The following is a 60,291-nucleotide window of genomic DNA, read 5'->3' as shown; positions in this document are numbered from 1 at the left end:
TCAGGCAGCAGTATTCAATACGCGGGAACACCGTACAGCAGCTGGATATGCTCCAGGCCCGGATCATAGCTGGATGTTTGACGCTGGTGAAGGCCGGCACGTCTGAGCTGCTGGCCGCCCACACCACGGCCGTTTTGGCGGTTCAGAAGATGCTAAAACTTGAACGGCGTCCCACCCGTCCAGACCACCCTACCCATGTCTTCCTCCGACAAGTTGACGTGTTCTAGCGTGAGGCTAAAGGTGGTGGAACGGTTGTTTTCCAGTGAGTTTTGTTGTCTTTTTAAGCTTGAAGGGCAGCAGAACCAAGTTAACCCTATTCCTGGCGGGGGGGGGGGGGCCTCAGGAGCCCCCCTGAGGTTTTTTGGTTATTTCTCCCAAACGCGTTGAGCTAGGAAGCTCAAATTTTCTGACTTTTCCTAAAAGGCTTCTACGCAACATGTCTGAAAATTTTGAGTTGATCTGACCTCAGGTCAGGTCACCAGAGGCGGTTTGGTGACCCTACCTCAGAAAAGTTTGCAATCACGCCAGAGCTAGAGTTTTTGACCGATCAATTTCTTCTCTTCAGGCTTTAGTTAGGGTACCAGTATGTGCAATTTGTATATCTCGGAATTTTGATATCGGTGACCTAAGGTCAGGTCAGTTTCGCGACCTCCCCATTATGTCAATGGGGGAAAAATCAACTCCCTGTTTTTACCACTAAAACGGGTCGGAATGGCCCCATATACCATACATGACTTCATATACGATCAACCTTCACTACCTTGAGGTCTGTTTTGCTGTTGGGCAGCTGTGAGGTCATGTGACGTCATCAAAGGTCACCAAAGGTTTTTGGCCAATAACTCCGTACAGGAACAAGATACAGACGCGAGGATGGTCTCATTGTGTTCAGCTCGTCAAGACGCATCGAATGATATACATGATGACCTCGAGGTCACGTGACCTGAGGTCAACCTTTGACCTTGACCTTTCGAGGTCAACATATATATATCATTCGATGCGGATTGACGAGAGGATCACGATGATGCCCTTAGTTTGTTCCTATCTTGACTAATTCGAAAGTTATTCGAGAAAAACTCTCTCCATATCTAGCGCCGCCATTTTGACTTTTTCGACCCCTGTGACGTCATCTTTGACCTGACCTGAAAATGACCTTAGTAAAAATTGTAGACCTTGTCCATGCGTATCCGATGCCGTTTACCGCTTGTCGCTATCTTGCTTCGTTCTCGAGATCTCAGGGGGGGGGGCCGAATCGGCCCCCCCGCCAGTTTCTTGTCCCGGCGGAGCCCGCCAGGAATAGGGTTAAAGGGCGGCTGGCGGTCGATCAGGTTGTGGGACCTTTTATTGCCTGAGTTGCGGACCGATGCCATAGGTGCTTTTCATCCAATTTTCCCGCTCTAGTAAGAAATTGTGCGAACAGATGTCAGATATAGTGAAAAATATCTGTTCCGATACTTTAATTACATCCTGAAGGCCTGCAAATGGCAAGTTTCAAATTCGTCGTTTCTTTGGCATAAATAGCTGACGCATTTTTATGAGAAAATGCTTGGTAATCACGATAATAACCATCCGTCTCATATATCCTAGAACCCACCCACCCGCAATCCGCATCATTGTCTTTAACCCGCGCCCTGGTGGGGTCTGTTTATAACGCGACCTGGTGGGGGGGGGGGGCTATTTTTTGCCCCCCCCCCCTCGTATCTCCGAAACTACTGGACGGATCCGCAAAATTCAAACGGCGTTCGAAAGGCCTGTCAAATTTGTCGAGGAAAACCAAACTTCATTGACCTCAGGGTCACCGATGACGTCACAGGTCAGGTCAAAGATGAAATGTTTCACCGTTCACGGGTCTTCTAGGGAATGCGCTATAACACCGAGGAAAACGCATTTTGTCGAGAATCAGCGATAGGGCGTCAGTTGCCTAGTAGATATATTACTATTAGAGGTCACTGACAATACCAGGTCAGGTCACAGGTCAGGTCACCAAGGGTCACAGGTCAGGTCACATGAGCCCAACTTTACTAAGGTTGTGTGATGCATGTTTTATGGCCAATTTTTCATTTCCAACTCAATGGTATTGGTTATAAGACTATCAGGTACGGCTTAGGTCACTTTCTGGTGAAGTTCAGGTCAAGGTCAGGTCAAGGTCAGGCCAAAAAAGGTCAAATTTTAAAGTTGATAGTTTTGCATAAAATGGGTATTGATTCGATGCAGCTCGTCACGGGGAGTCTAATGGTGGTCTTTGTTTTGCGCTACGGGGTCTAGAATTGCTAAAAATTGAGTTTGAAAATTTGACGTCATCAATTTTGAACAGTTTTTTCGCTATAACTTCGCCAAAAAAAGAGGTATCGATCTCAAATTTGGTATGTGGATGGAAGGCGGTAAGGACTATCACATATATTCCGGTTTTTGCGAAATTCAAAAAACTTCTTGGATTTTTCGATTATTATATGCAAAAAATTTATTTTTTGATTTTTTGGGGTCAAAATCCAAAAATTTCAAAAATCCGAGATAGCAGTTTTGTAGCCCTGTTGATTCTACAGCTTTTATGTCTTTATCATTTTTCTGTATTTGCAAAGCTATAGGCCTGACAGCTCTTCCCGCGAAACCCCTTTTTTGGGTCGAAAACGGCAGAACATGACGTCACTCTGACGTCATTTCCGGCCAACCTATCATAGCCTCTGGAAAAATTTTTGGTCACAATGTGTAAAATTGATGTCCGGGAGGGTACTGAAAGTTTGGTGACGATCGGCGCAGCGGTTCTGGAGATATATCAAAAAGTCTGGAGGGGGGCAAAAAATAGCCCCCCCCCCACCAGGGCGCGGGTTAATCCCCTGTCCGGGCTGGCGGCTGCAGCCTCTCCTGTGTGATCGCCCGTTTGAGTGGCTGTGTGGTCTGTTTCACTGGGATATTTTCATCTCGATGGGATTGACTCAGCTACTGACTTGACTGTTGGATCATTCGGTGATGAAGTATGCACGTGACCCGCCTCTATACCCTAACCCTCTCATTCTAGTCATAGTAACCTGTTAATGAATGTAAAAAAGTATTTCTTTATTATCATGACCTTTCCTCCTTTCCAAAAATATGCTGAGCCAATTAAATTATATTGTTTAAGCGTTTTTCAAATATATCTTTTGGATATTTCACTGATTAAGGCCTGTGACCTGTGGCCTGTGGCCAGCATATTTTTGGAAAGGAGTCTCAGTCAGTCACACGCTTCAGCCGGCTGCGGACCCCCCCCCCTCCCCGCCTCCGTCCTCGCCACAGTCCAATTTTCAGAAACGCAAACAGTTCAGCCCGCTGCTGGCGCGGCGCGTCAGCCCGCCAGTGCTGTGTTACTATTTGTCAGTGCTGTCCTCGGTTGGCACGCCGGCAGTAACAGAGCCATTTGTCGAATCAGACTCAGACTAAGACCTCGGCTTTCATAAATGTACTCAGGGATAGCCTTAAGTTTTTATCGTCAATTAAAACGTGGATCAGACCCTCTGCAACATCCTTGCACGTCCAAACAGGCAGGTAAGCACGTAAACACGCACACACATATCCACACAGAGTGACTTGAAAAGGCATCGGTGGCAAAAAGACTACGTGGTGGCCGCACAGACAAACACTGTTTGGGGTGGAAAGTATAATTAGGCACTGGAAACGCAGCATTGCTGGCGGGAGAGCGTTGCACGCTGTTATGCTGCCTGAGGCATCCCTTCCCCTTCTCAGTGTGAACTGTGATTGAGTTACGTTCAGTGCACATTTTAGATTGCTCTCTGCGCTAAAACGCCTTCTTCCGAGCAGTCCCAACACTTAATATACTTCTGGCGTCAGATAACATTGTTTTTCCGTGCTTGCTGTCCTGTGCTTTCGCATATGACCGCTAAACTCTTCCTCGAAATGTTGCCGTTAACAAGCTAAAGGACTATCTAAAGAACCAGTGTGTGCTGACCGTGACAGACATACGATCGTGGATAAATGGCTTACGGCTCCTTAAAAATTCCCATGGAGAGGCCATTCTCATTGAATACCCGAAGCGGCGTTGTGTTGCGGTGAAGAAGTACCTACCTATAGGATTTACAGTGGCGCGGGAACTTCTTCCAGACTGGGGGGGGGGGGGCTGAACCATAATGGAGATCAACCTAGGGTACCCCAAATCTAGTTTTCTCACCGGTTTTAGGCCACTTATTTTTCAGACTTTGGCATTTTCAACAACAACAACAAAAAGCGAAAAAAAAGCAAAAAAGTGAGGTATTCCGTCTCAGCTGAGTGAAGAAACTACCATTTTGGCAACCTGGAGTAAAGGTTTTAATCTGCCAAATGAGTTGCCGAGCCAGTGAAAGAGGTGGATTTTTTACTTACATGCTTTCTTCCTTTGTGATCCACAACCCCTAATTTGGGGAGGACAAGCTGCCCAACGGTTCCTGGCCTCATGAAAAGTTGTGGGGCACCGCCCCCACGGCCGCAGAGTTGTGCGGGCAAGCTTCCCCCACTGCCCCCTCCCCCGGTTCCCGCGCTTATGTATGAATCCATGAAATTATGTTGGTATATTTCCTATTTCGATTCCTCCAGCTGGGGAGGGGGGGGGGGCTCAAATACATTACGAGCCCCCCAGCCGAAAAGCTGGGGGGCTCAGCCCCCGCTAGCTCCCCCCCCCCCCGGTTCCCGCGCCACTGAGGATTTATGATTCAAATGCACCATGACTGCACCTCTTGTAAGTCCGGTCATTTTCTTCACAAGAGTGCAGCTGCCAGCTACTGTCTGAATGTTTAAATTCCGAACCTTTTCATTCGCTATCAATGGTTCCAATCTGTCAAATACCTTCATCATTGCAAAAGCATTTCCATTCAGCTGTGAAAACGCAACGTAATGACTGGGCATTGGGAGCCATTCAGGCCGGTGTGTTGTGACCCTTGTTTGTGCCCCCCCCCCCCCCCCCCATCGCGGAGTCTGGTGACGTTCTGCGCGTCGCGACACAGCGCGACACAAATGGAGCGAGCACCCGGCGATCGCCGCTTTATTTGTTTATATTTAATTTATTCGCGCTCCATTCCATCTTCGTCACGGCTCTGGTTACATCATTAGCGGTCTGCGGTGACAGCCAGCTCCCGCCTGCCTCCCCATCTCTGCTAAAGCCTCGTAACGCCGCTGTGCTGCTGTCTCCTTCCCAGCTTTTGCCCTCTCTCCTCTCTCCCCCTCTCTCTCTCTCTCCCTGGCTCTATCTGTTTATCCCCTCCATCAGTGTCATTATTTCTCTCTTTTTCGCCTTCTCTCTCTCTCTCTCTCTCTCTCTCTCTCTCTCTCTCTCTCTCTCTCTCTCTCTCTCTCTCTCTCTCTCTCTCTCTCTCTCCTTCTCCCCCACCCCATGATCATCGAGTCGGTTCGAATAACGAGCAGGCGTGGTGATGGACCGGTCTAGAATACGATACGGCAAATATCCTCACCCTGCTCCCCTCGGCATTCCAGTGACTGACTGCCCCTCCGCATTCAGATGCCGGCTAGATGAGACCTTTGACGCCATTACCGCATACCTACAACCTGGAGACACAGAGGTACCCTTGTCTAACGTCTACATAGTTTCGTCATAAGCGTAAAGATGAAAATAAGTGATAAATTGGACTCCTCAGGTAAATGAAAAGAGGAAAGCGGGGGGCGGTTGTTGGTAAATATCATCGGCACGCCTTGTCAAAATGCCAGCTGCAGCCACACGTTGAAAATAAAACCATGCACTATTGCAGCATACGAGGTGAATGGGTTTTGCCAAGGCCCTATATAGGTTTTGCATAATTTATTCATATTTTGTATGAATATGAATATTCTGATATGAATATGAATATAATATGAATATGAATATTATAAATATTATTATATGAATATGAATATGAAATGAATATTCGTATTTTGCATAATTCTCTTATCCAAACCTGTATCGCTCTCGACTCGGCAGTACGATCGGTGCTGCATGTTCTGTTGTGTACTGAGGGCCAGGGTTTCTTAATAACTACCGTAAAGTGGGGCTATTAATTGAGACAGTGGGGCTATTTGAGACAGTATTTAAAATCGCTATAGAATGAAGAACGTTTGATTTTTATGTGATATTTTTGCTCAGGAAGGTGTGGAATCGAGCAGTAAATCGCCTGAGCAAAAATTAAGCATAAATTTCGAACGGTTTTTATTTTAAAACAATTTTAAATACTGTCTCAAATAGCCCTACTGTCTCAAATAGCCCCACCTTACGGTACCGATAACTGGCGTGCCGGCTTTTCCATCGAGCTGGGAAATTTATAGAAGTTTTCTGAGCCGGGGGTCTATACCATTTTTCTTCGCTGGTTCGTTGATGGTGTCCCCTCTCTAACCTGCTTTTTGCGCTTGATGTCCACAGTAGCTAACCAGAAAGCCCACCAAGAAATTGAGCCTTTGGCCTCTGACACAGATTTTCACACGGAGAAAGTAATAGGATATCCTTGAGTGAGTTTTGACTGGTCGGAACTAAATTATGGCCTCTCTATGGACTGGCTACTCTGCCGGATTTTTTTTTTTGTCCGAGCCGGAAAATACCGAGCGAGAGCTGTGTTACATGGGGTCACTGTGTTATCCAACTATGTGACGGATAGATATTGTGTGTAGCTATCGGCCGTGGGGAACCGCCGACCGAGCGATCATTTATCTTTGGCGACAGTCCGGCGCCGACGACTAAAGTTAAGCGGCCACAAATGAAACCGGAGCGTCGCTTGAGCGAGCACAGATCACGCGCGCCGTGTCCCACCCGAACCGATGGCGTTTTTCGGGGCCATCGGACCCCACTAGTGGCTCGTTACGGATTTAAAACGCCGACTGAAATTTGACGGGAACGTTTTTGCACGCCGCTGGCGAAATATGGGGTCGAGTGTGCCCGGTTTTTCTTGCAGCCACCTGCTGCCGTTTTTGGTGCGCATTATTCGGCGGTGTGACAGCTGGAATGAGTAGCCACATCTGGCGACGGCGTGGATTTCATCTTGCAAGGCGATTATATTTGCGTTTGCAGCGGAGCAGGGAGCGGCGGCAGCCGCTGTCGGTGGCGCCGGGCCCGGCCGGGCCGCTGGCACCGGCCGCAGCAGGTGTCCCCGCCTGCGCTCAGCCGCTGGAAACGGAGTCGGTCCTGGTTCGACGGGACGGGCACCCACCGAGCCGCCAGGGAGACGCGCAGCGGTGCTATCGGACACCAATAGCTCTGCTGCGAGCGGGGGGAGGCGGTGGAATGCCGACAGCTACCTACCCCACCGCGGCAGGGAGGAGGCCCGTAGTATAACGGGACACGAGAGACTCGCCTCGGTGTGTGCCGATGGCGAAAACAACATCGCACGTTCTGCAAATACCGCGGCTCAGGTCGATTCAGGGCGAATGATAGAGCGACTCCAAGACATGGGGCTCAGCTGATCGGTGCACGTGCACTGCATCAGTTACAAGGCTGCATTCTAAAACGGACCCAATTTATTTAGGGTGGGGTAGCCTGGGGATCCATTTGGAAAACCATTTGCTAACCACTAGCCAGTAGCCACCAAATCGATCTTCACAATTTTTTTACTTCGACGACGTTGTTTTAAAGATACGATGGTTTGCTCTAGTTCCTTACTGTTGTTAATCAATTGTATGACCCTCGTCTTACTGCGTGGTAGGCATTTTTTTCGTCAAAACACAACAGCAGCTCGAAGGCTATGGTATCGGTCAGTGCCACTCGGAAATCGTACCACCAAGACACGCGAGGCTCCACACCTTAGTTTGGGCTTATCATGGTATACATTTTCCACCTAATTTGGCCACAATGCACATAAATCTATATTTGCCCCATAACAAACTTTTTTCCATTTGTTGCCACACTTCGCGCATAATCTATTTAATAATAGACTCAATTGAAATAGTAGAGCATGGCGCATCTCTGTGCTATGAATTCCTTTCGACTGATAGCATAGCCTTCGAGTAAGTATGGTTTTGTCGAAAAAAAAGAATATCTTACCGCGCAGTGAGGGGAGGGCTGTAGGTACAATGTTGGAAGTACCGTGCATCGTTGCGGTGGATTTATCAAGCCCGTCCGAGCAAGGGCTGCTAAATATGAGATTCACCGAATCAGTTGACCTGGGCGATGGATGAGGATGTCAATGGCTTCAGTAACTCAAATTTAGCAGGCCTTCCTCGGGCGGGCTTTATGAATCCACCGCACCGACTTATGGATGCACGCGCAGTAGATATTCAAAGTTCTAGGTCATTTTAGATCTGGCTACAAAAACCTACAATGTTTTTTTTTAAAGAATGGGACGTAAACCTCGCCAAGAAGCCCATCAACTTTGCAATAGTAGGCATATTGTTAGACCGTTCGACACTGACGTCTGTTTAGTGAGATGAGATTGGCATGATCGTGAAAGCTTTCCAAAATCTTATACCTATAATTTCGAATAAAAAAGAGGAATGATGTCAATCATCAAACGTTCTTCGGACACGATCCCGTAGATCGCAGAGCTGCACTGCTGCGCGGCGGAGCAGCACGGTCGTGCCTGACTGACTGCCTGGCGGGGTAGACTGTACCGCCGTGACCACCGGCACGGCGGCACAGCCTACCTGGCTTCGCTGCAGGCGCAGCGGCCGTCCAGTGCATTGCGAGCGGCCGCTCCGGGAAACGGGTAAAGCTTTTTGCGCTGTTCTTCAAATATGGAAATGTTCTCAAAGCACAACGAACGAACGAAGCGATAGTTTTTGGCTTTTTCTTGTTTCATTTTTACATAAAATATCAATTCCCAGCTAGCCAATGACATCTCGATACGTTTGGTAGGTAAATAAAAGACGTTCATACCCACACCTTGACCTATCGTGGCTTTTCAGCTGAGGTGAAGAAGGTGAATATGATGCAGTACCTACACGGTTACTATCGCAAGGAAGTGTGTTACTGACCATTGCTATTTAATTGACTTAATTTACTTTTCTTTTTTGTTTGACCACACGCTACATTTTATCGGATCATTTTGTTTCACGTATATCTTTCGAAATATCAGATTCTATGAATTAATAAACGCTTAACGATGACCGCGTATGGACTTCCGACCACCAGAATTATGCCATGCAGTCGAGCAATGCACGCAAAAAGATATCAAGAAGTAAATAGGTACATGCAACCAAAATGTTACTTTTTTGTAACTATTTGATTCACCGATGGAAAGATGTTTCACTGCCCGCAGTTATCATCATCATCATGTTTATTGTTTTATACCATGCGTGCGTGCGGATACGTGCGCGTGCGGATTTTATACTGCGCAAGGGGGAGAGGTTACTTGCTACTGGCTTTTGTACTGCACCCTACTAACCGGTCATATAGCGGTGTGCCAAATTTGAAGGCAATCGACCCAGCCGTTCCCGTGATGATTTGGTAGCGGCATCCTGCACGTGTGCACGTGCGAGCTGGGTCCAATGTGACTTTCGCACGGCACTCTACCAACCGGTCCCCAACTGCTTACCAAATTTCAGCGCAATCAACCCAGCCGTTCTCGAGTTCTGGAAACGCCCCCGGCACGTGCGCACGTGCAGTAGCACCTTAACCGCAACGCATGGGAATGGATTGCCCAGTGGGTGCCTACCTGCTATGCCAGGTTTCAGCGAAATCGCCCCAGTAATTTCAGAGTAATTGCAATGGGAACAAATTTGACACCTCTTATTGTTGCATTTTGCACGTGACGTGCACTGGGGGTGACCCACATGCATCGAGAGTATCCGATGTTTGGTAGAAGGGACGTAACTGCTCTACAAAAATAACCGCAAGTCAATCACCCAGGCAGTTACCGGAGATAGTAGACCTCCCAAAAGCGCTAATTCTGTAGAACTGCTTGAACACCCTTGGCTTTTCACGTGGCACGTGCCACGACGGTCACCTGAATGAATCCAGAATAGTCAACCACTGGGTAGAAGAAATGGGGCTACCCAGCAAAATATACCGCATGCCAATCATCCCAGCGGTTGCCGAGTTATAAGCCTATCAAAAGCGTTACATGCCGGGTCGGGCCGGGCCGGGTCGGGCCGCTCGTACCGATACTTTTCCCGGTATATTGAAAAGACTTCGCTTCGCTCGCTTCGTTCGCTGGCTCGTAATAAATTTAGCCCGAACCTTTTGAACGGAGTGATTCATAAGGACAGAGCCCCGCTAAGCAGAGCTCGTTGTGTTGACTGTGCCCTCCACCCTCCGATCGCGCAATTCCCGTCTATGGCAGAATTGAGTCCGAAGTTAGACGTATGTGCGCACATAGCCGCGTACGGTCTATGTGCGTCTAAATCATCATCAACCTGCAGTTTAGTAATCTTATCATCACACATGTATGCAGGGCTGCGGAGTCGATGGATTTTCGGCGACTCCGACTCCGACTCCGACTCCGGCTTTCAAAAACCAGCTCCGACTCCGACTCCGACTCCGGGCAGAATTGTCGACTCCGACCGACTACAACTCCCGACTCCGACTCCGCAGACCTAGCAGGGCTGCGGAGTCGACAGATTTTCGGTGACTCCGACTCCGACTCCGGCTCGGGTTTCTAAAATCGACTCCGACTCCGACTCCGACTCCGGTCACAACTCTCGACTCCGACCGACTCAGACTCCGACTCCGACACCGACTCCGCAGCCCTGCATGTATGTGATGCTAAGGACACGATCATGTATGTTTGTGTTGTATGTTTGCTTGGAGTAGACGCAGACAGACCGAGACGCAGCGGTATCTAAGTTCTAAGCGCCTGTGCACCGGGCATACCGTTGTCGGCCCATTTTCTCGACACTGCGTTCGGTATGTGAGCATGTGAAGCTGCTAAGACATTGTGAGAGGAGCATAAAAAATTGCGCTGCAGATACGTCTTGTTGAGGAAAACCCATATTGTAGCGCGAACTAGAGCTTGGGGCAGAGGTGGGCGCTTGCATTGCAGCACCGTGAACCACCATGACCGACTCTGGCGGAGGTCACTGTTTATCGTCGCCAGTGGGCACGTGCATCGCGCGCCTTAATTCCGCCGCTGAAAAAAACGCCACCGAAATGAATGGGGACATGAGTGTCATGAACCCTGACGGCACAAGCATCGCGGCTATCACTTACCGACAACTGGGGGTAAAAACAAACAGCCGGCGGCGGTGGGCGGCGGCGCGCGGCGCGCTCCGGTGTCTCTCCTGCGTCGATCTCGGCGGGAGACGACACGTGGTCGGCGCACGGCCGCCGCGCCGCCGCCGCCTCATTACAACCCAGCCATTGTTTGTGTTGCCCGTCGGCGGTGCGCTGCAGAGTGCGCCGCTCATTCAAACCACCTGTCGGCCGGCGGCCGGCCTGCAGCTTTTTTCCATTCATTTGTGTGCAGCCTGCAACCGGAGCTGGTGGTTGAGATCATCGCCCGATCGGCTCGCCGCGGCTCAGATATACATACATACACAGATGTACGGCGATCGGCGCCAGTCACTGCCAACGGCGTCACCACCAAGGCCGTATAAGTTGTCACCACAGCCGTCGGCGTCCCGGCGCCGTGAACAAATGGCCGACGGGCCGGCCGCTGTCGGCCTGGTGCGACACCAACGTGGCAACGAGCATCGAGCAGCTCGACAACTTCGTGCCACGGATAAACCACTTGAGATATTGATAGTCTTTTATAATGAGGACCTTTTCGTTCAACTATTTATGAATGCTGAATAGTTTGCATGCAAGTACAAAGTTAGACTCTACGATTATAGTAAATATGATAATTTCCACAAACCAGTGAAACGGTGGTTAATTGGAAGTGTTTTTTTTTTTTTTAAACTTCGTCCGATAGGTACAAGAAAACTGGATTTATCGAGCGTTGCGAGGCCTTTTTGAAAGTTTTTTTTTGAAAGGCCTCTGAAATTTTTTGAAAGGCCTCTTTGAAAGTTCTTGAAGTGTATAATTTGGTAGGTAGCTATATAACTCGCGCACCCACCAAGCAAGTTCAGATCACATCGCGAGTCATGCGGAAGAAGCAAACGTTTTCCGAAATTAGGCAAATCGTAAAAAGCAACATGAATGTCCACAAATGGCACGAGATTGTGGGGCTGTTACCGGTCGAATCGGCGACTAAACGAACAGGAAACTGTGGCCGAAGTTGAATACCATTGGTAACATCGGAACCACTGCGACACGCTGCGGCTGCCACTGTGATTCACAAGACGTGTTCGTAACCACTAGGACGCCGTCACATCTGCGTCCTCCTGAATAGGACCTGAATCAGATCCACGGACTGCCGTTTTCAGAGACAGCGGCTGCGCTCGGAGTGTTGTGTTTTTGAGTCAGTGGCGCCGCGCTCAGATGGCGCAGAGGCGCGCCGCTCCTCGCCGTCGCGTCGGAAACGAGCCGTCACGGTGCGTGCGTGACGGTCAGCTCCGCCGAGTGCCGCGCCCGTGACTCAGGGGCGCGGAGACCGAGAGAGCGCCTCCACACGGCGCACACGGCTTCAGAGGGACAGTCAGCTTCCGGAGGCAGCGGGCTGATGTTTCACATACGACCGGATATTACCGCTTACAGGGAATGTCTGCGCCACTATAGCTCATTGGCTGCGGCAAGGAGCGCAACTTAATTAAACGGCTAGTGGACTGGACAGTTATGTCCTGCTAGGCTAGCATGTGGCTGCCATTAACGGCCACCGGTGATCACAGTATAGTACTGCGTAGTTATTTCTTACTCTCCTCTCCTCTTTAACTTCTCGATGCCGTCACCACCATCCTACAGGGGCGCGGGAACTACTTTCCGACTGGGGGGGCACACCATAATAGAGATTAACCTAGGGTACCCCCAAATTTAGTTTTCTCACCGGTTTTAGGCCACTTATTTTTCACCCCTCGGCTTTTTCAACAAAAAAAGAAAACATTTGCAAAAAAAGTGTGGTATTCCGTCTCAAAGCTGTGGGGGCACCGCCCCCACGGCCCCAGAGTTGGGGGGGCAAGCTGCCCCCACTGCCCCCCCGGCTCCCGCGCCTATGCCATCCTATACTAAAGTTCCAAAATCAACGATGATTATAGAATCTGAGTAGCGAATTGATTGAAAATGGGCTCAAAAAAAAAATTTGAAAGGGGGAAATTCCTCCTTCCCTCCCTAGCCGTTCACGCACAATTTGAAAGGGGAGCGGAATTTTCGAATGGGGGAAATTCCCCTTTCCCTCCCTTTAAAAGTTACCCTGAGTAAACGTAATATGTGTAAATAACTGGCTACGTAGACTTGTTGTCATTCTTTCAGTCTTTGTAGCTCACGAGGTGTGACATCCTCTGTTAGACTGTTAGATCAGAAAGCATCGTGCCTAACCTCGATAGCCGGGAAATTCGACTTCCCGCTATCTCGGAACTTATTTTTTAATGATTCATCGCCATCGTCACATTGAATGGGAGGTGGTGGAGGAGGCGGCAAGTGAGGACTAATGTGATTTTGACGAAAGTTTCGTCCATTGAAACATATTTCGTTCAATAAGGTTTTACAGCGTCGTTTTGGTCATTCGCCATGCCTACGAGCCTCAAAAAGGTACAGCTGTCTGAGCGTTGTTCTAAGTCTGCTTGCCCAACCCCTCGTCCAATTTCGTTCTCGTTATATGTAAGACGGCTGCCGTCATTCGCCATAATGTGAAAGTGAGAGAATCGGGCAGCTGCCCAAGGGCCATGTAGGGTGTGGTAAGAACTCGGGACTCCCCAAGCCCATGTGGCTGCTGTCGGTACTCGGTAGCATCAGGGCCAAAGCCGGGGTCAATCCCAATGTGACTGTGTGCGGCATGTCACTCACCGTCCGTGCCGGAGCTGGGAGCGGCCGGCGCCGCTGTCCTTCCCTCGGCAGCCGCTCGCTGGTCGGCCGAGCCGAAGTCGCTGCGCGCTACCTTGGCCCGCAAGCCGGGACGGCTGGGCCGCCGGCCGCTCGCGTAACAGTTGGTGACGTCCACGGCGGGCTCGACGGTGCTCCGCTGGGACCACAGCAGACCGCCGGCGCCGCGGCCGCCCGCTTCACGTCGGCTCCAGTCCATCGCAGAGCCGCGGCGACTCGAGTCAAGTCCGGAACTGCGCCGACTCGAGTCACCCATAGTCGAACCGCGTCGACTCGAATCTCCCATGGCGGAGCTGCGTCGACTCGAGTCCCCCATGGCCGAGTTACGCCGACTCGAGTCCGTCAGCCCGGACCCGCGCCTGTGCAGCAACCAGTCGGCGGTCTCCAGCTGCTGTTCGGTTGGATTTCGAATCTTCTGCAGCGATGAGAAGGTCGGCTGCTGGTAGGAGGGTCCAGAGGACAGCCGCCTCGGCGCGATGCCAGCGTCCTCTGTGACGCGCAGCTGCGGCACGGCGCCGCCGCCAGGCGGCCGGGGAGGCTCGTACGGCTGCGGCGGGGCCAGCACGTGTCCCTCCGAGCGTGAGAACTCGACCACCGGCTCTGGGTACGAGGGGAACGACACATGACGGGGCAGCGGCGCGGCCAGCGCGGCCCGCCCGCTCGGCTGCAGCTTGTCCAGGGAGGACACGAAGCGCACCACGCCGCGGTGGTGGTCCGGCGGCGGCGGCGGGGCCCAGCCCGGCGCCGGCGGCCGGAGAGGCTCAGTGACGGGCGGGCCGGACGGCTGGTGGCCCGGCCGACCCGCCGAGGCCAGACTCAGTCCACTGAACGGCAGGCCGCACGGCGAGTCCGCGCCGCGCGGCACGGCCTGCACGCGAGCCGTACCGGCGGGCCGTGGTCCTGCCGGGCGCTCCATCACTGACGGTCCGGGCACCAGTCTCAGACCAGTCCGTCCCAGGCCGAAACACGCTCCTCCTTGCTGAGATCAATGAAGCCACCCACCAGCGCAGGAGCCTTTGCCGGCAGACAAGGCACCACTTCTGTTTTACACTCCCCTATAAAGCCATTCTGTCTACTGCACGTTCTGTTCCACACCCACACATAAAATCACACTCCGTCCGACTACCAAACACTCCACACTTTCAACCACTCCGGCAACATTCACAACTCAGTCACCACAGCACACACTATCCAAGCCTTCCTCTGGGACTCGCCGACCGCTGAGGCCAGCCGTCAGCAGTGACGGCCACTCGAGACACTGTGTGTCGTCCGGCGCCGCCGTGTGTCGCTATCACAGCAGCGGCCTCCCTATCGGAGAGGAGCCGGCACGGGCGGGGCCGCCGCCGATAGGAGTTCTATGAGCTACCATTGTGTCGGACGCCTATCGGAGCTCGTCATGACAGACAGTACCTTCCGATCGAGCGACGACGCCGTCCTCTATCGCAGCGGACGCCGACCGGCAGTACTTGAAAATACACAGACCGACTCTGTCTTCACTCATACTAAAACTATAAGCCACGGCAGTAATGCAGCTCACAAACTACGATAGTTCATTCGTTGATTGTTCGGCTAAAAAAACTACACGCCGTCAGAGCTTCAACTAAAAAGTCACAAGTCACAAACTTTACTCGCCGGATCCACACAGACAACCCAAAACTCCACTCTCAGGTTTCGGCAGCCGCGACCAAGGGATTCGGGTAGGGAAGGAGGAAGTGTTGTGAGGGAAGTGCGCTCTGTGACCCTTTCGGAGCAGTGTAACCCGTTTTGAGCGACGGCAGAATCCATCCATGAGCCCTGGCAAGCGGTGCCCAACCGAATCCCGAAATAGCCGATCCACATTAGGTGCACCAACTTCTCAGGATAGGTGCAAGGATAGATGTAAACTGAATCAGTCATCGATTTGGTGTCCATGGCTATACCATAAATAGAACAAACTAAGCCGGCAACTTGAGTTGAAGAGCGATAAGGAAACACGTCACAGAGGAAAAACGCTTGTAGCGAGCGGTCGGATCCCGACCCTATCAAAGACATTCCGTGCCAATCGAAGGAATTCAGAACCAATCAAACTGATCACTCGTAAGTCGCATCATGCCACGTCGGACATCCCTCTAATAAACGCTATTATGCCCATATAATCTCGTTTGAACAAACTCGTAATAATTGCCCAGCAATTTATTCGTATATATGGCTCCCTAAGCAGGCAGAGTATCAGCAACACGTCCTGAGAAGACAGTTTAAAATCTACATAACCAAAAACTTCTAAATCATAACGTGTTAACAACATTTTCAGATCTGAAACCAATAGGCATACAAAATATAAAACAGCAATAGCCTCTACTGACGCGTGCGCCGCTCCACAGCCATTTGATGGCCAGCATAGCTCGTTCACAGTCGGTCGGCTGTGCCGGCCCGGGTCGCCGCCCGGCCGGCCGGCCAGGCACATTCACACAGCTCGTGGCGGGCAGGGCGCTCGTATTGCACACCGTTCTACTGGCGCCACCTCCGGCGGACAGGGGTCGGTCAGTCTCAGTCACAGCGGGCGTACACCAGCGCCGCCCGGCTCGGCAGGTATACCTGCGGGAGGGGTATCGGTCAGACAAGCGATAATTTGCACATAATGTATATGTTACGGGCCAAGTGCGAAGGCTAGTCCGTTTGCGAACGAACTAGTCCATTCGCGAATGGACTAGGCCGTTTGCGAATGGCGGTCCGTTTGCAAACGGACTAGTCCGTTTGCGAATGGCCGGCCATTCGCGAATGGCCTAGGCCGTTTGCGAACGGACGGGTTTGTGGCGTTGCACTTAGACGCCGGAAGCATGGATCCTCGGATTGGGGTACGATTCCGAATGAATGGGCCACCGCTGGTCGATGCAGGGGCGTCGCCGACGGGGGGGGGGGGGGGTCGGAGGGGTCCGGACCCCCCCCCCACACACAGACATTCTTGAAAATATGCCGGTCCGACGCCCCCCCCCCCTCCCCACCACACACACACTTTTGGCCACGAAAATCGATCAAGAATAAAATAAAATATTTTAAAAACGATTTTGGTGCATTCTCAAAATAAAATTGTCTAAATCCGAGGAGTTTTCAGTATTTGGTGGGGATTACTTTGACTGACCGTCCGACCAGATCCCCTAGTCGAAAATCCGTGGCGACGCCACTGCGTCTATATGTTTAGTTTGTTCTCCGGAGCAGATCTGCGAGCTGGCGCAACTCTGGGTTAAGGTCTCCACACACCTGGTCCATTCGGGATGCGACTTTCCGCTGAACCCTGCACAACGCGGAAATTATAGCAACGTGTTGCCGCTGGCCAGGCTTCGGCCACCGATCTGGATCTGGGGAGGTCAAATATCCCCTTATATGACCTTCGAACAGCGGAGAGTCGCGTGGTGTGCGGAGACCATTAGTACCGTGCTCCGGGCTCGCACTGGATCTGGGTGTTCTTGAGTTGAGTTTGTTTCACTTCACCATTACATTGCAAGGCTCATGAAATTCATCGTCAGACAATGTTTCCAAGGGGTGAACGCAAGGGTGGGGTGAGGTAAAGAAGAGGCGACCTCAGCATGACTGTGTAAGCATTTTCCGGTTGAGTTACCAATACTTTGCACGCATCATTTCACACGGGACTTTGCACATGCCAAGTTGACTTGCCAAGTTGACGTCACTTTGCTGGATATTTCGCACTTGGCCTGACTTCGCACTTGGACTGGGAGCATAAACGCCCGTCCATTCGCAAACGGCCTAGGCCAACTGCAATAACGCACATGGACTAGTCCATTCGCAAACGGCCTAGTCCAAGTGCGTTATCGCACTTGGACTAGGCCATTTGCGAATGGACTAGCCTTCGCACTTGGCCCGCAACATATATATATATATATATATATATATATATATATATATATATATATATATATATATATATAATTATGTTGCACATAATTTGCACATAATTTGCGATAATTGACAATGAAACCAGGAAAAGGGACATCGGGCAGACAGGGTGATACACTATCCAACTTAAAGTTAAAAAACTACGTGCAATGCAGTTTTAACGTAATTCTTGAGCTAGCATTAGTTTGGTTTTAGTCATTATTTTCATCTCAGACGACCTGTACCGTGGTCAGCAGGCCCCACTGGAGCTTCTCCTCTCCTCATTGTCCCTTGCTCACAGCGCTGGGCCCCTCATCAGCTAAAATACTGTGAGCGATTAGCCAGACCGCGTAAAAAAACATCGGTAAAAACGTAAAAGCGTAAAAACATCACGTCAAAAACACCGGTCACCCTTCATTCGCCAGCCTGTCCCGTGAACGATCGCCCCTAATCCCGGGTGGTACTTACAAGCATCGAGTAACGGCGTCCGTTGAATCCTTCGTTCATGGTGTGGTACTTGGCCTCGGGGTCGACCCGGTTGTGTCCGCCAAACTCCTCCCGGTCCGTGTCGAGCACGACGCGGTAGCAGCCCGGCTGGTCCACTCCCACCTGTAAGGGGGAGGGGGAGGGGGGACGGTCAGACTAGTCCACACCAACCTGGGGGAGGGAGGCAGATTGGTTCACAACAGCCTGTGGAGGGGGCGGTCAGACTAGTCCACATCAAACTGTGAGGGGTAGACTGGTCCACACCCGCCTGTGGGGGGGGGGGGGAGGGGTCAGACTAGTCCGTACCTACTTGTGGGAGGGAGTCAGACCGGTCCACACCCACCTACGCAGGGGGAGGGGGGGGGGGAGCGTCAGACCGACCGGTCCCAGCTGCCTCTCATCGGAGGATACAACCCAAACGGCATAGTGCACGGACCCTTTACTGCTCAGCGTGTACCGTTTGAGACAGACCAAAACGCCCCACTGCACGCAGCCGGCCAGTCTGCATCGTTTGGAAAGATTCCTGCGCTTCATATTGTGCACAAGCTTGCCTTTACCGTTCCAATCAGCCTACTACGTTCGCTACATACAGTTCGCCCAGCACCATTTCACACACAACACGGCCTTCCAGCCCCGGGGCCGGCTAAACTCCAACCGACCAACCCCGCCCGCGGCTCGGCACCCACCTTGTAGCCGGTGAACGACTTGCTCGCGTGGAAGTTGAAGGCGAACACCAGGCCGGCGCGGTCGTGTACGATCACCTTGTCATCCTCGTGTTTGCAGCTGACGTACGCCTGCCGGGATGCGCGGTGGATGTCAATGGTGGTGATATAGGCGTAAGGAAACGGACGGATTGATGTAAGGAGAGAGGGCTGGTGTACGGATATTAAAGAATGCCTGGACAGGGAAAGATGTCAGACAATGACTAGGACACGACGTCTGCTGGACAGTTAGGAGTTATCTTTTGCAACCATGACATTTAGTTGGTTGAGCTATCTGATCCGAACACAACCAATGCGTCCAAAAAGGATAACATGCCTGATAATATCTGGAGGCAAAATGAAAGTGGGATAAACGAGGACGAATATTCAACTTTTCAGGATATTCAGGCACCAGCAGGGATGAGCTTCAGCTACTCGTACGCGGGCCATATGGATGCCTGGCTACACCGGGTAACAGTCGGTGAAGATGTAATGCACCTGGCGCCGCCGCGGAGACCGGCGGGCTCACCTGGGCGTAGACGGGCCAGTGGAGGTCGGTTGGGTCCGTCACACGACCCGTGGAGAACTGCGGACACGGACCGGAAGGAGAGAGGATATGGGGACCAGGTTAGGCCGGCTGTGAGGACGGGAAGGAGAGAGGATATGGGGACCAGGTTAGGGCTGTGAGGACGGGAAGGACAGAGGACAGGGGGGCCAGGTCAGGGTTGTGAGGACGGGAAGGACAGAGGACAGGGGGGCCAGGTCAGGGTTGTGAGGACGGGAAGGACAGAGGACAGGGGGGCCAGGTCAGGGTTGTGAGGACGGGAAGGACAGAGGACAGGGGGGCCAGGTCAGGGTTGTGAGGACGGGAAGGACAGAGGACAGGGGGGCCAGGTCAGGGTTGTGAGCATGGGTGTCGATTTGTATACCTTTGGGGGTGCTGCAGCACCCCCAATGCTCAAATGAGCACCCCCAATGGTTTTCGGGGCACCCCCAATGGTTTTGTCCCTCAATAACTCTGCTTGAGGAAAATAATTGTTCTGCAGTAGTTCACTACTAAAAATAAAACAATTACGCAATTTACAAGGCATGAAATAAAGATGTAAAGAAAAGAAAATTTAGATTTAAGAAGAAGGGCGAAAAAAAACGTTAAGTTGCAAAGATGGTGTGGGTCCGTCGTACCCGGGTGTCAGACCCTTAGAGCTGCTGGCGCGTACCCTTTACAAGCCGGCAGGGGGCTCCAGAGACCGGCGACGGGCCCTCAGAGGCCGGCAAAGGGTCATCAGAGGCCGGTGGTATGTACCTTCAGAAACCCTGTGGGGTCATCTTTAGAGACCGGAACGGGCTCAGGCGCTGATGGGGCCCTCAGAGTCGCCGGTGTGGGGCCTTCAAATGTCACCGGTGGCAGGGTGGCCATCACATGCGCACTTGTGGGGCCTTCAGAAGCTACGATGTTGGGCCCTCAGAGCCGCCGATATAGGGCCTTAAGAGGCACTAGTGTGGGGCCCTCAGATATGGCAATGTGGGGCCCTCGGACTGGAGGCGCCGGTGTGGGGGCTCTCAGAGACACTGGTTTAGGGCCATCACAGGCGCGCGTTGGGCCCTCAGAACTGCTGTTACGGAACGGATCCTTCATAGGCCGACAAGAAGATATCAAGAGGTCACCGGTGCCTTCAGGAGCCTTGTGGGGTTCTCAGAGACTGGCATGGTGCGCTCAGACGCCGCTGGGACCCTCCGTGTCACCTGTGTGGGGCCGTCAGGGTCGCTGGTAACTGTCAAGGGCCCTCAGAACCGCCCATGATAGGGTTTTTAAAGGCATTGGTATAGGGCCTCAGAGTTAGGGGTGTGGGGCCCTCAGAGACGCCGGTGTGGCGCTCAGGGGCGCCGGTGAGGGCCCTCACAGTCGCCGTTATAGGGGCCCTCAGAGAAATGGGTGTGGGGCCATTACAGGCGGGTGTGCAGCTCCTAGAGCTGGCCCCGTAGAGGCCGGTTAAGACCCCCAGAGGCCGGCAAGTGGCCCTCAGAGGCTGGTTTGGGGCCCTTATGGAGATCTTAATGTTAGTACTTTTGGGCCCATGAAGTGTTCTTACGAGCCCTGTGGGGCCCTTCTGAATCCAAATATAGCCAACGTGGACCCTCAGTGGCCAATTGGCGCCGCAGTGCCCCTCAGGCTCGAATAATCCGATGGGCCCCTGAACCTGATGGGGCGGGGGGGGGGGCTCACGGGCCCACCTGGCTACGCCACTGAGGAAAATCGTAAACCCATAAATATCGAATTGCAATCACCTGTTATTTTTTTCAGCGATTATTGTGATCGTCTGATAAACGCCAGAGCCTCGTAGCTATACCGTTGCCTCCCGCGCAATGTCCGCCCCTGCGGACCGCAGGGGCTGCTGCACCGGTGCTAATCGCGGTCATCGGTTTCTGTCACCTTATTACAGAGGTGTCGGTGCTGCTGTCGAGCTGCCGGCAAATGTACGCGTTTTTTTTTCGGAAAGATGTTTATGTAATGAGGTAGCCAAGTACTAGGACGAGCAGAATGATTTTGAAGAACGTTCAACCTTTGGGAAATATTAGTGGAAATCCCGGGATTATCAGTACCTTATGGGGATACACAACCATGCCTTGTAGGTACGGTTGTGCCCCATGGCAAAGCTACAATCTTTCACCCGGTGCAGGGGTTGAGCACCCCCAACCATTTTGAAAAATCGACACCCCTGGTTGTGAGGACGGGAAGGACAGAGGACAGGGGGGCCAGGTCAGGGCTGTGAGGACGGGAAGGACAGAGGACAGGGGGGCCAGGTCAGGGTTGTGAGGACGGGAAGGACAGAGGACAGGGGGGCCAGGTCAGGGTTGTGAGGACGGGAAGGACAGAGGACAGGGGGGCCAGGTCAGGGTTGTGAGGACGGGAAGGACAGAGGACAGGGGACCAGGTTAGGGCTGTGGGGACAGGAAGAGGTCAGACACGGGCAGGGTAAGTTCGGATCCAGTCAGCACAGCGGTGTTATTGATTCATCACCAATCTTCATTGGTCCATCAACAATGTTGATTAGATCATAGATATAAGGAACTTCGGTCTCATAATAAATAATGTATTGCCGAACTATACAAATGAAAAATAGTATTAAGTTTCGAGTATAGCCCATATTAATCAAGCCCGACAGGTTGAGCCTTTGAGACCCGACAGTGTTTGAGTCTCCCGCTATCCCGCGGTCGCCCGCTCACCGGATCGGAGTGCAGCCAGCCGTACTTCTCCTCCAGGTGGTTCATGGCTGCGTCAAAGTCGTTGAGCATGCGGTAGCGCAGCAGCTGGTCGTCCACCAGGTTGTACTGCCGCCGGGCGTAGTGGTACGAGTCGTTGTTGCCGATCCGGGGGAAATCGAGCCACTCCGGGTGACCGAACTCGTTGCCTGTTGGAGGGGGAGACGGGGTTAGGGGGTTAGAGTACCGGTAAAACTTCATCCCTATGAGGGTACGGAGGGGGTAGGCATGCCAAATGCATCTCCTGCTTTGATCAGAGGTGAGGAGGGAGGAATACGCCGGTTGTAACACGTATGCATCCGGCAAATGACAGTTTAACAGCTGAAAAACAGACCTGCCAACTGCCAAAGAGTCCCCACAACTGGGACCCAGCAGCACAAATCCCACAGGCCGATCGGTCAAAGTGCAGGTTGAGTGGCCAGGGAACGATGGGTCACAAGACAGGACCAATAACCAGGGAACCAGTACCGCGGCAGACAGGACGGACGGGCAGAGGTCCCCACTGACCGCTGAAGTTGAGGTAGGCCTCTCCGCCCAGCGAGTGCGTCAGCAGCCGGATCATCTTGTGCAGCTGGATCCCGCGATCGATCACCAGGCTGGGAGGGCTCAGCGTCGACATGTGCGTGTACATCTCCTTGTCCATCAGCCAGAACGCTATCGTCTTGTCGCCGACCAGAGCCTGTGGCGCAGGGGAACGTTCGGGCGGTCAACGACGTAGATAACCGATCAATGACAGCTAGCCCTAGGCATTTGAGGCGAGAATCGCATACTTATTATGAGTCATACATCGCCAACACGAGTCATGTCCTACAAGTCAAATAAATGAAAAGACGTTCACACTTAACCCCCCCTCCCCCGCTCCCCAATACACATTACACAGGTATTGTAACGATGAGCCAGCCCCTGTAGAATGGATACCTCCGACTCGATATGTCCCCCATTCCCGCTGCGAGCTCCCACCTGGTCGTGCGACTCGGCGTAGGCGATCGTCTTCTCCAGCCAGCGCCGGTTGGTGAGCGTGTGCACGAGGTTGCCGATGTTCCAGTTTTCGTCCGAGTACTCCTTCAGCATCTCGATCCACTTGTCCGGGATGGCCATGCCCAGCCGGTAGTCGAAGCCGGTGCCGCCCATCTCGACCGGACAGCAGAGCGCCGGCATGCCCGACACATCCTGTGTGCGGAGAACAGAGCAGACAGGTTAGTAAATTCACAGGGACAAAGACTGTTGGCTACAGGACAGTAAACGAACAGGTTTACAGGCTGGAGCTACAGACACAGCTACGTCCCACATGAATTGTAGGTTGGGTACAAAAAGGAAAAACAATGAGACGGGTGGGATGCACAAACCCATGGACACACGTTAGTACCAGAATACAACGTCACCGTGTGAATGACGAATGGAAACTCAACATATCAGTTCGACGAATAACTGAGCTCTGGCCGGGTGTGGGCGGTCAGGACCTCCGTACCTCAGCGACGGTGGTGGACTCCGGGTACAGCGTGTGCGTCATGTGGTTGGCCAGCATCAGGTACACCAGCGACTCGGTGTCAGTGCCCAGGCCAAAGTACTCGCTGTAGTCGCCGCTGAAGCCTGGAGACAGGACGGCGACGGGTCAGATGGACGCAAGTGGAACTGAGTAGCTCCCACAAACGGCTCGTAAATCCACCACACAGTTACGGTAATTTACAGATACGTTATATAATACATCGGTCCTACAAAAAAACCACAATGGCCCTGCAAAGACAACGGTCCTCAGAATACACTACATCAGCCCCATAGCTCGGCTTATTAGCAATTCAGCTTGTTTCGGTCAATCAGCCAGCATCCCACTCCGCCGGCCAATCATACAGACAATCCAGTCACCTCTCCCCGTCCCAATCGCCCCTCCCTCTTCCTGCCACAGCAGTCTCACCCTGCGCGATGCCGCGGCTGTGGTAGAGCATGGAGGTGACGCCGTCGAAGCGGAAGCCGTCGAACTGGTACTCCTCCATGTACCAGCGCAGGTTGGAGAGCAGGAAGCGCAGCACCTCCCAGCTACTGTAGTTGAACAGACGCGAGTCCCAGAGCGAGTGCACGCCGCGCGCGCCGCCGTGGAAGTAGCAACTGTCCGTGCCGTCGAACTCGTTCAGGCCATCCAACACGTTCTTGGAGGCGTGAGAGTGCACCACGTCGAGGAGCACGTAGATACCCAGTGCGTGAGCGGCGTCAATCAGCTGCTTCAGCTCCTCGGGAGTGCCGTACCGGCTGAAAATGGGGGAGAGGTAGCCGTAACTCATTAGTGTCTTGTAGACTTCAGCAAAATGGAGGTGCTGAAATACAGCTGTATCGTTTTGTCCGAGATAGGGAACCAATGTCCGCTCAGAGCTCGTTACCGCTGTGGAAGACCTCACGTAAGACGAACTTAACCTGATGTATAAATATACGACGGAGCAGTGCATATAAATCAATGCTTGCATTTGTATTACATACACGCAAATCGATGTCTCCAATCTATGTTTTGCATGGAGCCTGAGATTCGATTACACGAAATTTCCACAAATGGGTGTGAAAAACATGTAGAGCAAGTTAAATCGATTTGGCTCCACTCGTTTTCCCAACTATTGACGAAAATAGCCGGTGGTTGTATCAGCTGTACGATGTTCTTATTCTGACCCGTCGTATTGAGCTACGATGTCAATTGTCAGGTGACTGAACAGGTGTAAGCCCGTCACTAGACACCTCTAGGTTACGAGTCATGATGACGTAACGCCACCTGAGAGCACCTACCGGCTCTTTTTCCGAGCCGTTGGAATGTTTACATTACGGGCGCATCGGAAGCCGAACCGGGCGCACCACGTGGCGGTCGGGATCAGCCGTCCGCTGCGTGACGGCGGCCACCGCACGCGACGCCGGCGTGCCCCACATGGTGCCAGCGAATCGCCATGGTAACGAAGGACCAGCCGTGTGAGCAATGGTATCAAAGGGTGGGCCGTGTGAAACATGGTATCATGGACAATGATACAGCGCTACTGTACTAGCGTATTACGCTATAGAAAGTACAGTGTGGTACTCAATGATGTGTGTTCAGCGATACCGCCAGGGTGCCAAAAGTCGCGCCATTCTCCGAGAGACTCCGACCGGGGTGCCGCCCACCGACCGGCCTCCTTACTGTTTATCCCCGGCCTATGGAAACGGCCAGGGGCGTTTGAAGTGCTGGCTCATCGGCGTGTTTATATTCAGGCGCAGAGGTCAGTGGGGAATTAATGAATCTATGGCAGTACTGACTCAACATCATCCATTGGCTCGCTCCAGTCGCTCCACCGACCAATTGATGGATAGGAACAGTGACTTCGGCGGCGACGATCGAGGATGTCAGAGAACACTATTACAGAACATGGATGTTGTTTTACATAGACCTGGTAGGGCCCGTACTCTACCAATAAATTTCGGAAAGTGACGCCTACGTCACAGAGTGAGCTGGACTCATCCATCCAGCCGTGAACCTAGAGAAGGCAGAACCGGCCACATCTGGCGCAGTGATGACGCCTGTGCCCTTCGGTTGCCAGCGACCTATCCAGTAGTACAGCATTCACTGGAGACTAGTGGCTAAATATATATAGTCCCTTTCGGCGGCCAGTGACCGTATTATAGTCGGGCGGCATTAATGTGGCGCTGAGTTACCCATCCGATCGCTGGCAACTGCTACGGGCGGCCCTCTCAACCCCACGGCCTACGCTCAGCTGGTCAGGTATCAGTGCGTCCGAGCAACTTCCTTCCCACTTTACGTCTGCTCCATCTTTCCATCGGTGAGTCCGTCTGATCAGATCCTAAGTTCGTACGACTGGCGTACTCCGCTATGATGTCAATCCGGGACAGTGATCTGTCTGGACGTGTATCTGGTCCCATCTGGCCGCACATGTGTTCAGTTAAGCCCTTTGCAGCCTAGTGTGCTTAGTGCTGCCGCCCTGGCCATCATTCCTCCTCAGTCATGTGTACTACAGACCTCCCCATCCAGCCCACCCACCTGGATGCGGCGAAGAAGCTGGTGACCTGGTAGCCGAAGCTGGCGTAGTAGACGTGCTCCATGATGGCCATCAGCTGGATGGCGTTGTAGCCCAGCTTGGCGATGCGCGGCAGCACGTCGCGGCCAAACTCGCCGTACTGTCCGACGCGGCCCTCGGGAGTGGCGATGCCCACGTGGCACTCGTAGATGCGGAGGCTGGCCGGGCGGCGCGGCCGGCAGTGCTTGAACTGGTACCGCTCGCTGGCCGGCGGGTTCCAGAAGTGCTGGTTGTAGGCGATGCCCTGGTCCTTGGTGGGCGGCGGCTTGACGTAGGTGGCCCACGGGGAGAGACGGTCCACGAACTGACCGTCTTTGGTCTTCACTACCAGCTGGCGGCGACGACAACACGAGCCGCGTCAGAGATCACGACACTGAACCGGACCGTCAGAGGCCCGGGGACGGATAATTCACCGGACACGGTTATGACTCAAAGACACGGACACATATCTTCAGCCGGACCCGGACACACACGATAAATGACCCGGACAATGACACGAACACATGGCTAGCCGCCAGCGGGCACAGACCGACGGACACCGGTTATCGGTGCGGGAATGACACCGGATACCGAACTAGGATATCAACAAGCATATTGGTAGTTCCGAGGAGGCAACGCCAATCAACAAGCCTTTCGATCAATCTACGCCGCCTGAAGAGAAATAACAACGAAATTGAATTGGGTCGCGATTTTTGCACATAAATGAAAAATAGCATATTCATAAAACCTCACTATTATTTGATTTGTAAGAAGAAATATAACAGTCCCAGCAGCAATGTAGGCTGGTTCAGAGCAGTGCCGGCATCAGGCCCAGTGCTACACCAACCTACCAGACCAGCAGTGACCCCAACACCTACCTTGACCTGTGACAGGTGGGAGATGGGTGGCTGGCCGGCGCGCCCTGGCAGAATCAGCTGCCACTTGCCGAACGGCTGCCGCTGGAACTCAGCCAGCTGCCAGTTGTTGAACTCGCCCTTCAGGTAAAGAGCCTCGGCAGCTGGACACCACTCAAGGCAGCTGATGGAGCCGTCTGGCTGCACATGCAAGCCGAACCGCTCGTAGCCACGACTGAAGTGGTCCAGGCCGCCCTCATGTTCATTGATGCTGTGCAGGAGCTTGGTGAACTCACCATATCTGCCAATAAATGTGTCAGTGATTTGTCAGACTGGCCTCACAGCCATGCCTGTCAAACAGCGCACCTAACACACTTAGTTACATTAGCACGGGTGGTCATGTTGCATGCAAATAACCAGTAGCGGCGGAACACCTTCAACTAAGGGGGCACTGCCAACTTTTGGTCCCATTCTTTCCATGCAACGCCCATAGGGCTAATGTTAAAATGCCAAAATCAAAGGGGGGCCAATGCCCTGGTGCCCTCCCCATTCCGCCGCCTATGCAAATAACCATACATCAGCCAATATCGTATGCTCACCTCCTCCTTATTTCCTTTTCAAAGGGTTTCAGGTATGGATCACGCTCAAGTAGAACATTCAGCTGAGGTGGACTCATAACATCATCTCCTCTGTCTTGTGACATGTCTTTTTCTCTGGATCCTTTTCTGCAAACAGGTGAGGTGGGAACCCGTGGGTTAGTACTTAGTAGCATGGCAAAACAGTCATCAGTAGCTTGTAGCTTGCAGAAACACACCCTCAGTCAAATAATTGTAATATGCAATGTAGGTATACAAAAATACACGATTCACTATACTCCAATCTGCAGTTCTCTATTTATATAGAGAACTGCAGTTGGAGTTGAGAGTTGGAGTATATACCGTGCAATCTGCTAGGCGGGCACCTACCTACGCACTAGTAGGCAGTTTCTTATAGGTATCTTGAGTAGGCAGTAGGCGAGGGCAAGGCTATATAAACCGAGGGCGAGGGCGAAGGAAGGTGTAAAATATAATTTAGACGATTACAACGCAAGAGTTACAAACAATCTATTCAACTGTTTTTGCTATTTCAAGGCGGCCAAATGTAAAGGGGAAAACTTGAGACTTTCTAGAAAAAAACTCATTAGGTCAGAAATACACATGATATGTCTACATATCTATGGAAATACATCTACTATGCATCTGTCATTTTGCGTGTTCCTAGCTACGACCTCAGCATGTACATTTCAATCAATTTATTGATGTCTGATATCTTCATCGTATGAAGAACATCCCAATAGTCCAAAGTTACCCTACCAACAATTAAATTGACATTTTTTATTAACCATCCATCAAGATTTAAACAAGCAAATACAAGCTCAATGAGAATGACATGAGCGTACCGCACAAATGGCATTCGCATTTGCTACAAACCACAAACGTAAATGACAGACATGAAAATGTTCGCTAAAAAATGCAGCCTACCTTATCAGCGGATTTTTTTTTAGAGTTTTTGCAAAGTCTTGGTCAATTTAAGGACATCTTACATTTTTCGCTAGATTTGGCCGCTCCGTCTCGTAGCTTACGCCGTGAACACAACGCGGTGAACAAGCCTCAACCAGAATACCGCGCATTTTGGATTTTGATTACATACCTATTATAATTTTGATGGAAGACTACGTGCCGAATTCTCGAAGACTACTTGTTTTTATTTGCTATGTTGTGTAATTAGTGTAGTTTGTTGCCATCACTTGCTTCTGGCAAATGGATACGTCCATTGAACTTGATGGTGTTTTGACTCGAGCCTGTACAAAGCATCTGATTTTCTCATTTATAAAATATCTTCTCTACCAAAGAGGGCAGATACCATTCCAGTTTGATTCGTTGAGAAAATATGCTGGGAGAGCAGCTAATGAAGTGGAGCCTGACTTGAATTTACTTCATGAACTGAAAGATGAAGATTGGTGTAGTGATGCAGAAGGGGTCCGACGTCACCAGCAGCTGTTGGTACGCGTTCATGCTGTTTTTATGTTCAGTGTGATTGAACTGATAGATTTGTGGTAATTGTAAGGAGTTGAATCAGGAATGTGGCCATTTTGAATTAGGTGAAATGGGCTGTGGTCAAATTGGTACCTTCTTGCTGGTTGTCTTTTACCTTCAAGAAACAATTTCAGGTCTTCTCATGTCTTCTCATCAGTCAGTTTTGGGTTCCTTATCATACAAAGAAATTTTGAAGCCTTAATCCTGTAGTAACCACTCAACTTTAGTCACTTCTCTTTTTTGTCAAATGATTATAAAGCTTGCTTTTAGTGTAATCTGAAACTCAAAGAGTTGTTATGTTCCACCAGCGAATTCTCTTAAACATGTTGTCTTTTTTAGCGCCAGAATCTTATGCAAGCAAGGCATGCCAGGAGAAGACTGAAAAGAGATGAGAGACTTCAAAAAAGGATAAAGATGTTTCTAACCAAATATGATGAGTGTGATCAGGTAAGATCAGGGACTTTTCCAACCATTCCCAGTTAAACTACGTGAAATTTGTCTTAATGATTCAGGTGGCCTTGATTGCTTCTGGCTTCCACATTTTCAAATTAATTACATATGAGCCAGGATACCGAGATAATGCAGTTTTGTTGGCTCATCTAGAAAGTTAAGTTACAGGCTATTGAGGCCAGTGCCACATGCATTTGGAGCTAACCAGGTATACCTGGCTGCAGGTGGGGCTGTTATCACCTGTAGGTAGTTATTTATGATATTGTATCAGCTCACTGCCATCTGTGTGTTGCAGCAACTGTCTGACGCGCTGGACAGCTGCAGCTGGCCGGACGGAGTTCGCGTAGCGCTGCTGCTCGGCAGCTCGGCCGTCAGCCCCAAGGAGGTGTACGTGCTGCATTTCCCGGCCATAGCGGCGCAGTTCGACAGACATCCGCGCTGCCTGCAGCACCAGAGGGGCGCTCGGCAACTCTTTAGGTGGGGAAAATCGTCTAATTACCCGTTATTCACCAATTGCGATATAACACGACGATAAAATCTCCAAAAGAGTCCCAGGCCGCAGTCGCGAGCATTCTCTCGGGCCATAACGAATACGCAACAAATTTGAACTACCTAGCAACTCCGACCTGAAGTTGCATACCTATTACATATTGAATGTTTCAAAAACTTCCCTCGTAGAGGTGCGAATCTCGTGCGGTTTCCGACCTTTCTTGATCCCGGGCTGCTCCCATCTAGATCGTAATCGTCTGCTGGCTCGTACCAAGACTTCCTATAGTTAAATAGTTAGGAGACCTGCTAGATTTGTGAGCCACTAGTTACCACACACTTAATCGTTTTCCCCGACAGGACACTGGTGACGTGCTCACCGCTGCTGGAGCTCACCTCTCGCCAGCTGGCGCCCACTAACCTGCACGTGCTGCTGCGCACGGCGCCGGGCGGCGGCAGCGACACGCCGCTGGTGCCGCGGCCGGCGCAGACGTTCCGCCGCGGCACCGTCATCCACATCCGTCTGCAGCACGGCGTGCGCGCGCTGGCCGAGAGTGTGCCGCCGTCACCGGTGGCCGTGTCGCCGTGCTGCGGCCGCGCCGCGCCGCGCCGCCTCCAGGCCTGCTGCGCCCAGTTCGCCGCCGAGATGGGCCTCTCGCTGCTGGACGCCTCGCTGTCGCCCGCGCCGCCGGTGAACGGACTGGGACGCCTCACAGAGGTGGGTGCCGGCCGCTGGCCGCCCGAGTCGCCCGACCAGTCCCGGGGCGACTCGTGCTCGACCTCGTCCGGCGGCTGCTCTTCGGCCGGCGGCGAGCTGTCCTACGCGGCTCCGTGTGACTGGGCGGCGGGAGCCGGGTCGGAGGACGGCCCGGAGCCGGAGCCGGAGCCGATCTGGTGTCAGATCCCGGTGACACTGAGGGGGTTCCGTACGCCGGCCGGCGCCGCCGCCGCCCCGACCGACTGGCTGGCTACTACCGAGTAGCTGAAATGCGGCCGGCCGCCGCGGTCCCCGAGATTATGTCGTGACAAGGGAGATTCGTTGATAGCTGCGAGTGGGGGTGTGACGGTGAAAGTCAGCTTTGCTAGTATTTGGTTAAGGTGTCTTGTCCCGGTTAGACAGTTCAGCTACCCATAATCGTGCATTGTGCATGCTTTATTCATTCTAAATTGACGATTGTTTTTTAGTATCTCGGTGACCGTTCATGAATTAATCATCAATAATATTGTGTTTTTAATAATTGTGCTAGGAAGTATCTTTGTTTTAGCTAATAATAAGCTCTTTCGAAGATTTTTGCAATCGATTTTGGCCTTTATCTTTTTATAAACAAGAAGAATGGCGGTAAATCAGAAAAAAGACGGTGAGATCACAAAATATATCAATCATTGTAGCACATCGCATGGGTTTGAAACAGGTAGGAGTATACGAACTAAATGGTTGAGACTGCTTGGTGCTGAGTTGACAGAGGAAGCTTTTTTTAAGTTGACAGCCGGCCAAACTTTTGTGTATTGGTTATAGGATGACTGACAAGTGTGCCATTAGCTCATATTTTAATTCAGTACGAAAACATACATAGTTTGCCATAGTTTGGTCCTCCGATCATTAAATTCGGGGATATCGCGTAGCGCGATCTGACAGCTTGAATATCAACAATGGCGACGCAAGTTCATAGAAGTATGTGACGATTGGATGGCAGTGAGTTGTGCCTGCAATTTATGCGCAAAGGTAACAAACGTGCGATAGTTGCCACTTATTTGTAACTGTTTGCGACTCATCTCCTGGAATCAGCTGTCTTTACATCCACTTCGTTTCCGAATTTCAGTTTATTGACAAAACAAGACCATACCATGGATTCATTGGTGCACTTGGACATCACGCGTCGTAAACGTCAAACGAACACGACATACTTGGCACACGCATGAACAACAGCCACTGGCTACCTAGACAGCGTTCGTGCACTGGGAAAATGAAACATGGGAGGTTGGGACACATCTCGCAGAGGAAACGACTCAATTTTCCCAATTTATTCGAACCACATAGTCATATTTGCCTTACGAGTTCTCGCCGAGTTTTGCATTTGCTGGTCATACGAGATCGTCTAGATCTTAATTTAAAATAAGCTTAATCGAAGTATGCGCACCTTTCATTCATAATGAACATTGGACCATATGGCACGGGCACTGAAGCTCAGGACAAACCATTAGCTTTTAGCATGATTGCACGATTTTCTGTTGAAGCAGACACAGGTGACATTAATTAAGGAATAATGATTTTATTATTTATTTGGATTATTCGCAAAGCCAGGATAACGGAGGAACCTAAAAAGGTGAACAAATGGTTGCATTGTTCTAGTGGAAGGTTGGCACGCTCTATTGCCAGGGAGATTCGCGAATGGAAATTTCGCATGTAGTCTGATGCCGCGCGTGAACCTCCGCACAGACGAGAGTATAAAGTTTGCTGTCAATTGGAGATGCAAGGGAGGGCATTTCGTATCCGATTGCTGCTATCTTATCCTAGGTTTTTTATTGGGATTGATGGATCAGCCGTCTCCGTTCAATTTCACACATTTTTTAATGACTTCAAATCATGCTGAAAATGAAGCTAAAAATGAAGTACGCACTAATTCCGAACGCACTTAATTTGGTGTAGTTAAAATGATGTGTAGTACCGATAGGAAGTGGTTTTACTTTTATCCTTCGTGCAGTGTGTGGCAAGAAGTAGCTTTGTCCCTCTCATCTCTCGCAAATTATGCAGCAGGTCGATAGCATTAGAAGTTCATGAACTCAGTTAAATACAGACAAGAAAAAAAAGTTGCCCATCCAAAAACGATAAAAAAGATGCTTCGCGCAGCACCTGTGACGTAGCTTACCTAACAAAACGTGCAGTCTAGCCAGAAATCCTATCTTCAAGGTAGCTAACTACTTCAAAGTGCATGTACGTTAAACGTTATCCTAGATGTTCCTGAGAGATGCAGAAAAAAATGTTCCAAGTAACCTCTCCCGTACCTACCTCGCGAGTAATTAGTGACTAAAAAGACCCACAGAGTAAAAACAATCACGTATTCTGACATTGTTCGTCCGATACAAACTTAGGTATCGGGATGGCATATTTCGTTCGCCTTTACAATGACATAGAACCTAAGCTCTAAAATGCCAAAGCTTACACCCACACCACGCATAAAGTTAGTCTACTCCCTTCTTCACTATCGCACTCACGCTTACTCATGACATGACAGATGCACCGTAGCAAAAAATTGAAATGCACGTTTTGAAACAAATAACAACACACGCGACAAAAAATAATTGGAGCTCGGCAAAAAGCGCCGAGTTCCTGGGACTGGGATGCCCCAGCGGGCACAGCAATCATTTTTTTGACGTACAACATTGCATACTTGCTCTTGGCCCACTGCATGTCCTCCATTCGTCATGACCGCCTACCTTCGGCGTCAAAAGGAAGTGCGCGCCTCAGGCGTCAGCTACTTCTGGTTCTGTATCACGCAAAACGTCGACTCTCGCTTTCCTTTCGCTCTGGCTGCACATTCACGCACGTTTACACGAAAAAGCCGCACGGTCCTTTGAGCACATGTGCGTGCGTTTCGTTGCAGTTGAACACTTCCCGGAACGGTGCCGCCTGCCCCACTGTAAGCTCCAGCCTGTGGGCATGGGAAGGTTAGGTTAGGCACTGTAAGCTTCTGCCTGTGGGCATGGGAAGGTTAGGTTAGGCAATGTAAGCTCCAGCCTGTGGGCATGGGTAGGTTAGGTTAGGCACTCTACGCTCCAGTCTGCGGGCATGGGTAAGTTAGGTTAGGCACTGTAAGCTCCAGCCTGTGGACATGGACAGGCTAGGTGAGACACCGTCAGCTCCAGACTGGGCATACGTGGCACGGCCGCAGTCACTTTTTAGTGCTTACAGACAGGATTGTGGCAAAACTATGTAAGTAAGGCGAGATAAGACCACATACGGTGCTGTTTTCGCGTTCTTGTTTTACGTAAACAGGCACTGTGGAAGCAAGAGAAAATGATAGGTGGTACTTACTTGACCTTTCCATCGACCTTGAACTTTGTGAACTCGTCCCACCGGCTCTTCTCCTCCGTCTTGTGCAAACACAAACTCTGTGAACGGGTATTAGCATTAGGTACAAACAAGTGACGAGAACTGTATGTTACTTATAAGGGTGGCCATAAACAGTCTCTTACATGTTGTTTACAGCGAGCCTCTCAGGTGCTAGGTACACAACTTAAAATTGGGTATTTCTTTCATGCCTGTCTTCCACTATCTTCCACAATGATTGACGTCAGCGAGTTCGCTGTAGAGCCGGCCAAATAGTCCTTTTCCGGCATATCAGCTCAGGACGCACCCAGAACACAACAGGGCTCGAATCGGATCATTGCCAGGACCACGTTGGTAAATTCATTCACAATTCATAACCGATGATGCATGTTTTTCTGCAGGCAGCAGTAAAAATTTACTCCAAGCGTTGATGCTTCTGCAAGTTTGCCCTAAATAATTTGCAGCAGTTTTGTGTTTATAAAAATAGTTGTGCTTAATATTGACAACTATATGCTGTAACAGAAAAATCACGTATCAGCTCGAGTTCCAACAATAACCTGTTAGCTATCTAAAAAGTCTCACCTGGCCAAAGGCAGAAAAGAAAACTTTTTCCGCCGACATATCTTCTAAGCCGGGCAGCTGTTCGTCCCCAACCTCCTCCAGGTGCGCCAGCATTGTCTGGAACAACAAAGCACACAATTAATGGACCAGTCCATGAGTCGGTTTAGTTTAGTTGGTCGGATATTAATTTCTTTCCGTGCATTGGCATTGCCGTAGAGTTTGACCCGCATTGCCGTCGCTCAAGTCGACCGCAGATGATGAAATACGCTCAAATTCCCAATTGAGTGAATTTGAATTAAACAAAAAACGTCACACGATGGGACACTCAAGTTTCACTGCCACCAGAACATTTAGCACCTCGCCTCAGTGTCAATAGTTGACCCTGTCCTGGTACAGAAGATTCATTTTCAAAGCTCAGTAAAGTATCCTGCTGTATGCACCGCGAGGCCACCGAAAGGTGACACGAAATGTCGCTGAAATGTCACCGTCCGGCTGTTTTTCAGTAGTGCTCTGACAGGCGGGGAGCCCTATTCGGTCACACGTTGAGCGGTGGGGGTTTCATACACATCTGTTCAGGTGAATCAGTGCTGAGCCTGGAGGCTTCTGTGGTGGAGTGCAATCCTTCAGCTCGTGAAGAGCTGCAGCTCACTTATACAGAGCTGCAGCTCCTCCGGTGGAGCTCGAGCGCAGCTGCAGCTCCTCGAGCAGAGCTCGTAAACAGCTGCAGCTCATTTGGATGAGCTCACTCAGAGAGCGCACTTTTAAACAACATCTGGTGGTGCCCCTGATCGTATCGTGGTGTCAGACCGTGACCAACTCCGCTGGTGAAGCCGTCTAGTGGTGTCCTGCCAGAATTTCGGCTCAGAATCGTCTCGACTTGAAAATCCAGTCATGCGTCTGGCCTTTCTCCTCACGACGGTGCTGCTGGTGGCGACCACAGCCGCCCTGCCGTGTGATCTCAGCAACCTAAACTCGATCAGCACGTGCATCAGGGGTATCCTGGAGGCGGCCAGGCCGGCGCTCGGGGCCAAGTTTGACCCGCTGGTGCTGAAGAACGCCTCGGGTAACGGCTCGGTGCAGTGGTGGGTGGGCGACATCCGGGTGTACGGGCTGGGCGACTACACGATCGATCACGTGTCGGTGGCTCACACGGGCCCCACCGTACTCCGAGCGAGGTTCGCTGTCTACTGGCCCCAACTGGTGGCCAACGCCTCAGGCGAGTTCGTACTGTGCAAAAACGTCTGGAAGGAGTATCATTGTTTCTCGCTAACCTGCAAGCCGAAAATAGAGGTGCTCGATCCATCGGGAAGTGTTCAGTCACTGATAAATCTGAACTACAGCAATAACTCCCTGTCGGCATTCCCATCGAACACGGAGATCGATGTACGAATGCCCGATATCAACGTGGAAGTGAATCTGGATGGCGTACTGGGCGTTCTGGATAGCTTCCTTGGATTTCCATCGAGAGAGTATGCGACAAATCTGGTGGAGACTTGGTGGAAGAAAAATAAGAAAACGGTTGAAAACGAAGGGAAAAAGGAACTTCATAAACTTTTTGATAAACATATTTCATCCAGGCTTCCTCGTGCCATAGGCTGATGTAATTTATTTTAAACACCATCTTTGATTCAATATACGAAGCCGTCTCATGATGTTTGCTTTTGTGGTGCCTACTTAGTAGTTTTGCATCACATTTATACGAACAGGGTGGATGAACGTATGAACGTATAAGGAATGAACGTATAAGTGGATGAACGTATATAACGTATAAGGATGAACGTATATAGCGTATAAGAACGTAGAAGCTATGTAGAAAATGACAAATGTAATAGCAATAACAAACGAGGTGGTGCCGTGATTGAAAACGGAATTCATAATACATTTTGCATGGGAAATTAGGTATCCTATCGAATTCGATGGTTAAAAACGTGTAGTGACATCGCTGAATTTTGACATCTCTCGACATTTAATGCCTGATGGATTAAAAAAAAAACCTCGGCATGGTCAGCTGAACGATTGTCAAGGCGATGGCGGATATGTAATTGTCAAAACTGACGTCGACTTGATCCTAACCTTTAGTGTATCGGACCTTACGACTAGAAGCTGTCAATGTGCTCACCTGCAGAGCTAGCCGTAGAGCCAGGACCTGGTCGGAGGCCGACGTGGTCACCTTCGCCACCGTCTGCGGCTCAAGCTGGGACTTGGAGAGCGCCGCCGAAATGCAGCGTCGGAACGTCTCCCGGTTGTGGGCCATCGTGTCCCCGCCGTCGGCTGTCGAATTGGTCTCCTCCTCGGCGAGCGCCAGGCTGCCCGGCTTGATGGCAGCGAGCAGGGCCTCTGCCAGCCGCGTGCCCAGACCTCCGTACTTGAAAGGACTGGCGAAAGGAGCATTGTTACGGTTCAGTCAATTATGATCGCAATGAGCTCTTAAAGAAGCTGTGACACATTTTAATGCAAACTTCCTCGCCCAACAAGGTAAAAGACATAAACTACAAGAACCATCGACAAATGCAGACAACGACTTGGCTTAGTATATTATATGCCACTCATGGAGCATAGAGGGAAGGAGGACTCGAACAGAGTTTCACTCACAGAGGGTAGAAGGGCTGCAACTGAGGGTCACACACAAATGGTAGGAGGGCTCAAACGGGGAGCATTCATTCTGGCCAGGGTTCATAATGTCCAGGGTACGATATGCCCAGTGTCGAAATGGCCAGTGCCTTGAATGGGCCAGAGTTCATAATGTCCAGGGGTTGCATGGTCCAAATGCGGCCCAACTGGCTGCAGATAGGGTATATTCAAAGAGGCCAGGGTTCATAATGTCCAGGGCACGATGTGTCCAGTGTTCGAAATGGCCAGGGCTCATAATGTCCAGGGCACGATGTGTCCAGTGTTCGAAATGGCCAGGGTTCATAATGTCCAGGGCACGATGTGTCCAGTGTTCAAAATGGCCAGTGCCTTGAATGGGCCAGAGTTCATAATGTCCAGGGATTACATAGTCACTGAAAGTGACGTCATTATGTAAAAAACACGGAACCAGCTCAATGCGAAGCAGTGCAGTGCCGAAGGCAATGCCTTAGGAGAGATTACAGGCAATAGTAAATCAAATATTTTTAGGTTAAGTGGTTATGTATCTGGCTTCAGGCCGAAGGCCTGAAGCCTGATGCATAACCACTTAACCTAAAAATATTTGATTTACTATTGCTTGCAATCTATTCATGCGAGAAACTATTTCCTTATCCCTGGTAGGCAAACATCATTACCTTAGGTTAGGTTAGGTTAGGTTAGGTTAGGTTAGGTTAGGTTAGGTTAGGTTAGGTTAGGTTAGGTTAGGTTAGGTTAGGTTTGGTTGGGTTGGGTTGGGTTGACTATGTAATCCCTGGACATTATGAACTCTGGCCCATTCAAGGCACTGGCCATTTTAAACACTGGACACATTGTGCCCTGGACATTATGAACAATGGCCATTTCGAACACTGGACACATCGTGCCCTGGACATTATGAACCCTGGCCATTTCGAACACTGGACACATCGTGCCCTGGACATTATGAACCCTGGCCTCTTTGAATTTACCCTATCTGCAGCCAGTTGGCCACATTTGGACCATGTAATCCCTGGACAATGTGAACACTGGCCAATTCAGGGCACTGGCCATTTCGAGCACTGGACACATTGTGCCCTGGACATTATGAACCCTGGCCTAAATAATACGCACCCGCTCAAACAGGGTCATTTACGGAGGATAAGAGGGCTCAAACACAGTCCCACCCACGGATGGCAGGAGGGTTCGGACAGAGTGTCCCTCACGGAGGGTAGGAGCCGGATGACTCGGAAAAGTTTCACTTACGTAGTTCAGGAGGGCTCGAACAGAGCTTCACTCACGGAGGGTAGGACGGCTGGAGTAGAGCGTCACTCTTGTAGGGTGGGAGTTTTGGAAGAGTAGCGTCACTCACAGAGGGTAGGAGGGCTTCAACAGTTACTCACGGAAGGAAGGAGGACTAGAATAATTTCACTCACGGAGGGTAGGTGGGCTCGAAGAGCGGCGGCTGCAGGAGGTAATCAGGTACGACGACCGTGTGATGTGCTTGGCTGTAGCTAACCGACGCACCGTTCAGGAGCGGCTCCAACTCCTGCTCCTGACCTAAAACACAAATAAAAGAACACGTCAACTTCATTGGAAAAGACGCCACCTACCTACCTAGAAGGTTGGTTCTGAAACGCCGTAAATACAGAACACAAGTCTGTAGAGTACTGTAGACCATCGGGTCATTCACGTGCTCGCATTCGGTGTTATTCTGCATGGCTTTTTGCGAAGGTCCTGACCTCTGCCGTCGGCGAAAGAAATTCCCAGGTGAATGGCATAATTCAGTCGGACATTTGACGTGTCCTCGTGGCCCGACGGCCGACAGTAACACGTTACTGCACTGTGAGCCGCTCTCACCGGGTACCAGGTAGGCCTTCTGTTCAATAATCCTCTGGTGGCGCCGGGCCGCCTGCACGCTGTCGAAGAAGTTGTGCCGCATGACGTTCAGTTCCGAGTACACCTTGTCCAGCAGCTTGTCCTCCAGCAGCACGGCCGGGTAGCCGCACACCAGGTCAACGCTGGATATCTGAAAGCAAGGGAGAGTCTCAGTATCAGTGCTGAGTGTTTTGAAGTCGGCGACAGAAGCAGCAGAAACAGGTGCATACCGCACAGAAAGAGCTATGTGTTATGCACTTGTGCAGGCTGCATCGGCCTGTCAGTGTCTGTCTATCCCTGCACCTGCATCTATTCCGTCCCTGATGCAGTGCGCCGGCGCGGTTTGGCACGTCTATTCGCTAAGCCTCTCTGTGTCTGTTTCTGTTCCTGCACCTGATGGAGCACGGCGGCGCGGTTCCGGTCGCTGACCAGCCGGCTGTAGGTGAGCGCCCCGCCCAGACCCTGCTGCAGCGACTGGAAAAGGTCCGTGGCCGCCCGCTGACTGTGCTCCCTCGCCTCCGACGGCTCGTCGCGCGCCAGCAGGGCTCCAGCCGCCAGCGGGAGCAGCTGGCGCGTGATCCTCGTACAGGTCAGCCAGTGCGGCGGCTGGCGCCTCACACCTGTCCGAAATGAGAGAGGGACATGAACGTCTGAATTCAGATAGACATAAGCGTGGAAACTGCGAGAAGAAACATAATGGGACGCACAAGAAAGTCTGATACAAATAATGGCTCAAGAGGTTATTCCATCTGGGCCTGTTAAAGCGTTGAGGGCGCAGGCCGTGGAATGCCGGACATGTAATGCGCGGGCCATAGAATGCTCAGGTTTGCTGTGTCGGGGCTCGGCGGCCAGACTGACCGGTGAGTTCTGATCGCAGCACGTCCAGCGCGGCGCGATCCGCCTCCGGGAGGTAGGGCAGGTAGCCGTCCACCAGTCGCCACATCAGGTACTCGTTCATCGAGCTGCAACACCGCGGGTGTTAGCACAGCTGTCGGCGGCACACCGGCGCTGCGCAGGCAGTTATCAGTAGGTGACACGGGGGTGCTTTGTGCTCCACAGACAGCTATCAGCATGCAGGCCATCTGTCAGTGGCACATAGCCAAATCTGCCGGTGAGGATTTTTGTTGGGTCAAAGGAATCTTGCCTGATGTATTTTGAATGTCACAACGTCATTCGGCGTTCGTCAAAATGGGCTTCTTCAGAGAATTTCCTGATCGAGCTTACCGTGCTATCAGCTTGCGTAACTCTTGGGATCTGTCCTAAGTTTAGGTATCGTCAATGCCTTACACATTTCGCCTGCAGACTGGACGGACCTCTTTACCTGGTGGCTGTGCTGGACACGATCTTGGACACCTCCAGGACGTACTGCTGGTCGGGCAGCACGACCTCTGTCTCCATCGTGATTTTCCCGGCGGGATACACGTCCCGTAGGATGTTCAACCAGTCAATCTGCCGGCACCAGGGCAAGATACGCAACTCCATGGTAGACAACACACGGCAACGTTCAGCCGTAACATTTACTGATACAGACAAACCTGAGATTTTCACTCTGATACACATGTGTTATGAGTATTAGGAATGCTTTAAGCAGAAAACTGTTTCAAGGACAGCGACGACTTGACATTGACTGACATTTTCCGAATGCGGTCTCAAACCGTAGTGGTGGACAAAAAACTTCATCCCAATCCGCAAGCTGGTTTCCGTGGTCTGCCGTTGCTGAGTGCAGGTACCCACCTGAGGCGACTCCTTGCGGAGCCAGTCAACAGTGACCCGCTGCGGGTGCGGGGTGCTGGCCGGGTCACTCCTCTCCAGCGGGTCCAGCGACGCCTCCGCCAGCCGCCTCTCATAGTGGAACATGTTCTTGGCGAACCGAGCGGCGCTGTCTACAGTGACGCCGATCCGCAGCAGGACATCCTGGATGTAGCGCTGGTACGCCGTCACCACCTGGTGTCGCAGAAAGGGGGATCGGAGGCATTACAGACCAGAAGCACAGAGAGAGGGCATCGCAAACAATACACTTCAAACGACCAGAGGACAAGCCTCTGTGAAGCAGGATCCGCCTGATTGACCATGGTCTGGCATTCGTGAATACCTGACCAGTGGTTATGGAGCCGGAGGGAGGCGAATTGGGCCGCATTTAGCAGACCCTGACGTCTCACAAAATGATCAGCAGGAAACGACATATCTTGAACGATAGATAGGAGTAGGACTATCCGAAGTGATCCATTTTGCGGCTGCCTGTTTGCCCATAGGCGGCGGAACGGGGAGGGCACCGGGGCACCGTGCCGTCCTTTGATTTTGGTATTTTAACATTAGCCCTATGGGCGTTGCATGGTAAGAATCATGGGACCAAAAGTCGGCAGTGCCCCCCCCCCCCTTAATTGAAGGTGTTCCGCCGTTACTGTGTTTGCCTCTCTGTCAGTGGGCACCACTTACCGGGTCGTCTGGCTCCCTGAAGTAGTGGCCACGATCCCGCAGGCCGAAGCCACCCGGCGATATCTGCGTCAGGACAATGTCAACGTTACTCACATATCACATTACACACTGCACCGATATACGAACGAGTATGTGCACACCGGAAAGTATATGTGCACACCGAGCCTAGTTGTACGGACTAAGCATCATTCGCACTTTCGTGGTCGATTTGTTGGAGTGATTTGTCCGATGCAAGATCGAAGCTTACAAAGCCCGGCCACGTTATTGTCTGATCGTGGAAGTCAGTGCCGTCCGGTAGTGAGGTCAGTATCCTGGCTATTGTCCAGTCGTGTCGACCATCTTCAGAACCGGACGGTGCTGCTGAGGAGCACCGTTCCCCGATCACGCCGCCCACCTGCAGCACGTTGTTGGTGCCGTTGTCAGGGTCGGCCACCACGCCGATCCTGAAGAAGACGTCGATGTTGTGGTCGGCGTGGAGCTGGCGGATGACGGCGCCCGGGTTCCACAGCTGCCGCTCAAACTTGCCTAGCGGTTCGAAACCACCTGCACGACGGCAAGCGTTGGTCACCTTCCGAGTCGGGAGGGAGGGATGATTCAATGTCAGGAATTTATCGATTTTTGCTATCGCTCAATATCCGAATCGAATCGGAACTTGATTTATTAGAGCACAATGAAGTTAAGTTATCCAATCAATTATTTTTTATTTGTGTCCTAAGATGACAAAGCTCAGTGGCGCAGCCAGGATTTTGTTTCGGGGGGGTCATCGCCTCCAAAGCGGGCCCCCTAGTGTGCGGGCCCCCACCCATTTTTCAGAATCTCTCCATATTTCATACACGTTCTGCTGAGCGGGCCCCCTTTACCTGCACGATAACCCTGAGCGAGTTTGAATAAGAAAATGTGGATAGAACAATAGCTCGGATATCACCCGGTGTTCAATCTTTACGCAAATTGACCACGACAGAAATATGTTACTATGACGTAAGAATTCGTATCTTTCGAGGCCGAAATGTGCCTCTTCCGCAATATGCATAGCATACCTAAATGCAATCGGAACTGTTGCCTGCTTCTGTCGGACAAGATACTAGTTCCATGTGCCTGTCCTAAGTCACCTATTGGCTGCTGTAGTAGATTGTGCCCTTATTCTTCTTCATTAGGTACGTGAATTCGCTCACAAGAAGTTTTAACCCTCGCCGGCACAGGGGGGATGGGGTTGATGCAACCCCCTAAAGTTTTTTTTTCGCGAATTACTCGCGTAAAAAGCGGCTGATCGCAACGTAGCTTTTAGTACCCTCGCGTTGATCAATTTTACACGTATCCTAGAATTTTCATGACCCTGACCCAAATAAACTTTAACCTTCTTTCCGAGACCATGTTCCGAGGCCAGAATCGTGGTTCGGCGTATGCCGGCTCGCATTAGCGGCGCGTTTGCAGTCCTTTCGTGGTTTCAAGCGTTCAAACATGTGATTTGATGTTGCTCCCATGCATACCTAAGGGTGGATGTCAATGTCACCTGAAGGTCAGATCAGGTCATTGACCTATGAGGACCTCAGTACACTTTTCAAGCTATGCATGTTTCTAGGCTAGTTTTTGTTAGCTGAATTCGAATTTAGCAGCCATTTGAACATTTAAGAAGTAGTTTTGGTGCCTTCGTAACATGTTACGAAGCTGTCAGAGGCGGTTGACACGTATGCACTACGAATACCCGTCACGATCCCTACTGGTTGACCTGACCTTACCTGACCTGACCCGACCTCGCCTAAATGTATAAAGACATCATCTGTGATCAAAACTAACATAATTTGTTCATGACTTACTTAATTACACGGGTTTTGCTGCATAACCTGGCACGGTTGACTATTGAAAATGGCATAGTTGAAAAGAGCATACAATTTTGTCCAAGATCCAATCATCGCTTTTGCATGACGAGCAACAATATTCTTAAAAATATAAATGTTTCAAACCTCTATATAAGTAATTCATCGATGGCCTTCATTTTTCAATAGGTAACTTTACGTCCTAAATAAATTACGTCCTTAACCTATGTTATAAAATACACTTGGCATGTTCTATAGAAGAACGCATGGTGATCAGACACGAGCACCTCGATGCGATGGATATTTTTCCCAAACCAAAATACTTAGCCGTCAAAAGGCAATCGACCGAAACGGATACATAACCCACGGAGTACGGACACAATAGCAGCCAAACGCCCACCGATCGAAAATACCCCTTATTCGCGTTGCGGAGCAAGCGGGTCACCCTAGCGGGCCCCATTTACCCGAGGGCCCGGGCCCTATCCACACGGGGGCCCGGACCACGTCCACCCGAGGCTCCGGGGCCCGTCCACCCGGGGCTCCGGGGTCCGTTCACCAGGGGGCCCGAGCCCGATCCACCCGGGGTCCGGGCCCCGTCCACCCAGGGCTCGGGGTCCGTTCTGCCGGGGCCCGGGCCCCATCCACCCGGGGGCTCGGGCGTGGGCCCGTTCTCCTGGGGGCCCGGGCCCGTTCTCCCGGGGGCCCGGGCCCATCCACCGGGGGTCCCGAGCCCCATCCACCTGGGGGCCCGGACCCGTTCTCCCGGGGGTCCGGGCCCCGTCCACCCGGGCTCGGGGCCCGTTCTCCCGGGGACCCGGACCCATCCACCGGGGGCCCGGACACCATCCATCGGGGGCCCGGGTCCCATCCACCCAGGGGGCCCGGGCCCGTTCTCCCGGGGGCCCGTGGTGTCCCAGTAGGTATTTCTCGAAGCGGGCTCGTCCGATTAGATTAGGACATCCCCCTCTCTTTCTCTTTCTTTCTCTCTCTCTCTCTCTCTCTCTCTCTCTCTCTCTCTCTCTCTCTCTCTCTCTCTCTCTCTCTCTCTCTCTCTCTCTCTCGAGCGGGCCCCTGACAAATTTCGGGGGGGTCAGCTGACCCTCTGACCCCCCCCCCCTGGCTGCGCCACTTACAAAGCTAAGGGCTAGTGAGGCGAATGACAATGCCTTCGGTAAAATTGATTACATGCTTCTTGAAGTCTCTGAACGCATTGGTTCGAGTCTCATGAGGAGCCGATGATCCGCCCATTGCTCGGGCCACTAACCGAGACTGCTGACCACTCCGAGCAGTTTGGTGGCGAGGTCGGAGCGGTCCGGGTGCGCCGCTCGATCCATGCAGCCCATGTAGAGAGCGCTCAGCTTCCACAGGTAGGAGCGCGGCGACTCGACGTACGGCAGAGTGGAGAGGATCCTCTGCAGACGCTCCTCGGCTGTCGGCAACACGACACATAGTCGCACAACGTCACATGGCCACGTCAGACAGAGTCACACAATGACAGTTAACACGTCACACATCACAGTCAAGTGATCACTCACATCACACTATGGCATGGCTCCATTGTTCGTCTCTTTGTTCAGTATTCAGTTGGGAGAGTGCTGGAACCGAGAGGTTTCTTTCTTCCCTCAACGAATAGAAGGCTGGCGGATTCTTAGCCAGCAGCGAGTAAAAATGCAAGCCATGAATAGTTATGGGATATGGGATGAGTTGGTTATAGACCTTTACCTAGATTGCTGATGTTAAGACTTTTTTGAACATTTATCTGACCGTTTTTACACTTATCCGACTGTTTTCGACCGGGCACTGTAAGCCCCAGCGAGATCTAGATCGAATCATTAGCGGAGCTACGGCAGCGATTTGTGCTAATACTACCAATTACTGTGGGCTCAACCGATCTGGCTGTGAAGCAACCCTCCGAGCTCCGACTGTTGAACCCAAAACGAAGCCAGACCGTTCCAAGTTTTATCCATCGCGGCAGCTGCTCCCTTGCACTGGGTGGGGCCTGAATCTTAGCCCGCGCCATGGCGGTGTTCCGATGATGACGTAACTCGTCCAGGCGGGAGAGGAATATGCCCCTCCCTGAGTCGGCTCCTGGGTCACGTAGTCGTAGTGACAATCGGTGAACGGCGTTTGAGAGAGCGTCCGTAATCTTGAAGAAAGTTCTACTGAAAGTTCAGAGGTCAGCAGACTATGGAGATGATGGACGCTAAATTGTTTCCATTCTGACGTTCTTGGACAAATTTTATTAGTAGGTACCAGGAATAGCTCGTAAACTTATCATAGGCCTAGGACATCTCGAAAAAGGCATTCGCAGCGACGACCTGGTATACCTAGCTGTACCTATTAGTTGACTACTGACAAGTCACGCGCCGATTTGTCGAAAACGGCAAAACTAGGAAAATGTGACCTGTCTCCTTCGTTGTTCCAATTGTTCCAGTAGCTGGCTCGCCCATCGTAACAAGCTGACGTAACATTTGACAAAGCTTGCCTTCCCGGAAGTCAGATGTGTGACGTGACGGTATCAGAAATGAATGATGTAGCCTGCCGCCTGGTCACACGTCACGTGACCATTTCCTTGTGAGTTTTTAGTCACTGCTTCAAGCGGTTCACGTGAGCGTGACTGTTACTCACCTTTGCGTTTATCAAACTGAATTCCTTCCACGCTCACACATAAATCAGATTTTTGGGATGCTTAGTGCAAACTTACGCAAACTTAGCTTCGTCCTTACTGGCGTTTTCGCAGCCGTTAACGCATAGCGGGGAGGGGTGATCGGACGTCCAATTTCGCGACATATCTACCTATCTCATCCGTCTCGCCGTTCCTGTAATCCTCGGCAACTAGCGATTAGATAAGCTAATCCATGGCTCGTTACAATCTTCCCCTTCTACCAACAGACCTACAGCACAGTTTCCTTGAATGTGCGTCCAAGATACCGATGAAGGTACTCATTTTTTTCCGGTACTTCCTGTTGGCTATGCTAAATGTAGGCAAGCTAACATTTGTTTGATATTTACATTCGGGGTAGGAATGAAACAGGCCAGCGTTTCTGTTCGGGTCCTCTATGACAAAGCTCTAGGAGGGCTACACAGTATACACGGCTATACTGACCGGAGCGGCGCATTTTCTGAGTGACGCCCCACTCGCTGTCGATGGCCGGTATGGGGTTGCGCTCCATCCAGGCCGAGCAGCTGTGTTCCCAGAACGTGTTGCACGCCATGGCGTCATCGCCGACCGCGCCGGCTTTCAGCTGAAGCGTACAAAACGACACAAACATCAAACATCGACGATTGGTGGCCTGAACTCTGATCACTCACTCACGAACGGAATGGGCAGGGGTGAATGGGACTCATTGGCGAAATGAACAGACACTGACGTGGTGCTGGCTCATAAAATAAAAGGGCAATGACAATTGGAAGTCACTAATGAAATGAACGTGCTAAGACGAATGGGACTCATCAATCACAACCTAAACGGGCAAGGGCAAATGGGACTTGTCACTTACGAAATTACCGTGCTAAGGCTAATGACTCATTCACGAAATAAATTGGAAATGGCTGATAAGACTACAGTCACGAAATGAAGGCGCAAAAGCATTAAGTGCGGCAGTAGGTACATAGGTGCAATAAATTTGGAACGGAACTTTATTTTCGGTAGGTATCTACTTAAATCCGCACGGTATGTACCATGTAGTTTAGGTAAGTATACCTACCCAGTACCCACCTAACAACATTTTAAACTAATAGCATGGAATATGGATGAAGTAATACTATTATCTCATCCATGCTAATAGCATCTACTAAACCACGGCGTCGTCCCCCATCCTCAGGAAAACCCCGTCCGTACCCTACTCTTACCATCGTCCCGGTGGGCGGTTACCCCATTTATTCACCGCGGGGAGGCAAACTGGAAACTTGGGACTGGGGTAACTGCTTTAGTGGCATTGGTAATTAATGGGTGGTCTACCTCACAAGTGACACTTTCCCAAGGACGGGCCAGATGGGCTCAGATTCGACCCAATCCCACATGCCACATATTAGGGGAGAGCGGGGCCAGTTGAACCACTTTTTATATATTGACATGCACAGCGAGATATAGTTGTCATATCGAAAAATGCCCAATGCCATGAAAAAATATGCTCTTTTGGCTTTATTTTAACCCTCGCCGGCCGAGGGGGGGGGCGGGTGCCGCCCCCCCCCCATAGGGTTTTTTCGCGATAGCTCCGAACACGCTGGCGATAGAGAGCTGAAACTTGGCATACCTGACCTTTGATCCAAGCCGGATCTTTTGACACCAACCGCATTTTTGGGTCAGGTCAGGTCACTGACCTATGACGTCATAAGTGAACCTCTGCACGGTCTTCAGATGTCGCAACTTCGCAACGCCCTCACTGCCAGAGGAGATGTCACAGGGAAATGAAACTTGCAGGATCTAGTATCCATTCTGAGTCCCACAACTTGTATATCTCGGATTTTTCCTAAAGGTCATATGAGGTCAGGTCATTTTCGTGACCTCACCATTATAAGTCAATGGGGAAAAATTCAAACTGCTATTCTGGCGCCGGGAACGATCTCCAACTATCTCAAGCACACAGAATCGTGATTTGATGCACTCCTTGCAAGGTTAGATGCGTCACTTTTGCAATGTTGACCTTGCGTGACGTCATTTATGACGTCATCAAGGTCATATTAGTTTTTCGTCAATAACTCTTGATCAAATTGAGCTAGCGAGTCGGGAAAGCCTCCAATGGACTCAGGAAGACCTGCCGAATCGAATGATATGCGACATGACCTCTTTCGACCAGCTTCGTGACCTGGGGGTGCTGACCTGACCTTGACCTGAGGTCAACACCCCAAGTTGACCTGACCCGGACAAAAAGTATATCATTCGACGCGCCTGAGCGAGACGAACACGATGCTGCCAAAATCGGCGCTCTGCGGCCGTTTTTTGCGAAGTTATTCACCAAAAACTGAACCGTACCTTGGGGCACTTGACCTGACCTCAGAGGTCACCGGTTGACCTAGGACCTTAAAATCGGGTACCAATCTCTGCGTCTCGTAACGGCGCACACGCTCGTTTTTTCCGCGACGCGCTAGCTCCACCAGGGGCGAAACGGCGAGGGGGGGGTCGTACCCGCCCCCCCCCCCCCCCTCGGCCGGCGCGTATGTAGAAAACCAATAGGTCCGGCGAGGGTTAAGATATGTAAAATTATGTTTCAAACATATTTTGCTGCCAAACGCATGCTTATAAAACAGCTCTACGCCCGTTTCAAATGACCCCGATGCGAGGGTCAATTGAACCAGCCCATGGGGTCAATTGCACCTATCCTTAACAATGGGATGTTTTCCTCTTTAAGGCCACTTTCTTAAGGAGATATTTTGTCCGGTTTACTTTTCCAAATGCTACATTCAATAGGTCGTTGGAAAGCTAAAAGTGCAAAGTTCCTCATAATAGGTGACATAAAGTGCATAGACTATGGTAAAATGGGCGGATGAGGAAAATGAGAAATATCTCAGGCTATAGTGTGCTTTCAAGCAAAAGGCTGGAGAAAAAGGGGTCAAAAATTGAGCTCTATTGAACTACTATTTCAGTTTAAAAGCTCATTTCAAAGGTGGATTATTTCCTTTAATGTTTACAGCCCCTGAACAATAACCATTGCAAAGGTCACCGGGGTCCATTGAAACGGCCTGTGGCCCTGTTTCAACTGACCCTCAGAGAAGCGTTTCAATTGACCCCATCCGCTCCCGCCATCTCGCACGCGCCGTAAAGCACATGTCAAACGAGCTGGAGGGACGGCATCATGCTGAATGAAGGGCCAAATAAGGTGTTATTCCGGAGCCAGGAGTTCTTCTTTCAGCAAACAAAGGTATATGAGATATCACAAAATATTCATAAAAGCGATTTCTCCCAAACGCCCCTCAAAAACACAAAAACAAGTGTCAAATCAAAATTACCGTCCGTTTGCCGCCCAAACGCCGATGACAAAGGAAGTGGTCGAGCGTGGATGCGCAGTGGTGTCGGCAACGCCATATGTTGCATACTGTTGAAAATAAAGCCATGTTTCATCTGACCCCGTGTTTCAACTGGCCCCGCTCTCCCCTATCCCATGGCTCTGAAATTGTCCCGTGGCACTAAAATTGTCTTATTGCTTTGCTGATTAGATTAGACCAAAGGGGACTATCTTGGGACTTGCCTTACCAACAAAAAATACGAAGCACGATACAATTAAGTTGCGGTGATCACAATGCTCACATAATAAGCCAAATAAGGGAGATCAGTTCATTTGTTTTGTCAGCGCGGGTTCGTGATATTTCCGATATTGCTCCAGTAAAATTTATGTCGTACCTACTGCGTGCTAGGGAATAGGAGGCCAAGCGAAGTAGTCTTTTTGAACTTTGATATTTAATTGGACATTTGTCGCTGACCGAAAGCAGAACGATTACGGGCCTATGCCTTGCCTATCGTACCACTAGGTACCGTGCTCGCTCTAGGTAGGTACCCTATCCGGGCCGACTTGTGAGAAATTAGTTACGTTTCCGAAATGTGTATCTACTGAAATCTCTTATTGGCTGGGCAACGGTGAGTCGACACTAGACGTGCTAAAGCAAATGCCTACCTTTTACTTTTAAGACATCCGAAAGTGTAAATTTCAAACAAAGCAGTCGAACATCGTCATAATTACATATGTACATAAGATCCTTCATTTGGCTTAGGTCGTTTTGGGCTGACGAGACCATTTCAGAGCCGAACATCTGACCGGGAATGCTAAGACCTTGCCAAGGCCCCTGCCGTCTCTGGTGGCGGTCGGCGGCGCACGGCGGGTGGCACGTGTGTAGTGCACGTTCCAGGCGGCGCGGGCGCGGGCGCCGGCACCTGAGGGGCCCGGCCGGTGAGAGCGGCACCGGTCGCCCGGTGACGGCACGGCCCGTGACGTCACCCGCCACCGGTCCACACGGCGATAGCTGGGCACGCCGCGATAGCCGGCCGCGTCACTCACCTGCGCGGCGGCGCTCAGGCAGTGAACCGACTCACAGCGGCTGACGGGCTTCTCCACCGGGGCAGACGGCCAGCTCGCCGCCAGCGCGATCACTGCCGCCAGCAGCACGAGCACCAGCATCACCAGCACCACCAGCACCACCGCCCAGCGGCACGGCAGGCCCAGCGCGTCCGTGGCGCGCGACAGCCGGCCCGGTGACCGTTTGCGGGGCTCTGCGCCGTCCAGCATGGCGTCCCGCTCCGGGGACTCGTCTAACCGGCCACCATTCTCGTCCACTTTGCCACTCATCGTGCACTGTGTCACTGAGCTCGAGGCGGTCGCGACGCCCGGTCGCCCCACCGCCCGCTGCAGTCGACCCCGAATCACAGAACACTCCCACCTTTACGTTCACCGGCCAGACTGGCGACCGGCGAGGATTGGCTGCCCTACACTAGCGCCACGGGTCGGCCACAGCGGAACTAAGAAAGCCGGCCGGGCGTCAGCGCCGGCAGCGGCGATAAAGGAAACGCTGGGGAGACTGGCCGCGAGCCGTTATAATGCAACAGCGCGCGGGGAGCAGTGTGGAATGCACGACTCCACCCAGTTTCTGACCGGGGTAGCACTGTTTGTTTGCGCCCGGCCGCAAATTGGGAAGCCGGGTGGTGCTAAGTGATCGTGTTGATCGTCGTGAGTTTGACGTTCGAGTCATGAGGCCCGAACTGTTTATCGGAGAACCGTCTTGGTACCCCGACCGGAACAGTATCAGAAAAGGAAAGTCCACATGTTGTGAATCAACACTAATGTTACGTGGATGTTGCGAACTCGACTTTCCCGATCATGTGGGGCAATTAGCCACGTCTCTATGGACGGCATTACTTTTAGCGCACTTAGGTAATATAGCTATAGAAGGGAAGATGGAATACCTATTTAAAAATGCGGGAATTTGCACAATGTTTCAATCTACACATCCATCCAGTAAATGCGTATTTGGAATTTCCGACCTCGACGAGCATCTGTGGTAGAAAACCACCACTTTGGTAGGGGAAACTACTGCTGTCTGCTACCGTTTGCACTGCATCAGCATGTCTCGCTGTAGTTGCGACCGATTGCGACATCTACGCAAGTCAGCAAGGGTACGTACCTACCTTAGCGATATACGTACTTTATAATTTACGTACTTTTTCGATGCGTATGTTCTTCTTTGACGTACTTTTTTTCTAGGTATACGTACTTTGTACTGTAGGTACGTACCTACCTCTGCGATACGCCTACTTCTGTCCTTGACGTACTTATTCCATACGTACTTTATACTCGACGTACTTTTGCGATACGTACTTTTGCCCTTGACGTACTCTTATCCATACGTACTTTATGCTGTACGCACTTTTACGATATGTGCTTTTGTCCTTGACGTAGGTAGGTACTTTTGTCCAGCGTACTTAATAATCCACCTATACGTAGGGGAGAGTGGGACTATTTGTTACAGGGGTAAGTTGTTACAAAGCAAATATCTTTGAAAATGCTCTTGATATCGCGCCAATAGGGGAGAGTGGGGCTTGCGTTACACTTTTTGGTTTTCTGCACTTAGCGGCCAACCTATTCAATGAACTAACTTCAATGATATTTGCTTTGTAACAACATACCCCTGTAACAAATAGCCCCACTCTCCCCTACTTCTTCGATACGTACTTTTGTCCTTGACGTACTTTTATCCATTCGTGCTTTATACTGTAGTCTGTAGTTGTACGTACTTTTGCCATGCGTACTTTTGTCCTTGACGTAGTTTTGTCCATGCGTAGTGCGTACTTTATACTGTACGAACATTTACGATACGCAGAGGCGGATCCAGCTCAGAGGTTTTTTTGGGGGGGGGGCAAACCATAAAAAATTATCGATTCTTTCCATGCATCGTCCATAGGCGTAATGTTAAAATCATGCCGTTTGGGGGGGCAAATGCCCATTTGGCCCCCCCCCCCCCAGCTGGATCCGCCACTGACGATACGTACTTTTGTCTTATGTGCCAGGGGTGTCGCCACAGATTTTCGACAGGGGGAACGGATCGGCCGATTAAAAACCCAAAATTAGGTATAGTTACCTACCGTACTTTTTCGGCCGATGCATTATCTGTTCAACGATACTGGGCTGAATTCCTACGCGGCATGCATCTGAAGTATTCATTTTTACACGGGTAACCAGAGCCTCCGGTCTTCTATCAGGGTAGGTATAATTGTTGACACATGCCGTCAATCTGATAGTTAACTGTTAATGTATACATCATACGTGGTGGTTGCTTTAGAATGTCACAACTCTGAACTCATAATCTCTTTTGGTCTCCATCCAGTATGAATGGGCGGCGCGGGTCGGCGCGAAGCGCCGCAAGATTTTCGTAGAGGTCGGAAATGTATATGCATAGATGTCGCTACAATAGCTTGACATGCAGTGCAAATTGTAGCAGACAACAGTAGTTTCCCCTACCAAAGTGGTGGTTTTCTACCACTGACGCTCGTCGAGGTCAGAAATTCCAAATACGCCCAGTAAATAGGTACGTGCGTCGTCAAACATATTCCTTAAGAACGGATTCAAAGCCATTGCATTTTATTGCAAGACGATATCCATTATACAAAATACACCTGCAAAGCATTGTTACAGTCTATTGCTTGCATTACATTTTCTAAACCAGCACCTACGTACCTATATTACCGGGTGTCCACGTCAAAAGTGTACCCAGACTTTTCTCCGTACTTTATCTTAAAAACATCACACTCACAAACAATTGCCCTCATTTGAGAGCCAAGGCAATGGCAAAACATTTGCTATGCTTTTCAACTGTGCTCGGCACTCTGATGACCAGCGCATGCCGTCTAGAGCAACTGCTCTATATGAGCCCCTTTGCGTCGGGCCACCGCCGGCAGACGGACCGTGGCATGTGAAATCCCACAATGCCCCGTGCACTGGGGATCCCATTGCCTAGAAAAAGTTCAGACCATGCCTCTGCACAGCAAGAAAGTATCGGTTTGGGTGGCAATGAGGCATGGAGGGGGAATTATCGGCCCCTTCTTTTTCGAAGACGACAGGGGAGAGACAAACACAACATCGTAACGCTAGAACGCTACGCCTCGGAGGCACTGGAACCATTCTGGCGAGAGCTGAAGCGGAGACGCGGGATCCGTCGCCATGAAGAATGGTTTCAACAGGACGGGGCGCCGCCTCACACCGCCAAACGGTCGCTGGAATTCCTGGAGGAGCACTTTCCTGACTGCCACAATAGCTTGAAAAGCGCGGTGGAATGGGCTCCCCACTCGCCCGACCTCAACCCTCTAGATTTCTTTTTGTGGGGCTTTCTCAAGGACTTGTGCATCTTGGGCAATCCAGGGTCGACCCAGGAGCTGAAAGACGTCATCAGCGACGAGATCCGTCGCCTTCCTTCCCACATGGTTGACCAGGCGATCACCCACCTCCAGACGGTCCGTCTGCCGGCGGTGGCCCGACGAAAAGGGACTCATATAGAGCAGTTGCTCTAGATGGCACGCGCTGGTCAGCAAAGTACTGAGCATAGTTGAAAAGCATAGCAAATGTTTTGCCATTGCCCTGGCTCTCAAACGAGGGCAATTGTTCGTGAGTGTGATGTTTTTAAGATAAAATATGGAGAAAAGTCTGGGTACACTTTTGACGTGGACACCCTGTACATAGGGGCATCGGGCATTTGTTCACATCAGACACATGAAACGTAGGTATGGCACACAACTCATGGGACGAGATAGGCCCACTAAAAGGTACAAAACGCATGATATGACGATCTATAAAAAGTCAAGTATGGCAATGAATGACACATGCGACACAATTAATGGAAACATTAGCACAGACACCCCGAATGAGCAGACACTGGATGAAATACCTACAGACGCAATGAGGAACACAGAGTCCGTGCTCGGCATAGTCCATAGCGAACTTGGGACCTCACGGCACAGACAGAAGGCTGGGTTCCGCGGGCGCTACTGCTGGAGGACGGCATCCCCCTAGATAGACAAACTGTAGCTGATTGCTGTTGACACACCTCGTTGTACAGGAAGTAAAGACTTAAGAGTCGCTGCTCTGTCACAGCTGCGCTGGCCGTATGCTGCACAATATGACCATTGGTTATTGGTATAAATTGCGTATGGGTACGCGAGTTATATCTTTGTCTATAGAATGGTCCCACGTGCTGCTAACATTGCTGTCCTGTGGTGAATTGGTGATGGTCCCTCCAGCCTCAGCTGTCGGGTGATCGCGGCTGTCCGGGCTCCGTGAGCGGCCTCCGGGGCTCCTCCCGACCTGCGCCGGGCGGGGAGCCGCGCCCCGTTCGACCAGTCACCAGACGCACTGTGCTCTTCAGCGCCTGCCGCTTGTTGCAGAACCAGATGCGTACCACCTCGCGCTCATAGCCGAGGCGGCTGGCCAGATGGGTGATCTCGTGTCCTGTCGACGGAGAACAATAATTACATGCGAGTCGACAAACGTTATGCTCGTGCTCAGTTGAAAATCCCTTAGATGAAGTTTGATCACGAAATTAATTCGGAGTTCTGCTGGAATAAATAAACGGTTAACACACACTTAGTTGCGCGAATTATAGCCAACATTTTCGACGCAGATAAGCTTTTCTGCTGCCACACGTACCGGTTGGATGCGTGTTTCTCGCGAAGTGAGCGTTCAGTGCTTCCAGCGCCTGCGGTGTGAATGAGGTTCGTCGTTTCCGTTTCTTCAGTGGCGGAATGCCGGTGATGTTCCCCATCTTCTGAACACACATCTTCTGTCTGTAGAGACACAGAGATTCGCTTACTTCGAATGTTAAAAAGTCAGTTTATATAAGTTATTTTTAAATACATTCGACAAAATGAGTTCATTTGAAAAATACAAGGCGCCTAATCAATTAAATACCCACATAAATTATTAATATTAAACGATGCACTAACGACGATAAACCACACATAAATTGAGAGGGATATTTTGGTCAAAAGACGAGGCGAAATAAATCAAATTATCGGGTCATGGGTGGGAGACAGTGTTCATCGAGGCATCGTTCATGTGTCGTAACCATATACTGTTATGTAATTTTAGGTCGTTTTACCTGTACATTGCTTCTGCTTCCTGTAGCCACTTTTCAAGGATCGGTTTGATCTTCTGAGCACTTTTTGGCGTTATGTCCAGATTCTCAAACCTGAAATGGAATGCACGAATGCCGTCAATACAGAACCTTCCTTGTCAATGTGAATATTAGTAATTTATTTTCCTGCAACACTCTTCGGTTTATACTGCTCAAGTTTGATCAGTTTGAAAATAAACGCAAAAAATGTTTTTTTTTTAACACAGATCTACAACATGCATACAAATAGCTCCATGAGGCTAGTTATCCACGCAAGAATTGCTGATGTGTGCTGGTTTTACAGCGGCTTTCGTTCCCACCTGCAGATGGCCGATTGGCTGTAAGCGGGACCCATGCTGACGCTTAGTGCCTGCCCCACCTGACAGCGAGAAAAGAGTCAGGCCAGGTCACATGGTCAAGCGAAAAGCGGCGTTTGTTTAGATCGCTATGGCCTAGGTCACTAGAAGCAATCGGAGTTAAAATTTCCTGAATTTTACCTCTTGTTTAATAATTTGATACGGTGGGAGCAAGTCATTTCCTTACAACGGCGCTGGACACTTTCAGCCTCCAAAATATAATTGTGCTTACCTGAGTCTGCGTCAGTCCGAGGCTGAGACGGCGCATCTTGAAGACGCGAGCGAACTCCTTCACCTGTTGGAGGTCGACCCCGTCCACATCGGCGCCGGTCGCCTGCCGAACGGTAGGCTCGTCTGCCGGGCAGGACGGAGACGGCTCGGTCACAGGGGAGAGAGCGTAGCCGCCCTGCACCATGACGCTAACCATGAGTTCCTTTGAACTGAGTCATCTGATGTGTTATTTTAAAGCATAATTCCTAGCCTAAAGAAGTTACCGTATTCTCTCTTTCTCGCAAAACCGAGAAATAGTCCGCATATTGAATATCAAGATTTTAATTGCACCGAGTTCCTCTGGGTTCTGAGTTCTAACAGGCTGACCTTTGCCGGTACACTTACTGTCGTCCTCAGTGAGCGACTCTGGCGAGTGCACGCCTGCCGGGCTGGTGGGGTGAGGGGCGGCTCGGCCAGTGAGCGCCAGGTCACCCCCGATGTGAACGGACCGTGAGTCCACTGCGGCTGGGCTGCTCCTGGGGCGACCCGACTGGACGGCCGCCGAGGATACGGGAGGGGGATCCGCCGCCCCCTGACCACACTGAAATGAAATCTCTGCAGTCAGGCACTGCAGACCGGTCAGGTGTCACGGCTGTCTTGTATGTACCTAATGGTAATGCGTAACATATGCGCATAGCGTCAAAATGTGCAGTGCTACGACAGTTAATCGCTATTTGCAAGACATTTTCTCATTCATCCAAAATGTCAATTCTTAAACGAAAAAATGATGGCAAGATACGTTCGATATCGAACACTTACTGAATTAGCACCGTTTACACTATAACGGACGAAACGACAAAGCGCTTATTTTCTCCTCTGTATGTAATGCATGCACTGCCGCCTAAATGAACCGTATAAACGTGACTGTGCATAAAACGTGCTAACCCTGGTGATGTGAGCTGGAGGCTGAGGTTCAGACCGGGACAGCGGCGCCGGCTCCATGCCTGCAGAGGCAGCCAGGGCCTGCAGGTTGGCCGGGGTGGCAGCCAGCACGTGTCCTGCGCTCAGACACAGCTGGGCCAGCCCGCCAGCCACCAGGGCGGCCGGGATCGCGATGATGGGCTGCACTGTGACACCTGACGAGACGCATATCGAACCATACGTGAGTGAGACCGCGTTACACGTGAGGGACAGACAATTCAGAGTCCGAATTTGCGCCTGATAGACGCCATGCGTAATAATTACGGTTGTTTTTTATTGTAGGTATGTGATGGCTAGAGAGCTCCCCCAGCTCCACCATCACCAACCCAGCCAGCAATTTTGCTCCGGGCCCAAGCAGGCTCAAGTGCGGATTGCCCGAGATTTTTAGTCGGGCTAAAGTCGGCTAGGGCTTGGGCTAAAGTCGGCGTATGACACAGAAACGCCGACTAAAGCCCATGCTCTGCCGGAGGTATGCCCGCTCTGCGAGCTCCGGGCAGCCGTAGTTTAGCCCTAGTTGAGCGACGATTGGCGTTAGTCCGATTTAAGCCCGAGCAGTGAATCCATTTATATAATGGAGATTACTCTGGGCCCGAGCGGGCTGAACTCCGGCAAGCCCACTCTGTGTGCCCTGTCTATCCCGACTTAAGCCATAGAAGTGAATGAGGTTTATACATTGCAAACTGCTGTGGCTTTGCTCGGGTTCGGCTCGAGTGACGGCTCCTGTTTTCTCAAGTCTCGACTTGACTTCATCTTGCTTTTACTTCACACTGGATCAAGTAGCAAGGAGCAGCCAATGCACTTTCAGCAGGTTGTGTGGTTTTAATGCATATTTAAAATTGCTACGGTCACTCATATGCTCTGTTAACCGGTCATCGAGCATTGCGAAAGGAAAGTAGTGGTTGACTTTGATTTAATGTTTATTTCAAACGACTACAGACACGTCAAATGAAACACAAATACATGAAACAGTGGACTGCAAACTGCAGCAATAATATGGCATGAGTCATGAAAACGCGCCATCAAAACTATAAATCAATCACAAGACCCGCTAGCCTTCCTCCCCGTTCGGCGTTCATAATACTTGGTTGAACACTTAACCGAAAGCATAAAGTAAGGACAGCAAGAAATCGCTCATAAGACATAAAGCAATTAGCATACAATCGTTTATAAAAAAAACTTCACTCTGGTGAATGGGAGCTTTGGAGGCGTCTGGCTCCTCCACACACACACATCTGCAGTAGGTGGTCGGCCAGCTTTCGGCGCACATTCCGTATATGTAGGTATACCTACTTAATTATAAGCAGGCAGTTTCCGCTAAACCACTTGGCGAGGGCGACAGCGGCGTCCACCCGGTCCTGGTTTGTATAACTATTCCATTTTTTGGAACCATTTGCTCTAATGGTACGTACCTGAAAAAGAGATTAATTGGTTTAATTTACATTGCGAGCATATAAGTCGCCAGGCTGAACAGCTATTCAGCTTCAGTGTTGATGGCGTGAAACTCAGTCAAAATAATGACGTTTACATACGATCAAGCGCACCATTCAATACAATTACCTACCGTAAAACTCCATGCCAGTCCACTTGATAAGAGCAATGAGCACTATCCCTTCTTCGCGCTGTCACACGCGCCCAAACATCAACCACCAAATGCCCCAACACCGGTGTGTCGTTTCGTCGCACAGCGCGCAGACTGTCACAAACGCTGCACATGATTGGCGCAGAACTGCCCATGCGCGAACAGCCGAACAAGTATGGCTAAACTCCGGCTTTACTCCAGTTAGCCGAAGGACACAGCCAGCTTGATCAGCCCGCGCTCCGCCCAAGTTAAGCCTGTTTTGGATGCGCGGGCAGATGTCGGGCTGAGCTACTGCTATCCGCACGTGGGCATAGCTGCGGCATGCCCAAGCTCAGCCCTAGTAAAAATACATTGGTTTTGATCAAAGTGGGCAAACCCAAGCTAAGCCTAAGCTGCCCGACGTTTGCCACAGTTCAGCCCAAGTGAATTGCTGGCTGGGAAACCAATATTATATTCATTATTCATCCTATCATTCCTATCCAATATCCATTTCAGACACGCAGAGAACGAGAAGACAGACATTTGGAATCGTAAACGATAAATATTTATCATAGTATGTTCGTTATTACTATTTAGTTTGTACCGTCATGCCTACCTTGCGCTGTGGGTATGATGAGCTGAGCACCCTGGATGCCTGGCGCCATCTGGCCACTGGTGAGCACCAGCTGTGGTACGGACGGGTCCCCGCGCAGTGGCGCCCCCTCCAGCGAGGCCAGACGGCCGATCAACGGGGCAGGTCCTTCTACCGACGGTATCCGCCCCTTCTCTCCCTCCAACGAGGGCAGGCGGTCAGTCGGCAGGGACATGGGCCCTTCCGACGAAGGAAGACGGCCGGTCGGCAGGGCTGTCGATGCCTCTGACGAAGGTCTGTGACCGTTTTGCTCTGTCCGTCTTTCTGAGGGTTCTGTCAGAGACAGGAGGCGCATTAGCTCATTTAGATAATGGATAGGTAAAATACCTGAAAATCTGGACTGTTCTTCCACGCCGTTTGAAATAGTTTCATCCTATCATATGTGGTGGCACGAGTGTATTGCGTTTGCATACTCCCCGATGAACTCACCAGTCTGGGCTACTATTGTTTCCTGTTCCGTTCGCTCGTGCATCTGTCCCGTCTGCCGGGCACCGTCGACCGTCAACATTACCAAACACTCCTGTCGACGCAGACGTTGACATAGCGGTCACCCGGCGGCACAGACTGTCCCACAAGATTACCTGATGACAATAATCAGAGGCGCATCCAGCTCAGAGTTTGGGGGGGGGGCAAACCACAACAATTTATCGATTCTTTCCATGCATCGTCCATAGGCGTAATGTCAAAATCATGCCGTTTGGGGGGAGGGGGGCAAATGCCCATTTTGCCCCCCCCCCTCCTGGATCCGCCACTGACAATGATTATTTTTCATGCTTATGTCCGTTTGACATCATTCATTTTAGCAGAATAAGAACAGGTGAGCGCCCTCTTCGGTTCAATAGTCGATGATTACCTATTTATACAGAGCACAGCACAAATTAACCCGTGCTGGGCTAGGGGGGGCGTTTTTACACACACCCCCGTCAGGTATTTCGCAAATATCTCAAAGATGGCGGCGCGTAGCACCGCCGTTTTTGGTACACTTGTTTCTACATATTTTCCGCATATGTTGTGAAAATGTCAGGCCCCGGTCATTCAAGGTCTGGTCACTAGGTCACGTTAAGTGACCTTACCTTAGAAAAAGTTCGAAGGTTCGCTGTAGCTACACCAACTTAACGATCACTTTGAAAACGTAA

At 51.0% G+C, this 60,291-nt stretch overlaps 4 protein-coding genes across 13 annotated transcripts; 1 reads left to right on the top strand and 3 right to left on the bottom strand.

Annotated features, from left to right (window-relative positions):
- Positions 1 to 15,943: 15,943 nt before the first annotated feature.
- LOC122364192 (1,4-alpha-glucan-branching enzyme-like) lies at positions 15,944 to 28,090 on the bottom strand. Of its 10 annotated transcripts, none has more exons than XM_043334330.1 (13): positions 27,943 to 28,090; positions 27,577 to 27,702; positions 27,002 to 27,278; positions 26,108 to 26,475; positions 24,017 to 24,348; positions 23,573 to 23,694; positions 23,065 to 23,274; positions 22,612 to 22,783; positions 22,069 to 22,253; positions 19,373 to 19,429; positions 18,829 to 18,936; positions 18,125 to 18,265; positions 15,944 to 16,360 (listed from the first exon to the last, which is right to left on the bottom strand). In XM_043334330.1, exons 2-13 carry the CDS (start codon positions 27,678 to 27,680, stop codon positions 16,313 to 16,315), a joined length of 2,124 nt encoding a protein of 707 aa, XP_043190265.1. In that variant the 5' UTR covers positions 27,681 to 27,702; positions 27,943 to 28,090; the 3' UTR covers positions 15,944 to 16,312. The 10 variants fall into 10 exon arrangements, with proteins under 10 accessions (XP_043190265.1, XP_043190270.1, XP_043190266.1 ...); XM_043334335.1 differs by having other exon boundaries at positions 27,916 to 28,030; XM_043334331.1 differs by having other exon boundaries at positions 27,951 to 28,022.
- Positions 28,091 to 28,522: 432 nt separating this feature from the next.
- On the top strand, positions 28,523 to 31,381 carry LOC122364191. The gene is made up of 4 exons (XM_043334329.1): positions 28,523 to 29,019; positions 29,392 to 29,499; positions 29,798 to 29,979; positions 30,349 to 31,381. Exons 1-4 carry the CDS (start codon positions 28,777 to 28,779, stop codon positions 30,968 to 30,970), a joined length of 1,155 nt encoding a protein of 384 aa, XP_043190264.1. The 5' UTR covers positions 28,523 to 28,776; the 3' UTR covers positions 30,971 to 31,381.
- Positions 31,382 to 31,790: 409 nt separating this feature from the next.
- Positions 31,791 to 50,704, bottom strand: LOC122364190 (endothelin-converting enzyme 2-like). Its single transcript, XM_043334328.1, has 15 exons — positions 50,301 to 50,704; positions 46,415 to 46,553; positions 44,573 to 44,737; positions 41,889 to 42,037; positions 41,495 to 41,557; positions 40,793 to 41,002; positions 40,380 to 40,507; positions 39,917 to 40,020; positions 39,452 to 39,678; positions 39,041 to 39,209; positions 38,617 to 38,740; positions 36,717 to 36,972; positions 34,619 to 34,714; positions 34,022 to 34,098; positions 31,791 to 33,638 (listed from the first exon to the last, which is right to left on the bottom strand). Exons 1-15 carry the CDS (start codon positions 50,586 to 50,588, stop codon positions 33,536 to 33,538), a joined length of 2,298 nt encoding a protein of 765 aa, XP_043190263.1. The 5' UTR covers positions 50,589 to 50,704; the 3' UTR covers positions 31,791 to 33,535.
- A 3,266-nt stretch (positions 50,705 to 53,970) lies between these two features.
- LOC122364188 (POU domain, class 6, transcription factor 1-like) lies at positions 53,971 to 59,351 on the bottom strand. The gene is made up of 8 exons (XM_043334326.1): positions 59,120 to 59,351; positions 56,910 to 57,100; positions 56,370 to 56,514; positions 55,987 to 56,108; positions 55,719 to 55,777; positions 55,384 to 55,473; positions 54,933 to 55,069; positions 53,971 to 54,734 (listed from the first exon to the last, which is right to left on the bottom strand). Exons 1-8 carry the CDS (start codon positions 59,328 to 59,330, stop codon positions 54,529 to 54,531), a joined length of 1,161 nt encoding a protein of 386 aa, XP_043190261.1. The 5' UTR covers positions 59,331 to 59,351; the 3' UTR covers positions 53,971 to 54,528.
- Positions 59,352 to 60,291: the final 940 nt, after the last annotated feature.

This window comes from Amphibalanus amphitrite, unplaced genomic scaffold (genome assembly GCF_019059575.1).
Source record: "Amphibalanus amphitrite isolate SeventyFive unplaced genomic scaffold, NRLGWU_Aamphi_draft 000661F_arrow, whole genome shotgun sequence".
Lineage (NCBI taxonomy): Eukaryota > Metazoa > Arthropoda > Thecostraca > Balanomorpha > Balanidae > Amphibalanus > Amphibalanus amphitrite.
This window is presented reverse-complemented; position numbering and strand designations above follow the sequence as displayed.

What these genes read in the sequence shown, in the direction of transcription:
- LOC122364190 (XM_043334328.1), bottom strand. Translation starts at nt 50,588, where the DNA reads ATGAGTGGCAAAGTGGACGAGAATGGTGGCCGGTTAGACGAGTCCCCG. An exon ending in CGGAGTGGTCAGCAGTCTCG is followed by an intron (nt 42,038 to 44,572) that starts GTTAGTGGCCCG and finishes GCCGTCGTGCAG; the next exon opens with GTGGTTTCGAACCGCTAGGC. An exon ending in TCCGCAAGGAGTCGCCTCAG is followed by an intron (nt 40,508 to 40,792) that starts GTGGGTACCTGC and finishes TGGTGCCGGCAG; the next exon opens with ATTGACTGGTTGAACATCCT.
- LOC122364192 (XM_043334330.1), bottom strand. Translation starts at nt 27,680, where the DNA reads ATGTCACAAGACAGAGGAGATGATGTTATGAGTCCACCTCAGCTGAAT. An exon ending in CAGCCGCGGCATCGCGCAGG is followed by an intron (nt 23,695 to 24,016) that starts GTGAGACTGCTG and finishes TCCTGTCTCCAG; the next exon opens with GCTTCAGCGGCGACTACAGC. An exon ending in ACTGGCCCGTCTACGCCCAG is followed by an intron (nt 18,937 to 19,372) that starts GTGAGCCCGCCG and finishes GCATCCCGGCAG; the next exon opens with GCGTACGTCAGCTGCAAACA.
- LOC122364191 (XM_043334329.1), top strand. Translation starts at nt 28,777, where the DNA reads ATGGATACGTCCATTGAACTTGATGGTGTTTTGACTCGAGCCTGTACA. An exon ending in GACGTCACCAGCAGCTGTTG is followed by an intron (nt 29,020 to 29,391) that starts GTACGCGTTCAT and finishes TGTCTTTTTTAG; the next exon opens with CGCCAGAATCTTATGCAAGC. An exon ending in GGCGCTCGGCAACTCTTTAG is followed by an intron (nt 29,980 to 30,348) that starts GTGGGGAAAATC and finishes TTTCCCCGACAG; the next exon opens with GACACTGGTGACGTGCTCAC.
- LOC122364188 (XM_043334326.1), bottom strand. Translation starts at nt 59,330, where the DNA reads ATGTCCCTGCCGACTGACCGCCTGCCCTCGTTGGAGGGAGAGAAGGGG. An exon ending in CATCATACCCACAGCGCAAG is followed by an intron (nt 57,101 to 59,119) that starts GTAGGCATGACG and finishes GCGTCTCGTCAG; the next exon opens with GTGTCACAGTGCAGCCCATC. An exon ending in GTCGCTCACTGAGGACGACA is followed by an intron (nt 56,109 to 56,369) that starts GTAAGTGTACCG and finishes CCTGCCCGGCAG; the next exon opens with ACGAGCCTACCGTTCGGCAG.